General features: G+C 34.0%; 3 protein-coding genes across 3 annotated transcripts; 1 reads left to right on the forward strand and 2 right to left on the reverse strand.

Annotated features, from left to right (window-relative positions):
- The first annotated feature begins 20,614 nt into the window (after nt 1-20,614).
- On the forward strand, nt 20,615-22,354 carry LOC133307417 (small ubiquitin-related modifier 1). The gene is made up of 3 exons (XM_061507925.1): nt 20,615-20,774; nt 21,820-21,969; nt 22,054-22,354. Exons 1-3 carry the CDS (start codon nt 20,691-20,693, stop codon nt 22,117-22,119), a joined length of 300 nt encoding a protein of 99 aa, XP_061363909.1. The 5' UTR covers nt 20,615-20,690; the 3' UTR covers nt 22,120-22,354.
- Nucleotides 22,355-27,808: 5,454 nt separating this feature from the next.
- Nucleotides 27,809-29,042, reverse strand: LOC133307427 (uncharacterized). The gene is made up of 2 exons (XM_061507938.1): nt 28,876-29,042; nt 27,809-28,307 (listed from the first exon to the last, which is right to left on the reverse strand). The coding sequence occupies exons 1-2, from the start codon at nt 28,966-28,968 to the stop codon at nt 28,056-28,058; spliced, it is 345 nt and encodes a 114-aa protein (XP_061363922.1). The 5' UTR covers nt 28,969-29,042; the 3' UTR covers nt 27,809-28,055.
- A 28,422-nt stretch (nt 29,043-57,464) lies between these two features.
- On the reverse strand, nt 57,465-63,256 carry LOC133307426 (uncharacterized). The gene is made up of 7 exons (XM_061507936.1): nt 63,112-63,256; nt 60,860-62,103; nt 60,249-60,317; nt 59,897-60,025; nt 59,166-59,216; nt 58,918-59,058; nt 57,465-58,771 (listed from the first exon to the last, which is right to left on the reverse strand). The coding sequence occupies exons 1-7, from the start codon at nt 63,254-63,256 to the stop codon at nt 57,794-57,796; spliced, it is 2,757 nt and encodes a 918-aa protein (XP_061363920.1). The 3' UTR covers nt 57,465-57,793.
- Nucleotides 63,257-72,089: the final 8,833 nt, after the last annotated feature.

Here is a 72,089-nt window from a genome sequence, read left to right on the forward strand (position 1 = left end):
GTACTGGCTCATATGGGTAGGAGTTTGGGTTTTGGGAATCAAAACCAAGAGAGTGGAATTGATTGATGCTAAGATATCAGGGTTATTCCAAATCAGATTCACTAATGAACAAACTTGTGACTTAATCATCCCCCAATTTTTCTAATAGAAAGTAGCTGGGAATCCGTCAGATCCTGGACTTTGAATGCACCCATATAAAAAATTGTTTGTTTAATCTCCATTTCATTAGGAAAATTACGAAGATTTTCCTGATCACCATGCGAAAGCGTTGGCCAAAGACTTCCTGGCGATATCCATCTTCTCTCTTTAACCTCTTCATTGAAAAGTGATTTGAAAAAATTAGAAGCCATAAGTATGAGTTCATTTGGCTCTGAAACACAAATGTTGGCTTCATTCCTAAGCTTAAAAACTTTGTTCATATTCCTCCTCGCAACAGTGCTAAGGTGATAAAATTGGGTGTTTTTATCACCATCAAAAATCCATTTTTGCCTTGACTTTTGGAACCAAAACATTTCTTCTCCATGCATCACATTCATAAAGTCCTCTGACAATTTTCCTCAATCCTTTTTAGATGATTCGAGTCATGGTGCTCACGTTGATGCTGAATATTATCAATCTTTCTGATAATATTATTCTTCCTAATATCAATCTCGCCAAATACTCTTTTGTTCTATATTTTGATCTCTGGAACCAATCTCTGAAGCATGTAGGGAAGGTCAAAATCTTCATCCCATTTTGATTTTAGGAAGTCGTTGAATTTATGATGCTCTTGCTACGTAACGAAAAACCTAAATGGTTTGTTACCCAAGCCATTCTTATCTTCAAATAATTTGATCAGTAAAGGATTGTGATATGAGAAAAGACGAGGAATATATGATACCCTAGACTCATCAAATAATATCCTCCATGAGATATTAGCTATAACTCTATCCAGATGCTTATATATCCTGTCCATACTTCCCCATTTTGGACCTTGTCAAGTGAAAAGTGAGCCATCACAACCCATATCATCCACCTGACACTCACTAAGAACATATGCAAACTTTGCACATTTGTTGGGATCAGGTGCAACACCACTTTTTTTTTCATGAATGAAAGTTATTTCATTAAAATCTCCACCCAAGAGCCAGGGGTCAGAGATAGATACACTGAGAGTTTTAAGATCATCCCAAAGCTTATCTCTAAATGTTTAAGCAGGATTCGCATAATTGCAGTAATAGAAACTGATGAATATTTGGAAAATTAATACTGCAATGAATGAATTGAGAGGACTGAACGAGAGAAGTTATTGTAACCTTATTACTGTGCCAAAGAATCCATATCCCTCCAGAGAAACCAACTGCTTCTGCCACTAACTGACTATCAAACCCAAGCTTTTTTACCAATTTTCTACACACTCCACTGTGAGTACGAGGCTCAAGAAGAACAACAATCTCCACTTTATTCTTGCGGCCTATGGGTCTAAGGGTACCACCAAACTCCTTTTTTGCAGCACCTCTAACATTCCAAATGAGAAGATTCATTAATAACTTATGGAATTGGTTACAGGTTTAAAAGGAACTTGTTCCTTTTCCTCAGTTATTAAGCTGTCTTTTATTTCTTTCATAGGGCACATGGTATCCCTGTCGACATCACTTTGATATCTTTCAATCATCATCGGGTCTGGAGGTTTAGGTTCCAAATTCCCATGCAATGTGTTACTTTTATGATCAACCTTAACCAAGTTATTCTCTTGTTCTTTTTTTTCCTTCATCTTTCATCACCACGTGTTGCTTTATTACTAGTGTTTCACGGGCCTGTCCAGAGAAAGAGTCACCAGCAAATTTTGTCTCTTTCTGCATGGGTTTTTGTACGTTACTTTTCAGACTACGATCACCAGCATTTAACCGCTCTCCATTACTTCTTCCATTGTTATCTGCATGTTTCCCTTCTTCTTTAGACCCCTCAAGAATGAAAGCTGAAGAAGTTTCTATCTATTTAACCACCTGTGCCGAAGGTTTCTTATGCTTGGGTGAGGATGAATTGACATGGTTCTGATGATATGAATCTTCTCTTTCTTGGAAATTATCCTCAATCTCTACCATCTCCTTACTCTTCAACACTTCAAATCTAGTTCCTGTCATATCTCTTAATGTAGAAATATAGCTATTTTTTCCTTTCTTTCCTTATACTTTTAACTCAGAAATACCTTTACCATTCCTATTCCTTAAAACCAACATCCAAAGGCATATTTTATTGTTAGTCTCAATTTTTTGTGATGAACTTAACTTCCTTTGAGAGCCTTCTACCTCCGATTGGTCGTCCATACCAAGAATTCCTTCCTCATTTTCTTAGGTCTGTTTATGGGACACGTTTCAATTCTATGTCCATACTTCCCATAACCATAGCAAATGAGATGCAACCCTTCATATTCTATTTTATTTCCTTCCACCTTATACTCTGCCTGAAGCTGTTTGTTAAGATCAAGTTCAACACACAATCTTGCAAAACACCCTCTAGCTAGCGTTGTTGTGACAGCATCAACCTTTACAAACTTGCCAAGCCAGTTACCGATGCTCTTAACCAAATTTGTATTCACATATTCTATTGGGATTTCGGCAAACGAACCCAAGCCATAATGCGATTGATCGTTGCTTGATATGGCTGAAAATCAGGCTTCCAGGATCTGATCGCAAGGTAGTGTTCAAAGATAGTTCAAGGACCTGCCGTAAGAGCAAATTCTAAATCTTTTTTCTCCTCAAATTTCACCAGAAAGAAATCATTTTCCAGATCAGTCACAAATATTCTACCATCCCTAGCCCACATAGTTTCCAGTCATTTTTTCATAAATGCATGAGAAATGTTTTTCCCTAGAAGCTTCACGAAGATCGCTTTATGCCAAGTTTGCCATGCTTTCTTTTTAAAGCTATCAGACAATCGAAAATTGGTCCTACCATCTTTGTCTTCCTCCAACATAACCTCCGGATTATTTGTTTCATCCACTTCAATATCCTCTTGTACTTCCTCCTCACCTTCGTCATTCATTTTGTCAATCTCATCCTTTAGGGACCATTCACTATTGTGCCGCGTCAACATCTCCTTAAAGGACATGTTTTCATTCATCCAGCTTTCATCTCTTGGGGTCATAGTTTGTTCATGACTGAAGGCTTCATCTTCCTCCTTACTCTTCTTTGTGCTTCTTTGAAGGATGTCAGATTCCTCCACCAAACATGAGGGGCCGGCGGCTGAAGACATAAGAGACCTTTCAAACCCTAGCAGAAAAACCCTAGCAGACTTAACTTTTTTTTTGTTTCCTAATTATATTCTTGTTTGTTATAGCCATTTGAAGTTTAAATGTCCTGTGCTTGAAATTTATCTGTTTACTATAATGACAAATTTTTTAAATTTTATATTGTTCTTTAACTATTTTAGACTAATACTTATATTATTTTTAAAAAAATTAAATAAAATTTATATAATATACTATCCCTTATTTTTTATTGGAAAATTTTCATTTTCATCCACTGCGATTTTGAGATTTATCATTTGACCTACTGTGAGTTTTAAACTTATTACTTAGACCCATTAAGTTAAAATAATTTATCATTTAACCTCTTGTGGTTTCAAAATTTTACTTAGTCCCCTTGTGATTATAAAATTTTTCACTTAAACCCCTTGTGATTTAAAAAATAAATATTTAAAATAAGTTTTTTTTTTATTTTATATACTCATCTAATGCATTTAGAGTTTAAAAAATATTTCAAGTTATTTATTCTGAAATTAATTTATAAATCATATTATTTTTTATTTATTTTCAAAATATATTTAAAATCAAAATAATATTATTTAAGTTAAATTAAATATGTATTATCAAAATAAGATAATTCTTTTTGATGATTTTATAACGATAGCGGGCAAAAAATAGTTAAAATCAAATATTAATTTATTTGAATTTATTTTCTTGATAATTTTTTAAATTTTTTTTATTTTTTAAACCCTAAAAACATTAGATGAGGATATAAATAAAAAAGAGCAAAAATTTGTTTTAAATATTTATTTTTTAAAATTTTATTTTTATAACTACGAGAGATCTAAGTGAAAATTTGAAATTATAAAAGATTAAATGATAAAATATTTAAGCACAATGGATCTAAGAGATTAATTTAAAATTACAAAAGGTTAAATGATAAAACACAAAATAAAAACAAATGTTTTTCTTTTTTATTTAATTAAAACAAATCTTACGTCCACTTTTTTATTTTTCTTTTATCTTGTTGAGCGCGCACGGCATCTCGGGGAACGCAATTGCGTATGTGACGCGCTTTTTCCTTTCAGTTCTTCGTTGGGTATTGGCATTGCGCGGGAAATTGATCCAACACCGCAAATTTTGTTACGCTACATTTAATGTCTCCGTTACGTTTTTATTATTCCATCTGCACATCACTACCACGTCCCACCAACTAATATATTCTTCTGAGTAATCATTTTACACACACACACAATATTTTATGTCTTATTTATATAGTTTTTTAAAAATGATAAAATTAGAGATTTCTCAATTATCTTAATGACATATTAAGAAAATTATGAAAAATCATCTTTAAAATTATCTAACTTAATTTGTTTTCTCAAATAAATAAAAAATATAGACATAATATAAATTATTTAACGTACAATTATTGTTTTTGTATATATAGCTAACACACTTTTATAGCAAATCAATCATAATAATAACGGCTACAATTTTGTATTTATTATGATTGAATATAACTAAATGAAAATAACTGATTTTCTTTTTCACAACGATAACAGTGAATTTTAGATTTTAGAATTCATTTAATTATCTGAATGATTTAATTTTGATATTATTTATAAAAAGGTTTATACTACTACTTAGTTTTTTTAATATTAAATTATTAAAAGTTTTATATCATAATTTTTATATGAGAAACATATCTTTTTTTAATTATGTATTAATTTAAAAAATTTGAAACTAATTATATATCAAATTTTAGCTCTTGTATAAATTCTTATGTGCTTAAAGTTGCTGCATCAGTTATTTTTTTTTTTTGGATTCTCTGAATTTAGGGAGAATTTATATGACAAGGATAAAAAATAGATATTGAAATATTTATTAAAGAGTACTAGTAACAAATTGGCTTATATCTTTTAATTTTTTTTTTATTAGATAAAATTGTATGCTAGTTAATGATGTGGGCTTATCCTTTTTTTATGGAATTGATATGGAATTTTGCTCAATAATATAAATAATGTTAAAAAGAAAGCGTAAAAAAATGCTACTAGTATTTTTTATATTTATTTATTTATTTAGCACATAAATAAAAAGAGTGAAAAATTTGTTTTTGAAATGAAAAATGATAGAGATAAATTTCGAAAATCACTCCCAAAATGAAGTAGAAGCTTAAAATAAGCTTAACTACAAACCTACTATTTCATTTTTGTTACATTAGATATTTCCCTTTATAAATATATATGGCTTGTTAGCAATTTTATTATGTATTGTTCATTTACTTAATTTTTTTATTGTTTGTGAACAATGAAAAATCACATTATATTCATTTTGCCCCACTATGCAGCACTTCTTCTACATCTTAATTGCATCGTTTCCAGCATATTTTTATATAATAGTTAATTATTACAATAATATATTATTAGTGTTAATAATTAGCCCCTCCCCAAAAAATGCTTGTAATAATTAACTATTCCCATTAGTCTTCATAACACTTCTAATTTTAATATTTTATTTCGCCCCATCATAAAAAATCTTAAGCCCGTCATTGGTTACTAGTAACATATAGAATTATTAGAATATTGATATATAAATGTTTTTTTTGGTAAACATTGATATATAAATTTGAATTCTAAATTAGAATAAAAATATTAAGATTTATGTTATCAAAAAAAATAAAAAATAAAATAAGATTTAACAAGTCTTCAGATATTATAGACCCAATAAATCCCCCCCCCCCCCCCCCCAACCACTATATTGGCACAAAAAATTAAAAGCTGATTGAAAGATGTAGGTAATTAAAAAACATTAAATACGATATGCGTATATATAATTAACTATTTTGAACTATTGTTATTGATAAGTGATATTGAGTTAGAAATCTTATTTCACTTATTTTATTTTATTCTTTCAATAATGAAGCAAAGAAAAAAAATATGCGTGCATCACCAAAGAGCAGTCTCACGCATGACATGCCCAATGATAACCTCAAAATCCCTTTGGATAAAAGTTTGGATATTAACAATAATATTGCCATAAATACAGGTTGCAGGTTGAGAACCTCTTGGCTAACCTTTTAGCGTTCAAAAGAATTTGATTAAGCAAAGAGCTTCCTCCTAAGGAATAAATATTGTTATACTAAAAATTCAGTGTATCTCACTAATAAGAATATTATATGTTAATTAATTTTTTTTTATCAAATTTTTTTCTCTTATCTGATGTGTAATACTTTCATTGATAAGATACACTGAATCTAAGTACAAAAGTAGTATCAAAGATTTATCCCCTCCCAGCCCCATGTTGTAGGCTATGCTAAGACCTAAGACCTTTCCTTCGACCACATAATTTGCCCGGCACGTGGTGGCCCAGCTCATAGAGTCAAAAAAATCATACGGTTTTAAATAATGTACCTCCAATCTTTGCTATGCCTGAGTTTCCCAACGAAAATCCATCAACATTCTAACTTATTCAAATAAATTCTGGGAGTCCCAAGATGCCATCCAAGGACGTAAGGCGAAGGGAAATTACATACAATCGAAAGTAAAGATGAGGAAGAAGGAGAAAGAAAAAGTACGTTTTACTAAGAGTATTTATCAACCAATCTAAATCGATATAAATTTTAGTGATCAAATCAAAAAATTGATAACAGAAATAATTGAAAATTGAAAAAAATCACAAAATTTTATTGAATTAGATCGATTTTCGATTTAGTTGGTAAAAATCGATACAATATACTACCTTACCCTTTACCTATTTGGACCTAATCCTCAATCATAACCCAACAATCATATAGCAAAATTCTAAATCCAAGAAAAAATGGAAGACTTATTACTCCGTTATTGCCAAAAACAAATTGCTGGTACCAATACAAAGGATCTACGATAAATAATACTCCATCATTTTCGTAAAAATAATTCTCACAAGTTCTGTTTTAGGCTTTTTAAAAAATTAAAAATCGATCCAATCCAAATCGAATAAAATCGGATTGGATTGGATCAAATATGAAAAAAAATTCAAACTGAATGAATGATTAAATCAAATGGATTGGATCAGATGATTTTTGCTTCTAAAATTGATTCATTCCAAACCGCGAACGCCCCTAAGTTTTATCGTGATTCATCTCAATATATTGTTGGGTTTAGTTTTTCTTATATGGTAGGAAATAAAATCATCTCCTACATGTATATAAAAATTTATGAGATCCATGTGAGGTCACTTGAGAAGAAAAGGGAGAAAAAGAAAATATAGATATCACACACTTTTATATATGTGTAAAAGATAATTTTATGTCTTACAACATAAGAGACATTAAACATTATATTGTTTTACTATATTTTCCTCTTTTTACTCGTTGCAAACACTTACAAGAGAATATAAATAATATCAAATGATGGTAGCTTAGTTGGCAGATAAGAGCTGAGCACGTGAGGATGAGAGCGTGTATATGATCCTCCTCATATCATCTTTGGGAGAAGTTTAAAGCTTTAATCCTGAACTCACTTCCGAACTTTAGATTAGTCCATAAAAAATCTATAAGATTATCGTGAAGATAATTTAAAAATAAATAAATAGAATATAAATAGTCTCCGAAAATCCTAAGCCACTGCGGTTGTTCATGAGTCAAAGCCTCATCTATTAAACAAAAGGAGTTAGAAAGAAACTCAATGGCGTTTGGTAGAGGAGAATTTTTTTTTTATCTGAAAGTTTTGATTTTTAAAAATATGATTTTTACATTCAGTTTACAATAATATCCAAAAACTTAAAATTTAAAAAAAAATCAGTTTCCCGAGAATCCTACCAAAAGCAACGTACCAAACGGCCCCTCAAGGTCCAATGATATCTACGAGAATGGATGCACCGCCCCCTTCGCTTTGCGGTGATGATATAGATTGACATGACACGATATAGATTTGACATAAATACAAATACACTCAATATAAAAATAATATAAATTTGAAATTAACTTACAATTTCAAAATATGTCACTTATTATGTAAATTAACACGACATGATATAATACAAATAGCCTAACAATCTCAAAGTGTTATTTATTATTTAGGTTGACACTATATGATAAAATACGAATAACTTATTTATGACACGATACAAATAACTTATAAAAAGATTAAAGCGAGACAACTTTGAGTTGGTGGATTGATACACAATATGACACAAAATTTTGTGTGTCACACCAATACAAATAGAATACGAATTTTAAAATGGATGAACTCGAATAAGTATTTTTGATATCGTGTGAACATGTCGTTTGAAAATTGGCACCCTTACTGCACCCTCTCTGGGGAAACTCCGAGACCTCGCTTCCGTTGGCTTTATATGTTTTGGGAGAACATAAATCTTCAACTAAATGCAAAATAATGCAAAGTATGAGCCACCTCAACAAGAACGTGATTGTTAGACACTTTCGTGGTCATCATTATCACTATTAAAAGATCAATAGCAGTCATTAAATCTATTAGCTGTACTTGTGTGAATGTATTTTAGCCGTATTATGTAAAAAAAATGTCGGAATCTGTATCTCTATATTCTTGCAGATTATATCCGGTATTTGTTTTTCACATGTGAATAAAGCAGGAGTTTGATTTCCTTAATCTCTTCGTTGAATAAAATATATTAATCTTAAAATTAAATTTTATAGCTATGGTTTTATAATATTTGCATACACACGTTACGACAAACACTAAAGAACTTGCAACGGGACGCAAGGGAGGAGGTACTTTGTTGACCTTCGCCTAGAAAGAAGGTAAAGGGACAAGGGACAGAGGCTGAAAATGAGTAAAAGTTTGTATGCAGGTTTTGACCATGCTTCTTGCTCAGCTCTGCTAAAAGAAACTATTCCTCGAAATGTGTCATAACTCATAAGTTACAATCCAATTTATAAATTCTCCACCTTTTGCTTTTCCACCCTCCATCAAGTTCAAGAACAGAAAAAGCTTGGATCCAAATTCAAAGAGAAAATTTTGCATGAAAAGAGAAAGGGCAAACGAATATGGTAATAATCCAAATAGAACTTTCTGTCTGGGAACCAGTAAATATGCCACAAAGTATTTCATAAAAAAAAAAAAAGAGTAAATATGCCACAAAGTCACAAACCATTTACTACGAGGGGTGTTTGGTAGGAGTTTTTTTTTAGAATGATTGAGAAAGTCGAGATGAGTTTTTTAGTTAATCACTAGGTTTTAAAAAATTTGCCCATCATTCAGTTTGGATATAAAATTAAAAAAATTTGTCATTTCAAAATACCACTCAGATAGTGGTATTCTCATTATCCCATCAAATTAAAAAGTAGAAAAAAAAGGAATAGATACAAATATCTCTTTTCAAAAAATGTGTCAAAAGAAAACTGAAGAGAGAGACAGTGTTCTTTGTATTTAGTCAAGGGTTAGTTTGATAATTTTATCTTATTTTTCCATCAATATTTTACCTTCAACTAAACATAAACTCAGAAAATTTAACTCAATTTTTCGAGTAATATTTTGGCCTATAAAATAATTTTTTTTTTTAATTTTCTTACCATATTTTTAATAATTGTATTTCGAAGATAATTTTTTTTTCCTCTGCCAAATACTTCCGAAAGTAAAGGTCAGGTTTTACCCATCGAGATGGAGGGCATTCTAAATATCACCTCTCCTTTATAAAAAAATAAATACTTAAAACGTGTTACTTATAAAATTGAAAAATGCATATTTCTTTGGAGTTATTAAATCTATGTTTACATTCAGAGCAAGGTTATAAAAAGTAGCAGATAGTATATTTATAAGAATTTGTCAATAAAAATTTTGTAAATATAACTTATCCCTTACATTTATATAAAAACAGATAAATACTTTTATGTGTAGATCCACGAAATATCAAATCAAAGAACTTTACATATGAACCGTGTCTTCTTGTCTCTTTAAAAATAATCCTCTGTTTTTTTTTTAATTTTTAAAATTATTTATAAATGAAGTCTTGTATATCGGGTTTGTCCTTTTTTAAATACAAGAAAAATTAGACTAAAATACACATAACTCTCTCAATTATAGGTTAATTGTATGAGACTCTCGTGTGGTTTAAAGCTCAACTCCACAATTTACCAAACTGTTCATAGTGGTGTGAAATTAACCCTTCGTGCATATGCATTAAACACCTTTGTAGGTAGTCAATATACCTATTTTGCTAAGTTTAAAGAGATTGGTTGTTGAATTTTAAATTACAATTTTTTTTCTTACATTTCACTTATAGTTTATAGTTTAAGGAATTTTTTTTCATTTTTAGATTGTGTGATAATGGGCCCAACGACCAGCATACTATTCTGATTTTTTTTTCTTTCTATTTTCAGTATGTGCTGCTAAGCTAGGCAAATTGAGTGCTGGGTTTTCGCCAGCAAATATAAGCCCTGTTGAGGCCATTCAGTTGAGAGCCTGAATAATCGTTTTAAAGCTTTGAGACAATGATAAAGGTTTGGGCTTTGGAAAGTCCATCCCAATAATAATTGTCAAAGGTTCCAATTTTAAGATTAAAGCAGCATGATGATTACGGAGATTTGATATTTCGTAATGCGATATATACTCTATGCTTAAGTACTTGCATTTAGAATATACTAAAAAATAAAAATAATTAATAGCACATCATAAGGGGAAGGGTGAAGAAGTGAGAGTGGGTCAAAAAATGATGAGGGACAGGTTAAGTGATAAGAAAAGGGTAGGATTTGAATCAAGGTCATATGCTTAATGCCTTTAAATAAAAAAGTATAGGGGAAAAAAAGTAATTGGGGTACACATAAAGAGAAATAGGATGAAGTGATGATTCGTGAACAGTGACATCAACATATGTAAGATTTTTTTATTTTTTTTTGGAGTTTAGATTTTTATTAACGGGTGTATGTTTGCTTTTATAAAACGAGTTAAATGATTGACTTAATATTTTCTCTCAGCCCATATTATTATGAAAAAAATATGTGTCGTTTTAAAAGATATAAAATTATATCATTTCAAGTAAGAAAAAGAAATAGAGCATGTGGGAGAGAAAATGGACACAAATAATAAATGTGTGAGTCTCATTTCTTTGTAAGAGTAAAATAATACAATTTATGTCATTTAAAAAAATAAATATTTTTCCTGTTATTATATAATTCATAATGAGTTTTAGAACTATTAAGTTATGATGTTAATGTTTTATATATAAGATAATTTTATCTCCTATAACATACGAAACATTAATCTCCTATGTTATGAACTTAAATAGTTAAATGCACTGGATTGTATTCGGCCTGGTAGCCTGGAAGAGTCCACGGGAAAAATTTTCAATGATCCCCCTCCTTTCTTCTCTTCTCTCTCATCTCTCGTATCTGAGTGGTGTGTCGAGAGCACATTAAATCCTCCTAAGTCCATGATTTGTGGAAGATCATTAATGTCAGAATTTCCCTTCACTCTTAACACTTTTCCCTATGTATTGTCCCATTAGATCTTAGTTATGGAGAGGGAGTTACTGCAATATTATTAAACACGACTCCTGCATTAACCCGATTGAGGTATTGAGTCAGGACCGGTGAATTATTGGTCGGACTGGTTGACCAGGATATATATAAATATATATAAAAATATATATAAATATGAACATATAAATTTAAATATATTCTCCATATCTAAAATGAGTTAAACCAGATTTCCTAAATAAGCTAAAAAATTACTGAATCACACTTTTACAAATTCATAAAGCACAAATAAATAAAATTGTAAGCTATTACTATGTCAATTTAAATTGCAACTCATAATCCCCATAAGTATGCCTCTCAACGATATTCAAAAGGTCAGATGTTGTGAACTCATATTTTTCAAATTCATCTACATTCAAATGACACATGTCACACTCTCTTAATTTTGGTTTTTAAAATGAGTATATTACTAGCAAATAAAATTACTAAAATTTCTAAAACGAGTTCTATATTTTTTCCTGACAAGATGAAATAATTTTTTTATTATAAAAATGCATGACCCGACTAGGTCACCAGGTCACTGCTTTTGATCGATTTTGGCCGGATTTTGATCGGGTCTGATACATGGCCGGTCCGATGCTTGACTCGAACCGTTCGATGACCGGTTCGTCGGGTTCCAGATCGACCCAGTCGGATTTTATAACACTAAGTTAGTGGAAGATTTTGTTCCTAAAGTGTACTTATGTAATCAAATGGTGATAGCTCAGTTGGCACATAGAAGCTGAACTGGTGGGGATGAGAACATATGTTCGATCCTCCCCAGCAGTATTTTTAAACCCGATCGAGCATCGACCCGGTCGAGGTACTGGGTCACTAGATTCATGGTCGGACCGGTTGATTCGAATATATATATATATATATATATATAGGGCTTATCGTTTCTTAAGCTGCTTGAGATAATGTTATCTCCGGCTACTAAATCATAACCATACAAAGATGGATCAACGATGATAAAGGAAGAGAGAGAAAAAGGAAATCATAACCATTCAAAGGTAAATCAATTAATATAAAGAAATAAATAAACAAAACGACGTAGTTTTGGGGTGGCCGGAGATAAACTTATCTCAAGCAGTTTGAGAAATATTTTTTTTTATATATATATATATATGAATATATAAATTAATTATATTCTCCATACTTAAAATGAGTTAAACAAGGTTCACTAAATAAGCTAAAAAATATTACTCAATCACATTTTTACAAGTTCATAATTAATCAATAAATTGCACAAAATAAGCACAAATAAATGAAAATGCACGCTATCACTATGTAAATTTAGATTGCAACTCAGAATTTCCATAAACATACCTTTCAATGACATCCAAAAGGCCAAATGTTGTGAACTTATATTTTTCAAATTCATGTCATTGAAATGACATATGTCGCATTCTCTTTATTTATTGTTCCACAAATTGCTTCAGCCTTTGGAAGCTGAAATTTGAGGTCACTGTACAAGAGTATACTACTAGCAAATAAAATTACAAATTTTTTTAAAATGAGTTCTACATTTTTTTCAGACAAAATGAAACAACTTAATTTTTGGTTGTTGGTTTTTTTTATTTGAAAATGGATGACCCGCCGATTTTCATGACCCAACCGGGTCACCGGTTTTGGCGGGTTTTGACAAGGTTTGATCGGGTCTAATACATGACCGGTCTGATACTTGACTTGAACCGGTCTAATGACCAGTTCGCCGGGTTCGGGTCGACCCGGTCAGGTTTGATAACACTGCTCCTAAGTAGGGGTGAAAATAGGCTAGGCCGACCTATAACCTAGCGTATATTAGGCCAGACTTGGCTAATAATAGACAGTAAAATAGAACAAACCTAGACTTTTAAAAAAATCTATTTAGAAAATAGGCAATAGGCTTTTTTAATACATATTGGGTCTTTAAACCTACAGGCCGGGTTATATCATATTATTTATTTTAAATAAAATAAATAAAATTATTATTTTAATAATTTTGAATAATAAAGTAAGGGTTCGCTTTTTCTGCACTAACTACAGATAAGTTATCTGCAGTAAGCCCAATATGACGTCGTTTTGGGGAAAAAGTCATTATTTTTTTGTAATTTTAATTTATTCCAGGGTTATTATAGTCTTTATAATTATAATTTTTTAATTTTTCAATCCCAAAACGATGTCATTTTGAGAGTAAATGCAGATAACTTAACTGCAGTAACTACAAAAATATTTTTCTGATAAAGTATTATTATTTTAGTTATTCTTTTAATTCTTGAATGTTTAATAGGCTGAAACAGACTAATAGGCCTAGACCAAAGCTTTTAGTTTTTACATAAATAACCTCTATGACAACCTATTTTCATGTTCTTCAAGCATGATATTAGTGAGCTGGGCTTTCTACAACTCTCTTCCTAAAAGGCTTAAAGATGGCATCTTTCTCAATCTAGTGGTACTAAGATTGACACTTACCCCATACCACGCCTACTTCTTGACTAAACCAGCTTCAAGTCCTCAAAAGTTTTCATTGCATTTGTCATTTAATTAATTTTTTCATTGCTTTTTTTTTGGCAGATCAATGCTATTTTATTACAAGCATATGTACATGGCCATTTTTATTTTATTTTTAACTAGTCTATTACCTGTGCGAGGCACATGAAAAAAATAAATCGGTTTATCTTTCTCGTAAAAGTTAACACAAATTGTAAAAGTATATCTCCGCATTTTATTTAAATCAACACTACTAGGTACTTAACTCCAACTTTTTGTATATATACCGTTGACAAGTATTTGAGTTATTATGTTTAATATTCTAACCAACACTTCATAGTTGAAGTTGAATGTGGTAATTCAAAAGACTATTTATTAGCTTAATTGCATAAGTATTAATTAAGTAATCAATAAGAATTAACTTTTTTTTGTTAGTTCAAACGAAACTCTACTCCATGTATAAAGTTCTATACCATGGGCTTAGTGATTATTACCAAACTTTGCAAAGGCATCTTGTTTGGTTATTTGATATAAAATGCAAATGTCATTGTATTAGCTTGTCCCGTAGACTTGGCTTCTTTTTGTATTTCTTAGAGATGGACTTTTATTTATCACAATATAATTGTTCATTTTTCTAGATGCTTGTTTCTGAAATATTTACAACAGTAAATTTAATGATCTTAATTCTTAGCCACACAAAGACTGGCTTATTAGACAATAAATATAAGAAGAAAAAAAACGTGTTGGCAGCGCGGGGTGAGTATTTTGTCATATCTAACTGTCAACATTTTTATATGAACATGATTTGTTAGACAATAAATGTAAGAAAAAAAGTGTTGGCAGGTGGAATGGGTCGGCCCTCTGCGCCGAGCCCATTTTGTCATCTTTAATTGTCAGCATTTTATATCAGCATGTAATAGATTTTCATATTTATCAACAAAAAAGTTCTTATAGTTGCATCTATATTATTACCTATCTATGTTTTCTATAGTTGTCTCTAAATCGACTTTTTAAAGTGTGTGTGTTTGTGACATATATATTAGATGAAAGTTGACAAATATTTGAGTTATTACATTTAATATTCTAATAAACACTTAGCCACACAAAGATGAGTTTGTTACACAATAAATATAAGAAGAAAAAAACTATGTTGACTGGTGGGATGGGTCGAGACTAGGGGTGATAAACGAGGCAGAGGCCTTTGGCTCGGCTCGTGAAGGCTCAGGCTTACATGCCTAATATTAGTTGTTGGAATCAGGCTTGGACTTGTATAAAAGCTCGTTTAGTAAAAAAGCCTCAGGCTCCAATTCAAAAGCTCGGCCTTGGAGCCTCTCAGGCTGACCTAGTATATTAATTTTTATTTTTATTTTATATTTTTTATACTATTTGTAATATACCTCTCTCTCCTCTCAATCCATTTCACCCCTATTTTATTAGTTAAATAGACTTTTTGAATGATTTTGTTCTATATTATGTTGTTTCGATATACATTGAATTTATGAATATTTATGAAATTACTAGTGTTGTTGATTGTATATTCTGTTTGGATAAATTTTTATTGTCTTATTTTTTTCTAACAGGCTAACATGCCAAATCAGACTTTTATTTTTTTGTAAATAAGGCAGGCCACAGGCCGATAATTATATTCGTAAAGGTAACAGGCTTGGTAATGTCGACACATTTAATCACAGGCTTAGCCTTTTAAGACCAAAGCTCGGCTCGGCTCGGCCCGTTAACACCCCTAGTCGAGACCAATTTACCATATCTAACTGTCAACATTTTATATTAGCTTATAATAGGTTTTTATATTTAAAAGTACAGAAAAATATTTCTACTATAATTGCAGATAAGTTATATGCATTCACTCCTAAAACAACATCGTTCTCAGTTGAAAGATTAAAAAATTATAATGATAAAGACTATTATAACCCTAAAATAAATTAAAATTACAAAAATACGTTAATTTCTGCCCCAAAACGACGTCGTTTTGGGCTTAATGCAAATAAGTTATTTCGTAGAAAAAATGAACCCTTAAAAATAATAAGTTATTTACATTTTAAAGTCACATATAATTTAAAAAATTAAATATAATTATAAGTGTAATTTTACTTTGGTTTTAAGTATACATATATTCGATTACCAAAAAAAAAAGTATATATATATATATATATATATATATATATATATATATATATATATATATTCAATTCTTTGGTTATACTTATTTATAATTTTCATATTTCTTGAATTGGTTATTAATATATATTTAAAACATTTATATTAAATATGTTTTTAAGAAAATACTTGTACGAAAAAATTGTTCTCTTTTTGTATTATTTTTTAAATTAAAATTTTAATTTATTTATTTTCAAGTATAAATATATCAGTTCTTATTTTTTTGCATTTAAATTTCAAATAATGTATTAATTTTAAAGTATAAATATATCAGTTCTTATTTTTTTGCATTTAAATTTCAAATTTACATTATTTTTATCAGCTATACATATATTTTTACAATTTTAAATAATTCTTTTCATTTAATCTATAATTAATATTAATTTAAATTTATTATAGATATCTTTTTTCCCACCGTAGAAACATTAAATGCTGAACTATTTTTTCAGCCTTAAAGTTCAAAATTCAAATTAAAAAATTTTAAATTTTAAATATTAAATATTTTCTCACCAAATAAATATAATAGTAAATATTATTATTAGGCTTAACAATTTGCGACGCAGAAAGTAGTGGACTTTGAATGAAAAAAAATATTTTTTATTTTTTCTTTTAAATTTTAATTTTAAATTATTTTTTATTAACTATACATATATTTTAAAATTTAAATAGTTTTTTTTTTAATTTAGAGTTTTTATATTAAATGTAAATTTATTATATATATCGTTTTTAATAACAGAAACATTAAATGCTGAACTATTCTTGTACTTAACAAATTCAAAATTCAAATTTGAAAAGTTTAAATTTTAAATATTAAATATATTTCTACCCAAGAGACAACGTAATAAATATTATTTATACAATACCAAAAAAAAATATTACTTATGTAATTAACAATTTATCATCCAAAAAGTAGTGAGAAATATTAAAATAATTTGCAAAATACTTAATGACAAACTTCTTTTTTATGATACATGAGTTAGATGGTCATAGGTCACTGAATGATTATTCTTTATTATAATGATTAAATTTTTATAATTTTTTCTATGGAACAATTTATGTCATTTTTATTATTTAATTTTAAAATTTAAATTCTTTTGTATTAAGGATACATACTTTTTTGAAAAATTATTTTTTTTTATCTTTGATATAATTTTTTTTAGTATATTGATTAGACATATATATTTAAAATGTTTATACTAATTGTTTTTAGAAAAATACTTGAACAATTTTTTTTGTTATTTTGTATTATTTTTAAGTTAAATTTTTCATTTTTTTTAAAGTAAAAATGTCACTTTTTATTTTTTATTTAATTTTCAATTGTTTTTTATCAACTATATATATACATATATATTTTATAATTTTAAATATTTTTCCTTTAATCTATAATTTTATATTAAATTTAAATTTATTATATATCTCTTTTTCACTGTAAAAGTATTAAATGCTGAAATATTTTCTCACTTATAAAGTTCAAAATTTAAATTCAAAAAGTTTAAATTAACCCTATTAAATATTTTCTCACCTAATAGACAAATAGAAAAATATTTCTACACTTAGTGCAGATAAGTTATCTGCATTTATCCCAAAATGACGTCGTTTTGATATTGAAATATTAAAAAATTATAATTATAATGACTATAATAACTCTGAAATAAATTAAAATTACAAAAATATCATGATTTTCACTCCCAAAACAACATCGTATTGAGCTTACTGTAGATAACTTATCTTCAGTAAAAAACGAACCCATGGACAAAATAATAAATATTATTTATAGGCTATCTATAAAAAAATATTACTAATAGGCTTAACAATTTTTCGTGTAGAAAGTAGTGAAAAACATTAAAATTTTATGTAAAATACTTAATGACAAATATATGTATATGATGTAAGAGTTGAATGGTCACTAGTTACTGAACGAGCATTTATTTTGACAGTGGTTAAGTTTTTATAATTTTTTTCTATAAAATGATAGATTTTATTTTGTTTTAAAATTTAAAATTTAAACTATTTTGTATTTATTATACATATTTTTTGAAAATTTATTTTTTCTATTTTAATTTATAATTTTTATATCGTTATACATATATACTTAAAGCATTTATGTTTATTTTTTTAAAAAAATACTTGTACATAAAATATTGATTTTTTTTATTCAATAATGTTTCCCTATCTTTAAATTTTAACGTTTACTATTCCCAGTGAGAAAGCATTTTATGGTTTAGAAGAAAAATGCTTTTAATTGTCTATCAAAAAGAAAAAAGAAAAATGCTTTTAATTTATATTTTTAATTTTTTTAAATTTTTTAAATTGGTTATTCATATATATTTAAAATGTATATGTTAAACTTTTTTTTAAGATAAATACTTGTACGATTTGTTTCTCTTTTTTTGTATTATATTTAGGAATTGAATATTTTGGAATTGTTTTTTTTTTAATTGGTTAAACATATATATTTTGCCAAAGAATGGCATTCCTTTAGATTTTTTATCTTCAACAGGGGCAAATCACTTGGTTCCTAAGGAATTGGCTTTAAAAATCACCAGCAAAATCAGTGCAAATGAACATTTTTTGTGTATATAGTTATTCCAATGTGGCCAGGGGGTTCTCACTAGTGCAAATGAACTTGTTTTAACAGGTCAGACCAATTTCCAGTCTTTGTTCCCTTGCTAAATTTTGCAAGTTAGCAAGTGCAGTATTTTTAATGTGTTTCTAGGATGGATAGTTATGAAAAAGTTGAGCATGATTGTGACTTTGTATGATCCTTGATCTTGAATTTGGAGTGTTTTTTTTTATAAATTCCACTTTCTAGCAAGGATAATGTAATTTACAGTTTGACATTAACCTGGAACTTAATCGTTGTATAAAAAATAGTAGAAGAAATGTGCAATTTTATCATCTTGTTTTTTAGTAAATAAGGAATCCCTCCCCCAAGGAATAAGTATGCTGTTCTTTTTCTTTCCTCTTGAAGTGGCTGGATATAATGAACTCACAATTCATAAATCGTAAGTAGAAGGGTGGTTTCTGACTCCGCCACTATTGGTGGCAGTGGTGTTTGAAAGAATGAAAGCATCAATGTTAAGAAAAAAAAAGACGGAAGAAATGCGAAACAAGAGGTTATTTAATACATGAACTTTACATCCACTTTTACAATACAACTCCTACTGTTACGTCCTAGTGATACACTTGCCGACTCTACTGTTATACACTACTAGCCAACTAACAACTCATTAACAAACTAATAATTTAAATTAGGGTTCTTCGCGGTAGGGATTAGATCAGTTTTGGAAGTAAAAATCATCTGATTCAATTCGTTTGGTTTGATTACATAATTATCCATTCGGTTTGGACTTTTTTTCAAATCCGATCCGATCCAATCCAATTTTTTTCGGTTTGGATTAGATTGGTTTTCGATTTTTTGAAAATCCTAAATTTTGTTTCTTGATTATGGCTCAAATAACATTTTTGTATATATTGGCGTTGTAATTTTATTTCTTTTAAATACAAAAGTATCCGTAAACGATAATATAGATTTTTTTTTGGACAATAAGATATGAAGCTCTACATATATAAAATTTTGTTGATAAGACGTGACTAGATTTTTTTTTGAGTTTAGTTGATGGGTTAATGGGTCTTGGGTTTAAAAATTTTTGGACTATGATGGAGGAAATACCCAAGTAGGGAGAGAAAAATTAATATATTGGATCGATTTGGATTAGATCGATTTTTATCTACCAATCCGAAAATCGATCCAATCTAATTAAAATTTGCAATTTTTTTTCGGTTTTCAATTTTTTGATTTACTCGGTTTTCGGTTTTTCGGTTTGGTTACTGCGATTTGAATCGGTTGATGAACACCCCTAATTTAAATAGATCATTAAGTAACAACTTATTTTGTTCTGCGTCTACCAAATCTTATGACTGCAACACATGTATGTTTCTTCATTATATTTTGTATTTTAAGTAAGTAGAATACATAGTTAAACATTTACCTTTAATTATTAACGTTGTTGATATCTTTGTAAAAACGTAGATATGCGGGAAAACTTTCCCACACACATGCATCAAATTCATTTCTTTTTTCTAAAGATTAAAATATGTTGTTTTAGATGTCACATACACATATCCAAGGAAGCATTGGGCTTACGGGGCCCAAACCAACCCTTAGTTGGGAGGGTTTCCAGCAATAACAACGCATCCCAACCATCCGCGACAAGTGAATCTGAACCGTTCAATTCCCCATCATATAAGAGACCCTTCACAGTTACGCAACACATAGCATTTGTCGGCAGTGACAGAAGAGAAGCAGAGTTGCTTGGAATTTCATCGGAGAATTTGAAGATGGCGTCGGGTGTTACCAACAACGAGGAGGACAAGAAGCCAACCGATCAGGGCGCACACATCAACCTCAAGGTCAAAGGCCAGGTTAGCTCGTTCCTTTGTTTGAATTTCTAGGGTTTTCATCTTTTATTTGATCATTTAATTTGCATGTCTTTGATCCTCAATTTTTAACTCTGGTTACTGGTTCTTCGGAATTTGAGATCCTTTTGTTGGGTGTATGATCATGTGCGGAAGGATGAGGGGGTTCTCTTGATTTTTTTTTTATTTGAATTTGATTGTGGGGTGGCTTTGATCAAATCTTATTTTTGGTTTGGATTCATGGGTTTGAATTAAAAATTAAACTCTGATGATCTCGCCTTTAAAAATATATGTGTACGGTTGTTTTGTTGGTTGTGTTTTTTTTTTTTTTTTTTATGCTGAGAATTCAATTTTATGATCGGGTAAACCCTTTCTTGCATGTTCATAACGAAATTACTGCTCTGCAGAAATATTTTTTTTAATCATCAAGAGAAACAGAAACTGATGTTTTATCTTCTGGGTTTAAGGTTTAGGGTAAACCCTTTCTTGCATGTTCATAATGAAATTACTGCTCTGCAGAAATATTGTTTTAATCATCAAGAGAAACAGAAATTGATGTTTTATCTTCTGGGTTTAAGTTGTTGACGTTTTTGTTTTAAATTTCTTTTTTATATTTGGTCTTTTAAGATTGAATTTGTTTTAATTTTGTGTTTGAAATGTTTGTACAACATCTAGTAACTTGATGTCTTTGGATAGATGGACTAATTTAGGTAAAGAAGCTTCAAAAATGTTTTGTTAGCGTCTATTTCTATTTTGATATTTTAATCTCCAATAGTGTGGATTAAATGTTTAAAGGGATGATTGTGACAGTTTTGAATTCTTCCTTCAGACTTGAGGAAACATGATATAGTTGTGTACTTGTGCATTGCAAAATTCGTTGTATTCCTCTCTGTGTCTGCCATCTGAATGTAGGAGATGAGCTCTATTTTGTTTGGCTTAGAAAGGAGAAAAAAGATGATTATAATATTTTAGGCTTGGTCAGCATCATAAATAGAAAACATGAAATTTAACATAAGAGTTAATATGCTTATTAGGGATTCAGATGTTGTAGGATGGGAATGAGGTTTTCTTCCGGATCAAGAGAAGCACTCAGCTGAAAAAGCTTATGAATGCTTATTGTGACCGACAGTCAGTGGATTTCAACTCAATTGCTTTTCTGTTTGATGGGCGTCGCCTTCGAGCAGAGCAGACTCCAGATGAGGTTTGCGCTTGCCTACATCTGTTCATGTTTTCATCTCAACACACTGTTATATTCTGGTAAATATTGACCATGTTTCTACTGCAGTTGGAAATGGAGGATGGGGATGAAATAGATGCCATGCTTCATCAGACAGGAGGTGCTGTTGTCTGAAGAATTTGATCATCCTTTCTCCCTCAGTATAAGTAGAATTAGCTATACTTTAGTGCTAGCCTAATGCATGAGATACTTCTTCTATTATCTACTATTAGACAGTCTTTGCCGCTCGACTTTGTTGGCGTAATGCGTGCTTTGTCCATATGACTGAATGGATTCTCATTTCTACATGTGGAAGCTGATCTTTTGTGGTAGCTTCCCCCATAATAGTATGATCTATCTTAACTATGAAGTATGTTTTGTGTGTTTAGCTTATGTCCTCAAGTCTTAAAAGGGATGAAACTTAGACATGTATGTGAATGAGCATGTGAATTTTAGTTTCGATGATCTAGGAATTAGGAGTCTCATAATATTATCAGGGCCATCGTTGGGCACATTGACAAATGTAGATAAAATTTGAATTTTTTTTATCAAAGATTTGTGTTTAAATATTTACCATGTTAGTGTTAGATAAGAGCATAAAAAAGAGAGGAAAAGGAGCACCTAAGGTGAACCAATTGCGTTAGGCATGGCAAAAGCGTGACTTGTGATGGCATGCTCTTCCATTCTACTTATGCATTGTTGGGAAAGAGGGGTGAAAGGGATGAGATTGGGGTTTAACAATTGGGTTATGTGGGCCAGTTGGGTGAAATGCATTGTTGCAGCTTCTAGTGCCTATGAAACCGTTGAAGCTGAATTGCCTTTCATGTGATTGGTCCTTATGGCTAGTTTGTTTTTGTTTTTGAATTAAACTGGAGGAGCTACACCTTTTAGGGTATTTTCCAACACTCATCGTAAATATTTTCCAAATCCACTCATCGATAATAGTTTTTCGAAGTTTATCTACATTGGTCAATATGCCGGCATCGGTGACTATAACATCTCATTGGCTTGTGAAAGGTAACTGGTAAACTTCAGTGATGAATATAATGAAAGGGGTGGTAAGTAGAGATGAGATTTAGGTGTTTTCAAAATTTGTTGTAAGATTTGCACAGTTTTCTTATGAAACTGATGTGTTATATTTTGTTGATGTGGTATTGCGTCAATAATGTAAGTGAAGTTAGTGTTCATTAAGAATTTGGTTGTATTAATTTTAAGTATTATTAAAAAATTAAAATGAAAAAACTAATGAAGTTATAGTTGAGGATGGTTTAGTTTGTATTTTTTTTTAATCAAAACATAATTATCACTTCAAAGGCAACTCGTGGCTTGAGAGGGTCCATATGATATGTGTACTCAAAAGCAATGTTATAAAGATTGGACCGATGATTGACCTAGTTGGGGGGACAACGGTCAAAATGTCATACTAAAATTACCTGAATGTCACGGATTGCTTTTTTTTCTTCAAAATGTCATGAGGTTCATGGTCATGTAAGTCATTGCATAGTATAACATTATGTGGCTAATAGTGTGTCAAACTCGCTATGATGGATAGCATGTCACGTGTTAGTTTGGTATGTTATGTGTCTGACACGTGTCAAACTCGCTATGCTGCATAGCATGTTACGTGTCAGGTTCCTCTTCCTCTTCATTGTCAGGTTCAACATCTATCATATAGCGACTTTCTTCTCCATGTGCAACGGTTGATTGTGTGGGCTGGGGTACAAATGAGATACATTACGTGTCTGGCTGTTAAGGTCCAGCCGACAAATCAGTATTGACAGTTCCTCTGTTGTCTTAATATCCACGTATAACTCAATAAATTAAGGCGTAGAGTTTCCGACAAATGTTCCAAGGAAAATATCTATCATCATCAGATATTTCAAACCTGCATATTTGCAGTTTCCACATTGGAATCTACCCGTAACTGAAGATATTACCTAATTTCGTTGCAACTTCAACTTCTGACGGATCTTATCATTTAGATTTTCAATGGACATGCCTCAGACAATATACATTGCTCTTTTCCCCCCTTAAAACCATTATAATATATGAATGAACGAAATTGATCCATTGTCATAGTATATTTATGCAAATAACACACAAAATTAGAGGGTAGTTGTGGCTTAAAATAGGGAAATAAACAACGAGATTAAATATAAATTGCGAATGATGATAGTAAATAAAAATTATGAATGAAACACGGAGATGTAAATGAGAATACAGAGAGAAATATCAAATACAAAATTAATTCTAAGAAACTAAACTCATTCTCATATCGGAGTGTCTCTATATATACCCAATTTGGTATGTGTAAACTATTCCCGTAAATATCAGTAACGAGACTACTGTTGTCTGTACTCGTTACGAGACTTTGCTCCACGCATACCATGTTTTCACCAATAGATTTGCCCCTGTGTGGACTAGTGTCGTCAACAAATGTGATAGGATTAGTGATGACTGGAAAGGAGACCCGTCACATGTGCTGATATAATTGGTAGACCTGTTACATGTCCTGATGGGATTGAAACGAGACCCGTCAAATAAATTGACAGGATTTGATTCTCATTGAACACGTCAAATAGATTGACAGGAGTGCCAATGAACACGTCAACCAAGTTGACAGTGGGCTGCTGACATGGCAATCGGTCTCGCCAAGCATGCTGACGAGACTGATCTCGTTAGTTTGACCATTGCGTTTGACTGCTCTACTTTGGGATTACTTTTGAAATCTGCTTTGAGTTGGAGAAACTTTAGTCAAATGTTGGTAGTAAGGTCGTTTTGACTGATAAACCACATAGCATGTGCTATCTCATCTCTTTTATGTGCCTGTGCACATTCATCTTCTCCTCTATTCATTTTAATTGCAAACTTAGACTTTATATTTAGGAGTACATTTCGCCAAGATGATTTCAAAGTCAAGCATACCACAATGCTTATTCAAAGGACCAAGTCGTTGATAATGTAATGTGCACTGAAGACGGACAAGGTTGAAACGGTTCTCTTACATTTAAAAGCAATAAATAAATCATGAACTCATTGTAATAGCTAGCACTCGTATATGCTTATTCTATTTTATTAAATATATTAGGCCAAAGATGTAGACCGTTTATAAAATTTTGATTAACTAAATGTCAAAATAATTAGATCATATATGTTATTCTGTCAAGTCTAACTAGTGATCAGCATTATTATTAGGCCTGTTTATTAGTGGATATAATATTGAATGTTGTGTTTAGGTTTACCATGTTTGATATATAAGTTTACCCATTCTATTTCATACACAAGGGAGCGACTCATATTGCTTTCAACTCTAATATAGTAATATGTAGCCTTAATAAAATTGACATCAAGAAAAGTTACGGTGGAATAATAATAGTTTTTCTTCCTCTCTTCATATACATATAATTCGAGATCCTTTCAGAAGAATAACTCACTGTCCTCTCATTTTAATATTTTCCATGTAATCCTATTACCAAATCATTAAAGAGAATTATCATATATAAATCTTTTGGGATTAAGATTAAGGAGTTTTGAACTTGTGAGCACTAATTTGGAACTCAAGAAAGATGTGGTCCCTCTGAATAATACAGAGACGGGCCTAGTGGAAACAGAGGTAATTGATTGGATAAGGACAGGCTCATAAATATAATTGATATTCTCTAATTTTAGGTGGCAGGAACGGCCAGAATGTCCATTAGGAGAGAAATTATGCCTACATCCTCGTTTGTCTTATAATTTTTTGTAATTATTAAATCAAAATCAAATTAATAGTTATAAATTAATATAGAATAAGAGTCGTTAATTTGATTTTGATATAACGGTAAAAAAATGATTGTAAGATAAAAAAAAGTTGTCACTATAACTTCTCTAATATAGAAGAGACATTATTTAGAATTTCTATTTTGTGTTATACATTTTTTTTTAAATTACTAATTACTTTTATATTTTTATTTTATAAATTTTGATTGTTTATATTATTGAATTAATTTGTACAATTCTTAAATTACGTTTATTCTATTCTTATAAATTTCAGTCGCTGGATTTTATAGTGCACACTGACTTAAAAATGACTTAATATTTTAATTTATTCTTTTTTAGAAGATGGTACATGTCATTTTAAATATTTTTTTTAAAATTTACTTAAATTAAAAATAGTCACGCCATGCACGAGATATTTGTTAGTTCTTGATAAATATTATATATTTAGGTTATCTAAAGAAACCTATAAGGTTTTTACAAAGTTATTAGCATATGTTAATAGGGAAAAATGTTTATCCTTTTAAATGACACAATTTATATCCTTTCACTCTCACAAAGAGATAGAACCCATACCTTTATTTTTTTTTTGTCAACTCTCTCTCTTCCTTTATCTATTTCTCTCTCTCTTAAAATAACGTAATTTTACATCTTTTAAAATGACACACACTTTTTCCATGTTGATATTTATCATATTTATATTTGTGAAACTAAGATGCTTGAAAAGAAAATATCCAATTGCAACCTACTCTCCTATATATCTTCAATAATGTTTGTGTTGAGATATGTTTTTCTTTTACTTTTCTTGCTTAGAAAATATCTCGAGTTGAACTCTATCCTAACATGCCTTAGTAGATTAAAAAGTTTCTTTTCCCCCCTCTCCCGCTGATAGTGATCTGCCTTATACTTTTCTTAGTAACAGCTAACAGTTTATTGTACTCAAATTCCTTGAATTGATTATTATCTTTCATCTTCTTTTAACCTTACATGGGTAGCAAGATAAGCTTCTTTGACTCTACATAAATCTTTATTTGAATAGACTCTACATTATTGAAACTTTGATATCATCGATGTTAAAATTTGTGGATATGATCCTTAGTCAGAACTATCATGACATGGCCTCTCTGCCCATAAAAACAGAACAACCCATAAAAGATAAGGTAGTTGACCCTCCAGCAAAACTAAGAACCCCTTGTGTTCCTTTTACAGCCTAATTCAATTGCTATAGACCTACTCAAATATGGTTTATTTAACAAAGTTCTTTTCTATTTATGTGCATAGTCATGACTCAGTCTCATATATCCATCTATATAAAAAATAATGAGTGTGAATAACATGATTTGTTTTTTAATCAAATCTGAGTAGTCATGGCCCACTGCTTTACTACTCTTGGTGTTGTATATGTCATGTGGGGTTGGTTGTTCTTTTTTGAATCAATTTCAAAATGGATAATACCCTTCAACCGCAAAGGAATTGGATAAGAACATAGCTTCAATATGGAGGGACCCTCTGGCACTTCTTTCACAATAAAGTCACATCTAAAGCTAGCAACCATTAGGAAATACCAGTATGAGGAAAAGAGAAGTGCTTCAATGGCCACAAATTCTCATCCTTCTAAGTTTTAACAAAAAGAAAAAGTTAACCACATTAAATACAAAGCACAGATTCCATTGATGCGTTTGGTTGCTTTATTGAGACATGAATGCGCGCCAGTGGTACAACTGTTCATGAATTATATACAAAATATCACACATAACGAACCAAACTAATGGTAATCTAAAGAATAAATAAAGTCACAACCGGCAATAGCTTACTTGACAACACAGACAACCTAAGTTTGATTTTCACCGAATACAACTTTTGGCAATAACGAAGAGCTTTAACCCAACTTAGGATTAGTTCCATAACTGAATATTTAAGAATGACTCGCATCAAAAAAATAATTAGGATAAGTAAATAAAAAGGAAAAAAGTAACAAACCATCTGCATGCAAGAATGTTCTTTGTTTTTAAAAAATATTATAAAAATTGCATTAAATCTATAAATAAAAGCCTAATGCTTCATTAAGTCTCTCTTAATCAACCAAAACCCAGAATTTCAAATGAGTTGCATATTCACGAGTTACAATCATACACATAATACTTTTTTTAAGATGCAATGAGTTGACATGATTTTAATAAATAAACAATTAATAAAGCTTTCAATTGTTTGGTCTCTTTCTGCTGCAAAAGCACTGACAATTAAACAAGCATTTTTTGGAAAATAAGACAACACTTATTCTGGCTGCATATACAGCTATGACTCAGAGTTGGTTCCTATTCACCCCTCCTGTGGTAATCAGACCCAGGTTCATGCTCTTTGTACCTGTTCTTAACTGATTCAACCTTTGAGTTACCTATAGTAACCTCTTCAGCAGCATCATATGTCTTATCAGCAGTTTGACTTGCCACCCCTTGTTGGGATTCCTTGGCCTTCTCCTCTGCAACTCTCTTGAATTCTTCAGCAGTGGAAGGTGCCCTCTCTTCCATCAAACGCCCATGTTTGTCCTTGTTTGCTTGACCATAATTCTAATTATATGCATGTTTCATTCATTGAATAACTAATAAATTACAGTATCTCAGTGACCACTGTAAACAGTTTCAGTGTTACTAGTTATGACATGAAATTTAACAATTTGATTACTCTTGTAGCAAACCCATTTGAGTAGAGATTGCATTTTCAAATTCAACAAGCAAAAAAAAAATCACTTTTTTCGTGGTGGGTTTTGATCCAATTCTCAACCCTTAATTTCCACTTCCAAGAACAGGATCATGCAGAAAACCATACTTTAAATCTAACACTTAATTTCAACCAAGGACAAGGTGAAATTCTAAACAAAAAAATAAAAAATAAAAAATAAAAAATCCACATTTGCTTTCTCTAATTTAATTTTCCTACTCCTGATCATTCTGACAAAAAAATAAAAAATAAAATTCACAGCAAGTACCTTACTGAAATTAAATTAGTAATTCTACATCAAAGAAACAAATAGTCATAGAGTTCTAGGGACACAGTTAACTTAAATTAAAAAGAAATTATGAAAAAAAAAAAAAAAAAAAAAAACACCAAGAGACAAAATGATTAAGTGAATGATACCTTAATGGGGTTGTAGAAGAATGGCCTAGTGGGTTTGACCAAAGAAGATCGTGAAGAAGCATGGAGAAGAGTGAGGAATTTGCCACCAGCCATGTTTGCTTCAAAGGAATCAATGTCTGTATCCGCAGGCAAATTATTAGTTCGAGAGAGACAAGGTTGTAAAAAATATTGCAGTGGAGAGAGTGGGGACGTGTCTATAGGTGGAAGCTAATTATAGGCACGTGGCGTTGTCGGCACGCGCCACTTCATGCAACCTAAATGGACAAGAACTGCAGTGTAGGCTATGTCTGTATTCTTCTATACCTATCTCAGTCCTAGGTAAATACTAAATCCATCTTCATGCAATAAATTGAATTGCTATTCCAGTCAATATCTACTTAATGTTAAAAGGGAAGATTTATATTTATAAATTCTCATAAACTATACTATATTCTTTAGAGAGAACATTAAATTATACTATGTTCTTTCGTACATAGTGTAATTTATAAAAATTTATAAATTTTTTTTATAAACAAATCATTCTTCATGTTAAAAAACAATAAAAAAAAATTAAAAGGGCTTCAGAAATATTACTTAAGAAGTAAAAGTAACTATTTCTAAAAAAAGAAGTAAAAGTAACAAATGTTAAAAGTTAAAGTCATTTACATTTATCATTTTAAATGACATAATTTTGTGTAATTTTAAATAAAATAATTATGTTTTGATATAAATTTGTTGATCTATATTTTCTTTTCTCCACAAGATTAAAAGGAAAAAGAAAAAGAGATTATTTTGAAGAAGAAGAAAAAAATATAAAAAATCAATAAATATGAACCAAAACATGATTATTTAATTTAAAATAACACAAAATTTATGTCCTTTAAAATTGTAAATAATTTTCCCTTAATTTATTTAAAATTGAAAAAATAAAACATTTAATAGAAGACGTATATTAGATATTCCTTAATTGATATCTTTAAGGTACAAGTTAGAAAAAAATAATGATTACTTGATTTATTTATTTTTATTTTTTACTTTTTTTTTGTAAATACTTGATTTATTTTTTTAGTTACAAAGACAATTAGAAAGGTACGAACAAAATAAATTGTCCAAACTATTTATTTACTCACAGATTTCTTAACGGGGTACTTGCACGTTTGAAAACCACTAAGAAAGTATTTATTATTATTTTTATTAAATTGCATAGTTATTTAAAAATGATAAGTATTAAATAAATTTTGAATTATAAGTTTAAGATTCCTTTCTTATCAATTAATTCGGTGGTCGATCAACATATAATATATCAAAAGAATACAGTCACAGAAAATAATTTTGTGAATCTTCTTGTGGAGGGCTACCAATTTACAATATTGCAAGTTTGGATTAAAGAATAATCAAATTTAAACTCTTTATCAATATTATATTTTTTAACGTCTTAAATAAATATTTAAGATTTATTATAATTAATTATTCAAATTTTTGGCTTTGTTTATAAAGGGAAAAGAAAAAGAAGATATATGAAAGAATGACATAGGTGTACAAGTTATTACTCATCTTATCAGCTATCATTATTTAACGAAAAAGAAAGGATATATTTGTTTCTCTTATTTGTTTTATCATGAAAAAAAATAGAAATGTTCATAAATAATATTAAATTACTTTATTACTCTTTATATAATGAGCTAATTTATATAAAAAAATAAAATAAAATGAGTAAAACTAGCAAAAATAAAATAAAATGAGTAAAGTAGAAAAATAATGTGCGGCTCATAGGAACATTTCAGACCTTTCCACGCGACTTTGTTTAGTATATGCTATAGAAGGAAAAGCAAAGGAAGAGATTCCAGTGAGGTTATTAAATCCAATTCAACCGGTTGAACCAACAACCAGACTATCAATTGGCGCGATTCTGTCGATTAAACGGTTATTCATGCAACTCAGTAAAGAATCGGTGAACCGATTATAAACTAGGTTCAATCGATACTAACCCAATACCAATTTATTGATTGAACTGATTTTTGAGAATTGTCGCAATATGTTACACCACAATTGCATAATAACCATTAAGACAAATCACTTTAATTATGATATTATTTCTATTTATATATTTATTATATATCTTTATCTTGATTGAGTAATGCTTTGGCATATATTTAATTTGTAGATAGAAACATTTTCGCTGGTCCTACCATTTTTTCATCCTCTTCCACTTGGGCAGTTAGGAAGGGAAATAAAGGTGATATCAAGCAAAAGTGAAGCATCTTTTCTTTTATATTGGATGATATCAAACAAGTGGAGTAATAACCCATCAAACATAAACTTACATTTCTATTTTTTTTATTTAATAAAACCAAATAAAAAATAGTGAAGCATCTTTTCTTTTCTATTGGAGTAATAACTCCAACACTTCTGTCTTCCTTTTTTCCCCCTATTATATTCCATTTTTTCCTTTCCCTTCTAAAGGTAAAGTAAAATACGCTAGGCTCACGAAGATCGTATCCGTCCAATTCCCTTCATTGTAATACCAAACAAGGGATCAATCATTTCCTTCCCACTTTTCCTTTCCTTTCGGCCTAAAATTTCAATATCAATTAGACTCTTGGAGTTGTTTTACTCTGTCGTATAAATGTGTATAATGAGTAATAATGTTTTAGATTAATAAGTTATTTTTATCGTGTCATATTCTGTCAACTTACAAATAAATAACACACTGAATTTCTAAATTATTCACGTCATATTGTGTTAATCTGCAAAATAAGCGGATTGTGTTCATATTGAAAGTTTTAATCCGATTTCAAATTTATAATATGTTAGTGTTGAGTATATTTGGTCAGTATTATGTTGTATCGACTTGATTTATCATTCTTAAATATCATGAAGGGAAGCGAAAATAATTGAATAAGATAAAATAAAAAACAAACAAATGAAGGAGGTAGTACTCAACTTTTTTTATTATCGTTCAATGAGAAAAATATTCATATTATTTTATTACCATTTAAGGTAGATAAAATGGAGAAAGTGAGAAATATAATCGTTAAAGTGTGTAAAATGAGAGAAAAAAAAAACGTTCATTCTTATCCCAATCCCTTAAAAAATTGAGGGAAGGGATAACGTAGGTATAAAAAAAAGGAGAATTACATCGATATCAAATAAGGAAAGAGGTACTTTTTGTTTAGTTTCGACATTAAACTGTCATGTCAGACAAAGCTTTTTTTTGTTGGGTAAGTTCAAACAAAAACTTGACCCCATCACTACTTTCAATTGGTTAAAGTAGTTAAACTGAATACTGTACTGTACATTATGACTGCTAAATTAAGTTTTAAGGAAAAATTAAAAAGGTTGAAATATATATATATATTTTTATCACTAACTGTACATTATGACATTTTTTTTTTTTGGTTGATACATGTATTTTTAATACCATCTATTAATTTCTTTTTGGTAGCGTTTCACGTGCGAGTGTTCTGTTTTATTTTTAAAATACATTAAATATAGAATAAAACTCATATTATACTCTGTCATGTTCTACCACCCTTTTCATATGTTATAATTATTTTCAATTTTATCCTTATATTTCTTTTTAGTTTTATACCAATCTTAGGGTGGTAAAATAAAAATAAATAGGTGACGAATTTGAAACATTATTTTATCCTATGTTATATGGTGTGAATTTCTGTGTGCTTTATTTGTCGTTTTTTATTTTTTCTTTCTTCATTTTTATATTTGGCTGGGTGAGGACAGAGGGGACCAAGAGAGGAGTCAGTGAAGTATTATCACTGCAAAGAACAAGATGAATCAAGTAGTTTCCCTCAGAAGCAAAAGTAGATACCTTTATTATAATTTGAGTTCATAATGCAATGGAATTATGTGTCATGATCACATATATGGCCCTGTGTATAAGGTGCTATGATGATGGAGTAAGGTCAATTTACTGTTTGGACCAAAGGTGCAACAGGTAAAACCCGTGAATTAAAACAAATCAATCCACCTATTATTATCATAAATCAACTTTCCCAAAAATTGAAGTGGTCTTAAAATTTGGATAATGAATATATTTTTGTTTTTTGTTTTTATGATACATACTTGTTATGGATCAATTAAATCATCCGCATTTTTATCCCCACTACATGAGGCACTTCACTCTCCTACTTTCTCTTAACTTTCCTCCACTCCATATAACCACCTATTATTTGCACAACTTCTCTAACGGCTAGTGCATTTCATCTATATATAGCCTTCTATTAAGGGGATTCTTCAGCACCTTTACGACATATTAATGTTCATTCTTGAACATTTGACGCTGTCTCGAGGATATCATTGTGAGAAAATGGGTCATTTTACAACAAAAACTTATAGTTGGATTATTATCATTTATTTGTCACTGAGTAACTATAAAATAAGGTCAGCGAACAGTCCCCAACCAAATGCAAAATAAAATTGATGATGTCATATAACACAGGACCACATTTTCGCTACAATTTTAATGAAAAATTATGAATTTCAAGAAGAATATAACATTTCGTGTCTTCGGAACTCAATAAACCTTTGATACTCAACACACTCGAAAACGGAAAAACTAAAGTCGCTTGTCGCCAGGACATGGCCTCTGGGGCACTCATCCAGTTCCTACTCGGAAGCGAAAAAACAAAGTCCCTTGTCGTCAAATGAAGATCGGCCCTCCGAGATAAAAATGGTTGATTAAATGAAGACCAACCCTCTGTGATATAAATGATTTATTAAATGAAGACTGACCCTCCAAGATAAAAATGATTTATTAAATCGTTATGATTTGCACCTTGGAATACTTATTTACGTTACTCTAAGTTAGGAGGTTTAACATATTCTGGGTAAAAATAAATTGAAAATAAAATCTGAATAGTGACTACAAGCAACGAAAACAACCTGAAATCCAGAAGGACCCATAAGCAGGATATTCTCGACATTCATATTTTTTTTCACAAACACTTTAAATTCTATTTGATAGACATGGAGACTTTACTTTCACCTTGACATTCGGCTTCGCCAATATCAGGCTGGGGGCTTATGTTATGGACCAATTAAATGGTCCCCATTTTTATCCCCACTACATGAGGCACTTCACTCCCCTACTTTCTCTTAATTTCCCTTCACTCCATATAACCACTCATTATGTGCACAACTTCTCTAACGGCTAGTGCACTTCATCTATATATAGCTTTCTGTAGCAAAGAATTAAGGAGATTCTTCATCACCTTTACGATATATTAATATTCATTCTCGAACAATACTTATTTTTATTAAATAATTGAGCGAAAGATTTTAAATAATTTTATTATTTTTCAATGCCAGCGGAGTGCATATGTGACACGTCCACGTACGCAAAAGAGTTTCCAATCTAATATTTTATAGAATAATCTAAAAGGTCTTTATGCATTGAAATAAGAGATAAAATTATTTTTTATAACCTAAATCGATATGATTTTGAAGTTTGGCAAAGTAATATAAAACGTTGTGGGATTTTAATTCTCTCTTCGTAATATTAGTTTTTCTTGTATTTTTTTAGAAAATAATTTTATATCCCATTATAGAAAAACATACAAAAGAAAAAAATGAATATTAAACTTAGATTACATTTGACATTGATACTTCATGGACGGTAAATGTTTACAAATCATGAACACTACTGTTAATGAAATTTGTATTAAGAGTTTTAACCACTAGGTGTGTGTTAAAAGAAAAAAGAAAAAAGAAAAAAGAAAATGCTAAGCATGTACCATCGATATAATGGTAGAACAAATATTGTAAACCAAAATTGATCTGCAATTGATGGGACAAAAAAATTTGATGCAGAAAAAAGACCAATGTATCAGCTGTATAATGCTTCAAACTTCCATTCAGAATTTCTTCCAAAAATTATGTTGAAGTCAAGAGGTTTCTAGTATTGTTTTAAATATAGATATTTACCTGCAGAAATATAAATAGAACAAAAATTAAGCAACAACTTTCAGCAGCTTCTCATTGAAAGTCTTACAAGAAGCAATCAATTTACCCAAATTTACCTGCAGAAGCAACAGAGAGACTAGCTGGATAGGCACAAGAATGATAAATATAAAAAAGTTAATATCAATTAACCACTTCAAGTCACTTCCAGAAGCAAGAACATTGTTATTCCGGGTTCGTAACATGGGCTTGGTCAAGTATATTTGAGGCCCATAACTAGAGGAGGTCACAAAACTAAGGCCCAGGTCCGGATAAGGTTAACCAGCTTGGCACTAATATGTATACGCAGAATCCATAGTAGGAGCCCAGAATATGGCCCTAGCCCACGCTTTAGTAGCACACATGGACCCTACCACGATCTTAATAATGGCACCATTATTAACTACCCACTACGAATATAATAGTTAATAAGACCATATATAAGGATCCTATACATGTGAATAAAATATAGATTACTCACAAGATTAACCCTTGAATGTTCATACCAAACATTTGGTGACGTTTGTGGGGACTGTAAAACTATCCCCACTTCACTAATGGCTAGTAACAATCGTCAGGATAGAATGGGAAACGATCATTTCTTTAGGGAGGAAGAAAAAAATTCTTTCCAATCCAATGGGAGGAGCTGTTCTCTAAACACCATTGGACAAGCTTTGATTATGTTAGCAGAAGCTATTAGAAATAGACACTACAATGAAAGAAGAAAGAGACACCATTCAGAGGAAAGACCATGGCAGGAAAATGAGCAGTAGCAAGGGAATCACAGAAGAGGTTCACGATCTCCTGCTCCTAGTTATATTACGTTGTCTCATCCTAGGGAACAACGAGAAATTTGTGAAGAGGATCGTCGTCTTCAACCTTCGAGGGAGCCAAGGAGTCCCCCAGAAAGAATAGATAACAAAAGTAGAGGACGAGAAGTAAATCAAGAGCGAGTACATGCAAAGTATACTCGGGAGGCTGATAGGAATGTGCACTATCAGGAGAGAAGGGAACACCGACATCAACAGGAAGGCATACAGGAATTTTATGAGCAACATGATGTTCGTGAAGAAAATCAACAGGGGTTCAGTCGTCGATATTATGCTCGCCAAGAGGAAGGCCGACGTGATCAAAGGCGGCAATATGAATATCAAGAGCAGTGGCGAATTTTTTTATATATATTAAACATACAATCATATATGAACTTAATACAAAAAGTTTGAACGAGTTTTATTACAAAATTTAAGATCAATTCACTTAACTCTTGCTCTACGTTTTTTCATATTATTAAACCCTTCTATAATTGAATTTGTGCTAAAATTCAAAATAATTTCTTTTTCAACATATGTAATCAAAGAATCATCAAGAAATTAGTTTTCCATTCAATTTTGAAGTCTGGTCTTGATTATCTTCCATTCGACAATGGATGCAGGCTCTTTTCCTTCCCCAATATTTAGCTCAAAAAATTAGAACCCATGTTTGTGTGTTTTGTTGTTGTCTTCTTTGACAATGATTTTCGCCACCCTCTTGATAATCAAGTGTGTCTGATTTTGAAATTTTTTCTTGAGCCCTAAAAGTTTGCTCATTCCTTTGGAAAAAAACTACAATTTCAATTTCTAAAGTTGTGTTTGTTTAAGTTTTTTTGAAATTTTCAGCCCATTACTTAATTTTTTTAGTCCAAATTTTTTTTTAGCTCAAAAATATATATAAATATATATATATATATATATATATATATATATATATATATATAGTAAAAAAAATCTATATATATATATTTTTATATATATAGCTCAAAAAATATATATATATATATATATATATATATATATATATATATATATATATATATATAGTAAAAAAAATCTAAAAATCAGGGAGGGGCGGTGGCCAACCCTAGCCCCTCCCTTGGGTCCGCCTATGATCAAGAGCGGAGGCCAGAACCTGGCGAGTTCCATCAGGTCGCCGAGAAGAGTATCCACAAGAGGAACCTGAGTATTATTATGCCCGAGATAGAGAAACTCAAGGAGGTATGGGAGGTCGTTATCAGCCGGGTAACAAGCGAAACAACCAGAGATATTATTATTCTCAGCAAGCTCACCAGGAGGGTTATAAGGCCCAACCTTATAAAGAACAGATGATGAACCCGGGACCAAGAGGACCATATAGGAATATGCAAGCATGGGTGGCACCATATCAGTTACCTCTTCATCAGAGGGCCCAAGTAATGCCGGCTATTCAAGGACATTTTGGAATGCCATTATCGTGGAGATTGAAGGCGGAGCCCATCCCAGGCTGGTTTAAACAACCAAATGATATGAAAGCATATGACAGAAGCTCAGATCCACGGGAGTTCATAACCGTGTTCCAAGAAGCAATGTCATTGTGCAGAGAAACAGATTCAGATTCACTGCTGTGTCGAACGTTTCCAGTTTTTCTGAGAAAGCGAGCTTTGGAGTGGCGTTGCCAGTAAATTCAATTGACAATTGGGGGAAGTTGGCGTTGCGATTTACTCAGCAATTTGCACATTGTGGGTCGCAGCCGAAAACCACTCATAACTTACGTGGAGTAGGGAAAAAGTTGGGAGAGAAGTTAAGAGACTATTATGACCGCTTTCAAGTGGAAGCCAGGCAAATTAGAGGTTTGGAAAATCAGACGTATTTGTTGTTGTTCACTACTGGGTTGCAACCAGGAAGGTTGGCGAATTCCTTAGCAAAGAAGAGGCTGGCCACAAAAGAAGAGTTGTTAGAAAGAACTCAGAAGTATATTGATCTAGAGGAATTCAGAATCTCGGAAAAGGAGATTAAACACGGGTTCCGAGAGGCTACACAAAACAGGAAGCCAGATAGATCTGCTGGTAGAGGACAAATAGAAGAAAGGAGACCTCGGTTAGTCGGGGAAAGGTTCCGGGAAAAATATAGAAGAGACTTTACTCCGTTGAATGTTCTGAGAGCACAAATTCTTAAGGAGGTAATGAGCACGGAGATGAGAAATGTTCTGAAGCCCCCACCCATTAGATCGAGTTATGCACAAACAGATAAATCTAAATGGTGTGAGTTTCACAGGGGATACGAGCACCTCACAAATGATTGCTTCAATTTGCGCAATGTTATTGAGCAACTAATTAGAGAAGGAAAGCTTCAGAAGTATGGAAGAAGAGGGGAAGGTGAGGGATCTAAAGAAGGAGAAGGCAGATATAAAAGAGTAAACAGAAGTCACAGCCCGCCAGGAGAGAGAAGGAAAGAGGCAAACAAAGTGTTGTAGATAATTGTATTTGTTTATTTACTTATTTATTTATTTTCCATTCTAGAATCTTCTGTGGGCTTAGCCCATTAGGTTATTTAGTCTCTTTAAATAGAGAGCAATTGTACAGATGTAATATACAATTTTATCAATAAGATTATCTCTTTTTCAACTTGGTATCAGAGCACTCGATCCTGAGGGCTCTGCTTCTGCAATTGCTGCCTTTAGAGCAGAATCCTATTTGTTTGCCTCTCGCCGCTACCGAAAATTTTTCGGGGACCTTTTGGACCAAGAGGACTACTGTTTGACTCTATTTTTCCAGATCTATCAATTCACAAGCATTTCCAAAAAAAAGGTATTGTTCACTCGTATTGTTCATCAACCTTGTTCACTCATTTTGTTTGTCAACACTGTTCACCGCGCGCACTGTTCATCGGGTACTGTTCACGTGCACTGTTCACGAGGTACTGATCACAAAAAAATACTCCAGGACAATGTCTCCTCTTTCCAGATCTGTGTTTTTTTCTTCGGTCAGACATCATTTGGATTTGCGTTTGTGTGATTTTCACCTCAACATTATGGCGGGTTCAAATGGTAAATCTTCAGAATTTATTTCTATTCGCCGAGATGAGTTGGAGCGGATTCAGACTATGCTTGATTCTCTGAGTAAGCCATATAGTATTAGTACTTTGGCTATGACTCCACTACTCATTCTTTTCTTAACTCTTGTACTGATATTAAACATTCTTGGATTATCGAATCTGATGCTACTGATCATATGGCTTGTTGTGCTAACTCCTTTCTTTCTTATAACCCTACTATTGGCACCCATACAATAGCCGTAGCTGATGGCTCACATACATTAGTTGCGAGTTCTGGTAACATATCTTTAAAACCCTTACATATTAAAAATGTTCTTTATGTTCCTTTTTATCCATAAAATTATCAAAGATTTGAATTGCACTGTAACTTTCTTCCCTACTCACTGTGTTTTTTAGGATCACACCACGGGGAAGACGATTGGGGGTGCTAAGGAGCAAGATGGATTGTACTATCTGGTGCCAGAATCTTCTGCAAACTATGATAAGGATCACACCTTATTGACTCAGTCTCAGTCTACTGCCGACTCTTTGATTTAGCTCCAGCATAAACGCTTGGGGCATCCTTCATTTCGTTTGCTTAAGTCTTTATTTCCATCATTATTTTTGTCTAAGTCTGTTGAGTGTTTTTATTGTGATGTTTGTGAGTTTGCTAAACACCATCATGTCTATTTTTTTTCTAGTACCATTAAAAGTGTTGAGCCTTTTTATCTTATTCATTTTGATGTTTGGGGTCCTTCTAAAGTTTCTCATGCTTCTGGAAATAAATGGTTTGTTTCTTTCATTGATGATTGCACTCGTATAACCTGGGTTTATTTAATGCATGAATAATTTGAGGTACCACAATTATTCTTTTGATTTTATAAAATGATTAAGACCCAATTTTGTAAAAGAATTAAAAGACTAAGGTTCGACAATGGTACTGAATATGTCAATCAACGTCTTTCCAAATTCTTCCAAGATTAGGGCATGATTCATAAACTTACTTGTGTGGACAACCCTCAACGAAATGGAGTTCCCGAGAGGAAGAATCGTCATCTTCTTGAAGTTTCTTGTGCCTTACTTTTTCAAAATCATGTATCCAAGTGCAACTGGGGAGATGCCATTCTTACTGCATATTTTTTAATCAACCACTTGCCCTCTCCGGTCCTTGACAATGTAAGTCCTATTTACTCAGTGGCTTCATTCTTTCCATATGTTCCTTTTATGCAGAGTCTTCAGCCACTAGTGTTTGGATGTGTTGTCTTTGTCTATGTTCATAAAAATCTTCGCAGTAAGTTGGATCCTAGGGCTCTCAAATGTATCTTCCTTGGTTATGCCCCTGATAAAAAAGGCTACAAGTGTTATCATCCTACTAGTCGGAAATTCTTTGTCTCAATGGATGTCACATTTCATGAATCTGAGTCATTTTTCCCAAGTCCTCATCTTCAGGGGGAGAGCATTTCTTCAGTAGATTCATCACCTTATATCTTTGAGTCTGGACCTTCCATGTCTTCTCCTAGACCTCTTCCTCTAGTTTCTGATTCTTCTGTGTCTGACCCATCTGATACACCGAAAATACGGAGGATTATGACACCTGAGTTGGTATATCACAGGAGAAAGCAGACCACACTGCTTCACCAGCAACCTCAATCGTCTGAACCACTGGTAAGTCTTGAATCTCTTGTTTTTGATCCTAATATTGTTACTTCTCTTGTTTCTGAACCTAATATTGTTGCCTCTAATGATTTTTCTGTTGCTTCTGATAGCTTACCTAATACCTCTGATCACTTACCTATTGCCTTAAGAAAAAGGGAAAGATCTTGTACCCAACACCCTATCTCTCATTTTGTCTTTTCTACTAACCTTTATGTGCAGCAAAAAAGCTTTATTTCAGCACTAGATTCTATCTCAATCCTAAAATTTGTACATGAAGCATTAAAAGATGAGAATTGGGCTCGAGCCATGCAAGATGAGATGAATGCCTTGGAGAAAAATAAAACACGGGAGGTTGTTGATAGACCTAATGGAAAGAAAGTCGTAGGGTGCAAATGCGTTTATGCCTTGAAATATAATTCTAATGGTACTCTTGACAGATATAAGGCTCGATTAGTTGCCAAGGTTACACTTAGACCTATGACATTGAATATGAAGAAACTTTTGTCCCAGTTGCAAAGATGAATACTGTGAGGGCTTTGTTGTTCTTTGCTGCCCATTACAACTAGGATATAAATCAATTTGATGTGAAAAATGCTTTCCTTAATGGTTAGTTAGAAGAAGAAGTCTACATGAAAATCCCACCCAGCTTTGGCTCTATGGATGGAGGAAACAAAATTTGCACGTTAAAAAAGGCCTAATCGTCCCTGGTTTGGGGGATTTACTAAGGTTATGCTGGCCATAGGATATAAATAGAGTCAAGGTGATCACACACTATTCTTCAACCACTCCCAAGATAGGAAGCTAACTATGCTCTTTGTATATGTTGATGATATTATTATAACAAGCGATGATATTACAGAGAAACATTTTCTACAAGCACAGTTAGCCTCTGAGTTTAAAATTAAAGATCTTGGGAGATTGAAATATTTTCTAGGGATAGAGGTAGCTCATTAAAAGGATGGAATTTTTATCAGCTAGAGAAAATATGTCCTTCATCTTCTTAAAGAAGTGGGAAAACTTGGGTGTAAACCCTCTAGTACTCCGATTGAGCAGAATCACAAGATGAGTTATGAGAGGAGAGTCATCCAGTTGATAAAAGACAATATCAGAAGTTAGTTGGGAGACTGATATATTTGGCTCATACTATACTCGGGCATAAAATAAGGGAGAAAGGTCAGAACCCATTGGGACGATGGTTGAGTTTAAACTCGGCTCATCACCTAAGCGCGCCACTAAAATGGGTTCCGAGTTAGATAATGAGGTGGCAGTTGAGTTAAATGAACAGCTAAGAAAGAATGCGGATTTGTTTGCTTGGAAGCCTTTTGATATGCCAGGCATATATCCGACTTTATCATGCTATCGTGTATCAGTGATGCCCGGTTCAAAGCCGGTTGCCCAGAAAAAGAGAGAATTCTGCCCAAAAAAAAAGAAGGCTTGAAGAGAAAACAAAAGAGTTGTTAGAGGCAGGTTTCATAAGAGAAATGGAGTATGTAACTTGGCTAGCTATCCCGGTGCTAATAAGGAAGCCAGATGAGAGATGATGGATGTGTACTGATTATACAGACATGAATAAAGTTTGCCCTAAAGATCTGTTTCCTCTTCCAAGTATTGATCATTTAGTGGACAATTCTTTTGGGTATAAAGTCCTATCTTTTATGGATGCGTACTCGGGGTACAATCAGATACCATTGTGGAAAGAAGATCAAGAAAAGACTGTTTTTATAACGGAGGATGCAATTTACTGTTACAATTTGATGCCTTTTGGCTTGAAGAATGCATGAGCTACTTACATGAGGATGATGACTAAGGTGTTTAAGGAGCATATAGGGAGGATGATGGAAGTCTATATGGATGACATGATTGTGAAGTCAGGAGATAGTCAAACACATTTATTCGACTTAAAAGAAGTCTTTGGGTAGGTTAGAAAAGATAATATGCGGCTGAATCCAACCAAGTGTGCCTTTGGGGGCTTTTTGTTGCTAGAAAGGGAAATTGAGGCAAATCCGGATAAATGTCGAGCAGTATTTGAGATGCAGAGTCCGGGGAGTGTGAGGGAAGTGCAGAAGTTGAATGGGCGAGTAACGACTCTATCCAGATTTTTAGCAAAATCGGCTTATATTTTGTTGTCGTTGTTTCAATTGTTGAAAAGGGGCCATAATTTTGCATAGACGGAGGAGTGTGAAGTCGCTTTTCAGCATTTGAAAAAGATTTTAGCTTTTCCTCCCATCCTTAGCAAGCCGGAACCAGGTGAAGTTTTATTCTTAAATTTATCTGTTTCGCAAGAGGCAATTAGCTCGGTCCTCGTCTGAGAAGGAGAAGACGGAAGTCAAAAACCTGTGTATTTTATAAGCAAGGTATTGCAAGGAGCAGAAATTCGTTATCAGCATGTAGAGAAAGTGACTTTGGTGTTACTAGTAACAGCAAGAGGCTTCGGCATTTTTTCCAATGTCATCAAGTAATAGTCAGGATTAACTAGCCTATCAAGCAATTGTTACAGAAGCCGGATTTGGCAGGACGGATGATCGCTTAGGCAGTGGAATTGCTCGAGTTTGGCATTAGTTTTGAATCCCGGACAATAATAAAAGCACAGGCGTTAGCAGATTTTGTGGTAGAAATGACTCACCCGGAATGAAAGAAGCAGATTGTTAGTGGAAGTTATTTGTAGAATGATCGTCAAAGAAAAGAGGAAGTGGAGTAGGGATTATAATAAAGAAATCGGAAGGAGTAGTCGCGGAACACTCATTAACATTAGAGTTTCCCACAAGTAACAATCAAGCTGAATACGAAACAATAACTGCTAGACTTGTTCAAGCTAAAGAACTTGGAGCTGAGTTCCTGAAAGTGTAAGAACTCGCACCGCTAAATAATTAATTAAATAAGATTATCGATGCCGGAGCATGGATTCCATAAAGATTATGCATAACTATGATAAGATAATTATTTAGAAATTCGAATAATGCTTAAAGTCACTTTTATGATAAAAGTGCAGATACCGATTTTGCTTTGCGGTATAAATGAGTACCAGTGAAGTATTTCGAAAAATTATAAAAAAAAATAAACATTCCTAGAAAAATATCTAGGTCAAGGATATCAAGTTTGGAGTAAGAATAATGAGCGATGATGTTAGAACTAATACCGGCTACGTATAAAATGCGTACCGGCAAAATGCTTCAAAAATTATAATAAAAATATGATAATTCCTAGAAAAATGTCTATGTCTAGAATCTAAAGTTTGATAGAAAAATGATTAGCGAAGCTATTAAAACTAATACCGTTGGATTAATTAAGTTCACCTATAAATAAAATTGTGCACAAGAACCTCTGTCAAATTATGTGTTCTACGTAGAGCTTTCCATGTGTTTCTTGGCTGCCGCCTTCCTCTTTTCTTGAAAGCTTGAGCCTTTTGCATGAAAAACGACTCAAGACACCACATTTCCTTTGGATTCTTCCTCTTAAATCTTGTAGACACTTGAGAGCAACCCTGGTGAGGGAGAAAAATCACTTCTTAAGGGGTTTGGGTTTTGTTTGGGGAGTGTTGTATGGTTGTCCACTAAGTTTGTCGGAGTGGAAGCCATTTACTTGGCATTTGATGCTCCAAGGGGTGAGCTTTGTAAAGAAAGAGCCAGACTAGGAATCATAAATTCGTGCATCTCTGTATACAGTACCTTGGAGTGGATTTTCCAACTTTAAAGGCCATTCATTTTCTGTTTGTAAAGTCTTGGGTACATTCTACACCTTTGTTCTTGAGTTTTTATTGAAAAGAATGAACCTTGATGGATGTAATAAGAGAAATTTGTTAACCTAAGTGTAAAAATGGTATAACACACCTAAAAGTGCACGCTTGAAAGCTTGGAAATGTTAAAAATGAAACCTTGAAGGGATATCTTCGCGAAAATGCAAAACTGCATTCTCCCGTGAAATATCCAGATATGGATATCCGGATATTGTGTCTATGATATAGGGATATGGATATCCGGATATTGGGTCTGTGATATCCAGATATTGAAATCCGGATATGCCCTTGAGGAATATCCGGATATTTTGAGAAAAACCATGTTTTGAGCCTATTTTGCCAAAACAGAAGCATATGTTAGGTTTCTGGACCCTTAATTGGTTAGTATAGACCCCTGTAATGACGTAACTAAGTCAGAACCAATAATAATGAAGGCTTATGGCTTTGAGAGAAGCATAGGATCATTAAACGAAAAAAGAAATGTTGTCTTAACACAATGAACTTCTAGACTATGAATAATGATGATATTTCTAGTATAAACAGACTGTGATTACGGTGTTTGATGACTCGTGGACCTTGTGTGGACTTCTAGTTGGTAATAGTAGCTTGACATGTAAGCTTTCGTGTCCTCGATTTTACCCATTGATGGTTCCATCATACCTTATAGAGGAGTGGTTTATATGCATGATGTGTTTTCTGAAATTATGTGAAGAATATTTGATATGTTGTTGAGCTGTTTTATGAATGCAAATGCCATATGTTATGTATGTGGGGTGTTCCACCCTTAGACGATAATCCCTGAGTATGTGAGGCACGTACAAGATGGTAACTCCGTGGGTGAGGTACAAGAGAGGCGCCTTGTACTATGGGTTATAGACGTGCGTAATCCCTACCTTTTATTTTCTGGCCAGTAGGATGCGTACACACATGACATAGACATATGCTGCATTGCATAAATATTTGCCATTATACTGTTATTATCTTTTTGGAATTTATATTGCCCATGTAAGTGAACTTGGAGTGGAGAGATCCTTGAGGATCCTTTGTCTTACTGAGATTTCTTGTTAGAGATCTCACCCGGTGTGGGGCACATTTTCAGGTACAGGTACCTCTGACGTTGAGAACTCTAGTGGCAGGAGGCTGGAGTTGAGCTGATATTGCGCATGCTTCTTTATTGCCATACTTTCATATAATTTGTGCCTGGTTATTATTATATGGCTATTTTACTCGAGACATGATCTTACTATGTTGTTTATTTGGTGAGCATGAGGGTTGTCCATGCCACATTGGTAAAAGTTATGCTTATTTCAGACTTGAGTTGTACTTTTGTATCAGGACTTGTCTGGTCTACGCGTTGTAGTTTCAAGACTTGATACTTATTTATATTGTTAGAAATATTAGATATGATTAGATATGATTAATTAGATTTGAATTGATTACTTCCTATCTGTAAATATTCTGAGCTTCTGACTTAAGCCCATTAGGGTCTCTATATATTGTAACTCTTTGTATTAGAACAATACACAATTGAATACCATTTACCTTCATATTATTTAAGTTGGTATCAGAGCCTCGTGTCCCGGGTTCGATCCTCGCCGTCCCCTACTTTCTTTCAAGTGGAATTTCTTTGTTCGCACAGGTAGGTGGGCCTGTTTGGTCCACCCTTCAAGCCCAGTGGACTGTCGTGTGAGGGAGCGTGTTGAGATATATAAAACCATTAATGTAGCCTCACCCAACAGCTTAAGCTTTTGGGTTGAATTGGGTCTTTACATATATTATGAGGTTATTCAGTGTAGTTATTTATTGCAATTTACATACAGACGACTTTTGAAAAAAAAAAATCACTGAGTTAATATGATAATGAATCATAATTGGAAATTTTAGCTTCCGCATTTATTGAGCTGCACATTTTATCATTTATATGTTTAATACACCGAGTGCACACAGAGTGTTACATTTTATGGTATTAGAGCACTTTCTAGGAAAAAAAGCCTGTATGTATTGCAATAACTTAAGATGCCTTGTTGTGTGAATTGTCTTGTGAGTTTCTGTTAGGTTTTGCTACGATAATGCATGCGTGACCATATGGAACCTCCTAGGAGAACTCGGGAGACGAGCGAGGGTCAGTCTGATCTTATCCCGACTGCATTAGCTGAGATGCAGGTGGCTAGACGTGCCGATCAGGAGGCCATTAGAGCAGCCAACCAGGCTATGTCAGATGTTGTGAGAGAGGCGAATAGGAAAGCCACGAACGACACACTTGAGGCGAGCCGATTGGCGAACATGACCATGATGAGGGTCATGTTGGATGAGATGAGGACTGGTCATAATGATGGCCAGCATCCTCCACCACCTCCGCCTCTACCCAGTCACCAGGATGAGAATGGAGGAGGTGGAACGCATATTCCTGAGGACGATGGTCAGAGTCACATGGAGGGTGTTAGTCACCTTACAAGGATGATGCAACCTTACTATGAGCTCGTGGAAGATCAGCAGACGAGAGACTGCCGGTGAATGCTTTCTGTAAGCACAAGTCACTTTCTTTTGATGGATCCTATGATCCATGGCTCCAGGCACTGGACAAGATATTCAGGGTGATGCAACATGCTGATCCACAGAAGCTGATATTTGCCACCTACATGCTAGAGGGAGATGCACATGAGTGGTGGATAAACACCTCTCAGGCGTACGAGATGCAGGGTCATGTGATTACTTGGCCATTCTTTGAGGAGCTGTTCCTTGAGAGATATTTTCCTTATGATGCTCAGGAGAGGAAGCAGGGAGAGTTCGAGCGCCTAGTGCAGGGCTCTATGACTATTGATGAATACTTGGCTAAGTTCAATGAACTGGCCAAATTTGCTCATTTTCGAATTGCTATGCCTACACCTGCATTTTTGGCTACTAAGTTTCATAGGAGACTTAATGGAGAGATAGCGAATCAGATAACTGGAGCTGCATCCAAAGATTTTGGTACTTTGATCCAGTAGTGCCGAGATATAGAGGATGTTTGTATAAGAAACAAGAAGAGGAAGACTGGAGAGCCAGAGGCGAAGGGAGCTAGTGGCTCCACTACTTGGAGAGATGGAAACTTGGGGGAAAAGGCAAAGGGAAGCAGTTATCTACCAGGCAGATGTCGAACCAGTTCAAGAGGACATCTACTCAGCTGGGAGTACAACTAGACCTTACATTATTCCCAGGTGTACCGAGTGTGGGAGATCACATGTTGGGCCTTGTTCCACCGGCCAGATTATTTATTTCTAGTGTGGCAAGGAAGGCCACAATGCCAGAGATTGTTCCTCATCAGTTGCTAGGGCTGCAGCAATTCAGGTGGGCCCTTTATAGATGGTTCATGTGCTACCCACAATGACACCTGTCGTGCCACCAGCTACAGGGCGCGTGTACACTCTTGATCGCCAGCAGTCAGATAGAGCTCGGAACCTTGTGAGATGTACTGCTTCTATTGGAGGTTGTGATGTAGATGTGTTATTTGGTTCCGGGACTACGCACTCTTTCATTGCAGACCCGATTGTTTTGGGCTTAAGTTGCCCATTTCTGTGCTTTCTCAACCTTTGCGGGTTACTACCGCCACTGGAGAGAAGTTTGATACTTCATCTGTGCACCGTGATGTCGTGTTTCAGTTGGATGGCCAAGAGTACTCGGTGGACTTGATTGGTTTACCTATGGCTAATTTGGAAATCATCATTGGCATGGATTGGTTAATGAAAAATTATGTGATGATTGATTGTTATGCAAAGAAAGTGGTGATGTCTCATTGTGATTCCACTATCAGTTCTTCTCCTTATCTTTCAGTGCTTCAGGCTAGGAGATCCTTGAGAGCAGGGGCATATGGTTATGTCATGTTAGGAGGTTTGGTGAGTGGGACACAAAAGGATATTGCCGACATTCCTGTGGTGAGGGAATTCCTTGAGGTGTTTCCTGAGGAGATTTCTGAGTTTCCGCCACAGTGGGAGATAAAATTCTCCATTGATCTTTTGTCTAGTGTGGAGCCTATTTCATTAGCTCCATACCAGATGTCTCCACCCGAGTTAGCAGAATTGAAAAAGCATATTGAGGATCTTTCTGCAAAGAACTTCATCCGACCTAGTGTATCTCCATGGCGAGCACCAGTTATATTTGTCAAAAAGAAATATGGGAGCATGCGATTGTGCACTGACTACACGTAGCTGAACAAGGTGACAATCAAGAACAAGTATCCCCTTCCATGTATCTTTTGGATCAACTTAGGGGTGCTTGCGTGTATTGAAAGATTGATCCTCGGTCTGGATACCACCAGATTCGGGTTAAGCCGGAGGATATTCATAAGATCGTATTTCGTTCGAGATACGGTCATTATGAGTATTTGGTGATCCTGTTTGGACTCACCAATGCACCGACAGTATTCATGGATTACATGAACCATATTTTCTAGCCATACTTGGATCGTGTTGTGATTGTCTTCATTGACGACATATTGATTTACTCCAAGAGCGAGGAGAAGCATGGGGAGCACTTGAGGATTGTGCTGCAGGTACTAAAGGAGAAGAAACTTTATGCAAAGCCTTCGAAATGTGAGTTTTGGCTCACTTCAGTGAAATTTCTTGGGCATGTCATTATTACAATAGGAGTGGCAATAGACCCAAACAAAATTGAGGCAGTATTGGATTAGGAAAGACACAAAACAGTTACAGAAGTGAGGAGTTTCTTGGGTTTGGCAGGCTACTATAGAAGGTTTATTGAGGGATTCTCCAAGATGGTGTTTCCACTTACTCGTCTTACTCGGAAGGAGACTCAATTTGTGTGGATTCACGAATGTGAGGAATGCTTTCAGGAATTGAAGAAGAGGTTGACAACTGTACTAGTGTTGATCCTTCCTGATCCTACAGAGCAGTTTGAGCTATATTGCGATGCTTCTAAGAAGAGGCTAGGTTGTGTGTTGATGCAGACATGTAGAGTTGTTGCTTATGCTTCAAGGCAGTTAAAGCCTCATGAAGAGAACTACCCGACTCATGATCTGGAGTTGGCTGCTATTGTTTTGCCTTTAAAATTTGGAGGCATTATCTATATGGAATGAAGTTTGCGGTGTTCAACGATCATAAGAGCTTGAAGTATCTTTATGACTAGAAGGAGCTGAACATGAGACAAAGAAGATGGATGGAATTTCTTAAGGATTACGACTTTGAGTTGAAGTACCACCTAGGCAAAGTCAATGTGCTAGCTGATGCTTTAAGTCAGAAATGCGTGAGTCTATCCAGTTTAATGATTTTGATGTGATTGAGAATTTCTGAGACCTGACAGTGACCATTTTATTCGGGGGTGCACTTTTGGAGACAGAAATTGTAAGAGTTGAAAATGAGTTGATGGATAAGATCAAAGAGGCGCAAGTGCAAATGGAATGCCTTGATTATGTGAAGAACCAAGATGGTGTGTATTGAAACGATCAGGGATTGCTATTGTTTCAGAACAGGATTGTGGTACCTAGGGGTCCATTGATGGAGGAGGTGATGTCAGAGGCTCATAAAGGCCAATTCACTATCCACCCTAGGGCTACAAAGATGTACCAAGATTTGAAAAGAAACTTCTAGTGGCCGAGCATGAAGAAAGATATAGCAGTTTATGTGTCCAAGTGTTTGATATGCCATAAAGTGAAGATTGAGCATTAGAAACCGTCTGGTAAGCTTCAACCTCTTGAGATTCCGCAATGGAAGTAGAAGAACATTTCCATGTACTTCGTGGTGGGATTGCCTAAGACTCACGCTGGTTGTGATTCTATTTGGGTCATTAGGGACAGATTCACTAAGTCGCCCATTTTCTTCCAGTGAAGGTGAGCTTCTCTACAGAGTACTTGGCCAATATTTATGTTCGCGAGATTGTGAGGCTTCACGGGGTGCCCGAGAGTATCATTAGTGTTAGGGACCCGAAGTTCACATCTCGGTTCAGGGAGACGCTGCAGGGAGCTTTTGGTACTCAGTTGAGATTGAGTACAACCTATCACCCTCAGACTGATGGACAGACTGAGCGGACCATCCAGACATTGGAGGACATGTTGAGGGCTTGCACTTTGGAGCAGGGCTCAACATGGGATCGGTACCTACCATTGGTTGAGTTTTCGTACAACAACGGCTTTCATGCTAGCCTGTGCATGGAACTCTACGAGGCGCTGTATGGTAGGAAGTGTAGGACTCCTACCTATTGGTCTGAGGTTGGAGATCGAGAGTTGTTTGTTTTGGACTTTGACCAAGATACTACCCAATAGATACAGATGATCAGAGAGAAACTGAAGCAAACACAGAACCGTCAGAAGAGTTACTATGACAACAAGCATAGACCTTTAGAGTTTAGTGAGGATGAACACGTGTTTGTGAGACTTTCATCAGTCACCGGTGTTGGTTATGCCCTCGGAGTGAGGAAGCTTAGCCCGAGATTCATTGGGCCATACCAGATACTTGGTATGGTAGGGCCTATTGCCTACCGACTTGTCTTGTCTCCGAACGTGGCCGACATCCATGATGTGTTTTACATGTCACAGCTGCGGAGATACATAGCGGATCCTTCGCACATTGTGCAACTAGATGATGTGAAAATTCGGGAGAACTTAAAGACTCATGTAGGACCACTCAAGATACTTGATCGTGGTGAGAAAAAGATGAGGAGAAAGATCATTTCCATGGTCAAGATGCAATGGGAAGGACGAGCTTCTCCGACAATACCCCAAGTTTAGGGACAAACATGTCTCTAATTTTGTAGACAAAATTCTTAAAAGGTGGGGTAGGTGTAAGAACCTGCATCGCTAAATAATTAATTAAATAAGATTATCGATGCCGAAGCAAGGATTCGATAAGGATTATGCATAATTATGATAAGATAATTATTCAGAAAGTTAAATAATGCTTAAAGTCGCTTTTCTGATGAAAAATGCATATACCGATTTTGCTTCACGCTATAAATATGTACCGGTGAAGTATTCCAAAAAATTAAAACAAAAATATAAATATTCCTAGAAAAATATCTAGGTTAGGGATATTAAGTTTGGAGTAAGAATGATGAGCGATGATATCAGAACTAATACCGGCTACGTATAAAACGCGTACCGACAAAGTGCTTCAAAAATTATAATAAAAATATAATAATTCATAGAAAAATGTATAGGTTCAGAATCTACAACTTGGGAGAAAAATAATTAGCGGAGCTATTAGAACTAATACTGCGAGATTAATTAAGTGCACTTATAAATAGAATTGTGCACTTACCTAGGTCAGATTATGTGTTCTACATAGAGCTCTCCATGTGTTTCTTGGCTGCCACCTTCCTCTTTTCTTGAAAGCTTGAGCTTTTTGCATGAAAAACCTCTCAAGACACCACATTTTCTTTGGATTCTTCCTCTTAAATCTTGTAGACACTTGAGAGCAACCTTGGTGAGGAGAAAAATACCTTCTTGAGGGGCGTGGGTTCTGTTTGGGGAGTGTTGTAGGGCTGTCCACTGAGTTTGTTGGAGTGGAAGCCATTTACTTGGTGTTTGATGCTCCAAGGGGTGAGCTTTGTGAAGAAAGAGCCAAGCTTGGAAGTTTAAATTTGTGCATCTCTGTATACAGTACCTTGGAGTGGATTTTCTAACCTTAAAGGCCATTCATTTTCTGTTTGTAAAGCCTTGGGTACATTCTACAACTTTGTTCTTGAGTTTTTATTGAAAAGAATGAACTTCGATGCATGTAATAAGAGAAAGTAGTTAACCTAAGTGTAAAAATGGTATAACACACCTAAAAATGCATGCTTGAACGCCTGGAAGTGTTAAAAATAAAACCTTGAAAGGATATCTTTGCGAAAATACAAAAGTGCATTATGTCACGAAATATCCGGATATGATATCTGGATATTGGGTCTGCAATATCCGGATATTGACCCTGTGATATTCGGATATTGATATCTGGATATGCCCCCGAGGAATATTTGGATATTTTGGAAAAAATCATGTTTTGAGCCTATTTTGCCCAAACACAAGCGTGGGTTAGGTTTCTGAACCCTTAATTGGTTAGTATGGACCCATGTAATGATTTAACTAAGTCAGAACCAATAATATTGAAGGATTATTGCTTTGAGAGAAGCCTACGGTCATTAAACGAAAAAAAAAATGTTGTCCTAACGCAATGAACTTCTAGACTATGAATATTGATGATAGTTCTGGTATAAACAGACTATGATTGTGCTGTTTGGTGAACCGTGGACCTTATGTGGACTTCTAGTTGGTAATAGTAGCTTGACATGTAAGCTTTCGTGTCTTCGATTTTACCCATTGATGGTTCCACCATACCTCATGGAGGAGTGATTTATATGCATGATGTGTTTTCTGAAATTATGTGAAGACTATTTGGTATATTGTTGAGCTGTTTTATGAATGTAAATGTTATATGTTATGTATGTGGGGTGTTCCACCCTAGATGGTTATCCCTGAGTATGTGAGGCACGTACAAGATGGTAATTCTGTGGGTGAAGTACAAGAGAAGCGCCTTGTACTGTGGGTTGCAGACGTGCGTAATCTCTACCTTTTTATTCTCTGGCCAGTAGGATGCATACACACATGACATAGACATATGATGCATTGCATGGATATTTGCCATTATACTGTTATTATCTTTTTGGAACTCATATTACTCATGTAAGTGAGCTTGGGGTGGAGAGATCCTTGAGGACCCATTGTCTTACTGAGATTTCTTGTTAGAGTCTCACCCCGTGTGGGGCACACTTTCAGGTATAGATACCTCTGGTAGCAGGAGGCCGGAGTTGAGCTGATATTGTTATGCTTCTTTATTGCCATACTTTCATATAATTATGTCTGGTTATTATTATATGGCTATTTTACTCGAGACATGATCTTACTATGTTGATTATTTGGTGAGCATGAGGATTTTTCATGCCACATTGGTATAAGTTATGTTTATACTGATACTTGAGTTGTACTTTTGCATCAGGATTTGTCTTGTCTACGTGTTGTAGCTCCATGACTTGATACTTATTTATATTACAATGTTATTCAGTGTAGTTATTTATTGCAATTCACATACATGCGGCTTTTGAAAAAGAATCACTGAGTTAATATGATAATGAATCAAAATTGAAAATGTTAGCTTCCGTATTTATTGAGTTGCGCATTTTACCATTTATATGTTTAATACACCAGGTGCACACGGGGTGGTACAAGAAGTGTATAGTGATTCGCAGTTAGCGACATAACAGATTAGTGGAGTTTATCATGCTAGCGGGAAATCATGATCAAGTATCTAGCAAAAGTGGAGGAGTTGATGAAAGAATGTAAAGATGTCAGAGTAGAACATATTCGGAGAAATGATAATATCCGGGTTGATGTACCTTCTAAATTGGAGAGTACTAAAGCTACGGGGAACATGAGGACTATAATACAGCAGAGTATTCAGGCTTCGAGTATTGTGTGGATGGTAGGAAGAGGTACTTCGATGGCTCCGATTATAGCCATTTTGAAGAAAGGAGAATTACCTGGAGATAAAAAGGAAGCGATTAAGGTGATACAGAAGGAGGCATGGTTTGTGATTTTGGAATGACAGCTATATAGAAGAGGGTTTAACTCGTCATTACTGAAGTGTATAGTTTTGCCGGTCACCGAGTAAGTTTTAGAAGAAATTCATGAAGGCATCAATTGACATCATCTCGGAGGAAAGTCATTAGCACACAAATCTATCCGGGCAGGTTACTTTTGGCCAACTATAGGGGAAGATGCGAAGAGGCACGTCCAAAGATGCGAACAATGCCAAATTTTTTCCAATATATAGAAGGCTCCCCCAGAGTTGTTCACAATTTCTTCTCCATGGCCATTTTACAAGTGGGAAATGGACCTCTTAGGCCCATTTCCCAAAGCAGCAGCCGAGATTAAGTATCTGATTGTGGCGGCTGATTACTTTACAAAGTGGATGAGGCGGAATCCGTAGCAAATATCACTGGTCGGAAGGTACAAAAGTTCTTCTTTGCGAAGATTGTTTGCAGGTTGTGTATACCGGCGAGGCCCATTTCCCAAAGCAGCAGGCGAGATTAAGTACCTGATTGTGGCGGCCGATTACTTTACAAAGTAGATAGAGGCGGAACCCGTAGCAAATATCACTGCCCAGAAGGTACAAAAGTTCTTCTTTGCGAAGATTGTCTGCATGTTTGGTATACCGACGATAATTATTACTGATAACAGGACTTAGTTCATAGACAAAAAGTTTCGACAAGTAGTCAAGTACTAGCCGAGTTAGGAGTAAAGCACCATTTTGCAGCAGTAGAGCATCCCAAGACAAATGGGCAAGTGGAATCAGCTAACAAAATTCTTACGAATGTGTTGAAAAAGAGAGTATAGTGTTGTAAAAGGAAATGGTTAGAAGAGTCAGACAATGTTTTGAGTATTCGAAATTTCTCTTGAATTGATCACGTTCTTTTTTCAACTCAGAATAGTTATGCTCGACAAACTTTAATTTGTCAGTAGCTGATTTGACGGTTTCCTCAGCGGTTGCTTTGGCAGTTTGGGCTTCCTTGAGTTGTATTTGAAAACCATGAGCAATGAATTCGGCAAACTCAGCTCACTTTTTGAGAGTTTATTTTTCAGGGTTGAAATTGTTTTTGAAGTTTTGAAGATCCAGAGGTCGGATAAAAGTTGATAACGCTCAGCAAGGGCTAGGAGAGCCATTTCAAAAAAATGAACTTCTCGGATGTCATTAGCTCAAAGAGCAGTAAACTTAGAGATGAGTTGATCCAGAGAAAATTTATCCCATTTTTCTCGAAGACCTGCAGTAAAGTAAGGTTTTATTTTTTCAACAAAATTAAGACCTTGCGATTAAGAAGCGACGACGAAGGTCGGTGGGGAAAGAGATCTGTCAGTAACAACAATATCTTTGCCAGGGTCTTCTACCCAGACACGTTTTCTTTGACAGAGGTCGCCTGAATCAACTGGGGTGTCTACATCCACTAAAATTGTATCTGCAAGAGCTGAACCTGTAGCAGACATAGCTGGAATGTCGGAAGGAGTAGTAGAAGGAGAATCCTTCTCACCAGAGACAGAAGGAGTTTCGGTCAAAGTTCCTTTTAAGTTAGATTTCTTTTTCATCCTAGCAAAAAACTTTGGATCCATGGTTTTATCTGAAAAATAGACGAAAGTTAGACACTTAATATATAATAGAGTACTAGAAAAAAGTGTTAATGTTTACTTACTAAGTTTTCTTCAAACCCATTCCGAGGAATCTTCATTTTCTAAAATGGAGCGGGGAGCAATAGAGGCATTTTCCTTTATTAATTGACGAGCTAAATCTTTAAACCACATATAAGTTCTAGACTTATCTTCAAACAAATTTTAGGGTTAGTTAAGAACATTTTTGCAGAAGGGGTGTAATGAGCACTGTTCCAAGATAATGGGAACCGAGGAAGTCCGTCTTGATCTAAGAAGAAAGCTGAAGGTGTTGCAGGGTGGAAAGAAGAAGAAGAAGCAGATGGTGTAGAAGGGAGAGCTTCAGGAATACAAATTTTGAAGTAATCTTCCTTATAGTTTTTCCAATTATCTTCAAATATAATACACCACCTGAGTCTAGGGCGAGCTTTCAAAGAAAGCCAACTGTAACGGGTACTTCCTTTCTCAATAGCGTTACGGAACACGGCAAAAAGACAAAAAAAATACTCGGGAAGAGCAAGTAAATCCATAAGCCCAGCAAATTATTTTAAAAGTTCTTAAGTAAATCCAACTGTTAGGATGAAGTTGAGAAAGGGCAACATCTAGATGACGCATGACTTCTATTTGGAAGTCGGTAAAAGGTAATAGGATCTTAAGTTCCGAAAATAAGCATTTGTACATAAAGAAAAAAACGTCATCACCTTGCCCGGAAGGTGAACAGATTCTTTCGTTCTCGTTCAACTCGGAAAGAAGTGATAATTGAGTCATGATAGAAAGGTACCGAGTGTAATGTCGCCTGCAAAGCAGTCAAATTGTTTTCGTAAGTTGAACGAAGTCCTAATGCTTCTTCGTCAACCCATTCTAAACCCGCCAAGCTGGGAGGAAGAGCAAAGCGAGAAATGAGAAGCAAACGATAAGGGTGGTTCCTCGACATGTGTCTCGAAGGAAAGGCACTGTTAGACTCTAACTCCGGAACGAAAGTAATAGACAATATGTTATCAGAATATGGTTGAGGACGTAAGGATATTCTAATTCGTCTTGAACCCGGCAAAGGAAATACAGGGGCTCTACAGGGGATAAAATTCTTATAACAAAGTGCGTATTTTTCTGGTAAAGAAGAGGTCTTTAACTGATCTGAAACGTCCTTTGAGTGAAGGAAATTCTTAGAGGTAGGTGTAGGGTCCATTATATTGAAAATACAGGAAAGACAAAGGGAAGTTATGAAGAACGCAAATAAATAGCAAGTTTTCTAAATAAAGAATAAAAAGAACAAGTATAAAAGGCGAAGCGAACTTACTTGGTATAATGTGCAACGATAATAGAGATGGAGAAATCAAGGCTTAAGGAAGCGTCAACATGAAAATAAAGAAGATGCAGTCGAAGAAGAAAGAGAAAAAGTTAAATGTTGTGGAGGGAGAAAGAGCAGATACCATAAGAGAAAATGAGAAGAAAGGAAGTGGAAGGAAAAGAAGGAACTGAAGGGGTTAAAAGAGGATACGTAAAAACTAAGCTGTCGTTTCGAATTTTGAAATGAAATGATTGATACACGTCATATCGCGCCATTTGAGAAAATCAAGATCAGTCAGAAGAGGACATGTGGCAGATGCAGAGTATAGGGGCGTGTAGCATTTAATGATAGTGCTGCTCGTTTGACCCGACTTTATCTGATAAGACCAACCCATATTATAAACTCGGAGTATTATACACTGGGGGGCTTAATGTTTTAGGTTCGTAACATGGGCTTGGTCAAGCATATTTGAGGCCTATAACTAGAGGAGGTCACAAAACTAAGGCTCATGCCCGGATAACGCGGAATCTATAGTAGGAGCCCGAAATATAGCCCTAGCCCACGCTTTAGTGGCACACGTGTACCCTTCCACAATCTTAATAATGGCACCACTATTAACTACTCTTTACGAATATAACCGTTAATAAGACCATATATAAGGATCCTATACACATGAATAAAATATAGATTACTCACAAGATTAACCCTTGAATGTTCATACCGAACAATTGCAAATATTGTTGGAGTGATAGGTAGAGGGATACCCTCTTTATGTTATGTAACACCTTTGCAAATTTTTTGTCACACAGACCAGCAAGAGAGCATGACCTACAATGTCAGCAATAAAGTTGAGTTGTAACAGGATAAACCAAGTTAAATTGCTGAATTATGAACAGTAGAAAATAATGACCATGGAAACCACTCTTATGACCACAATTTAATTAATTGTACCAAGACCAGCATGAAATGATGTTCAATACAATTCCTACTACAGTCAAGAAATACATTTTTCCTGAGGGGAAGTATAAATCCACATATTGGTGTAAACCATTAACCTTAAGAGAAGTAATTGCCATTAGCAACAAGTGCTATTATACCTGCAATCATGCTGCAAGAAAAATAGAACAGTTCCAAAGTAAAGTTGCAGAAAGACTACAGCACAACACATCAATAAACAACCCTCTGGTTATCATATCCACTCAGCTAGGAAGTGCCTTGATTCCAATCACCAAGAACTTAATGGTTTGAAACCTTGAGTTTAACAAAACTACTTTTTCAAACTCTGGACTGCTATTATTGTTTTCCTTATTCTCCTATGATCATACAGGTGAAGCACCAGCACAGCATTTCATCTTAATATCCGATTCATGCTCTGCTGCAAATTCTAAAGTCGATAAGAATGCTCTTTGGCCTGAGTTTGATGCTTGTTTATGATATCCAGATACTAGGCGTTCTGAATATTGACGTGAAACAAATGGAGAAACCAGAAGCATAGATGAGGTCACATTTGAAGTCCGAGAATCATCAGATGTCTTTTTTCCCTCTTGAACTGATTTACTATGTTTGTGATCCCGGTTAGAGAGCAAGCTGCACCGTAAATCAGTTGTAGAATCATCTGTGGAAACATTCCCTGGAAACTTAAATTTCATTCCTTCTGCCACAGATTGATTTGTGTCTGAAATCTCCTTTGAGAATAGATCAGTCTGCGGTACATTTTGTTTTGTTCCCTCACTAACTTTGCTGTGATCATCCTTATTCAGAGAACTTGCCTGCTCGGGCAAACCAAAATTGACTAACTGAGGAAACTTGACACCATTTTCCCTCATTACAAGGGAGCTAATAGAACTTTTAAAACTGCAAACAGGACCTTTACCAAAAGAAAGAAAGTTAATTCCCTTAGGTGTCACAGCTGAAAATTTCTTAGGAATTTCCAGTGTGTTTGGTGTTTTGCCAGATATACTTTGGTCTGATCGGGTTCCACTTTGGACAAGACTTTCCTTGTTTTGTGTTACCACTCCTTGTTTCGGTGTATTAGGGCTGAGTGATAATTTTGCAACATTGATGAAACTAATTCCTTTGGGTGCCCGGGTAGGCTGTTTCTGCACAGTGTCTGCCACCTTATGTTCTGCATTGATGTGAGAATGAGTTCCTGAAGAATTGGTAAAGTGATTTTGCTGGACAAAACTACCATGATTGTTAAGTGTAATATTTAAATTTATATTTCCAGACGGGTGTGGAGACTTCAACTCTGGTATGGAAACATTTGAAGGAGTAGGAATATCTTGCTTGGCTGGCACCTGAATCAGAAAGAGCCCATTTCAATTTATGCGATGATAATTATAAAATTCATATGCATGCACATTTACTGATCAATACCGTTTTTTATGTTGAGTTCATCACACAAAGTCATTTGCAAGAAGTGAAGTCATAAAGGATGTGGTACCTGGTGTGAAAACATACAAGCATAACCTCTGATACAAGAGCCTTTGGACACAAAATTGTTACAAGGATACTTGGAAAGCTGATGATCAAATGGGCAGTCATCCCCTTTCAAGCATTTTCCACGAGTAAAGTGACTGCAAGGCTACAATGTCAAAATCAATAAAAGGTTAAGTAAATTTCTCCTGATTCTTGTCATAATCTGCTGAAAACAATAATGGGGAGTAAATTTTAACAAAGGCTAATCAATACCGTGGATTTTGTCAATGGCACTGTATCATGTGAAAAATGGCACTTGTCACCCTGCCAAGTTGTTTTGGATGAGGCAAGAGAAAAGGAAGTAAGAATGATTTGATATTTCTCAATATACTGATATAATATATAGTATGATATTGCACAAACGGAAAAAATACGCTAGTTTTGCATATTGAACTGGTTGGGCAACCAAACTGAACAATTTTCAAGGGTTCAGGGCAATTCAAATGTCACATAATATAATATTGATTACAGTATTTTTACTCTAAAAAATATGGTAATCTTCTCACATAACAAACACATATTAACCACAGGATATTACTATCTTGTTCTTTAAAGAGGACTGTGCTTGTTAATCCCAAATATAAATGGACTTCATGCACGTTCTGAGTTAGAATAAATGAACATACTAATTACCATCTTAAATCAATAATTAAATGAAACATCGACACCAGAATAACAAATTATCTTATGTATTGTGCAATGACCAGATGTAAAATAATCATAAAAGTTTGAAACTTAGAATAAAGATGACGTGCTAATTACCATCTTAAATCAATAATTAAATGAAACATCAACACCAGAATAACAAATTATCATATGTCTTGAGCAATGGCCAGATATAAAATAATCAAAAAAATTTGAAACCTAGATAAAGATGACATGACCCATATATGTATAAAGAGATAAATATTTCTGAGTTTAATATAATTGAGTTATATGACAACCTCATGGCACCTTCCCTTGAGATAATGGCGACAATGCATGACAGTTTTTGGTTTCAGTACTGGAAGCAACTTCATCCTTTTAACACCTTGTTTTCTGTTCTCTTCTGCTCGCTTCTTTCGTTTCTTTGCCTACAACATAAAGTTTATCAAATTAAAAAATCAGTCACATGTTGAAAACATACAGGTTTAAGGATTATTAATCACAAATAATAGAAAATTAATTAATTGATGTTGAAATGACTTCAAAGGAGGTTGAATAAACTAGCTTCAAAATCCCATATCATAAGTTAAGAACAATAGTACAACGTCAAGAAAGAAAACTAACAACAATATTAGAAGAAATGAAGAATACCTTCTTTTTATCTTTCTTCTCCTCAGAACCAGGACCACGTTTTTTCTTTTCGCTGACATCAACCATCTTCTGCAGATTATCAATAATTAACCAAAGAAAAAATCAACATCACTAGTCTTAAAATCATTGAATAGTTAGTCCTCTTTATGGAACTCCACATAGGATGCCCAGAGCTATGGTTGACCATTAAATAATTATTAACACAATTCTGATTTTTAATTGATTTTGGCTAAAAACTTGAATAGGACATATAAATTGGCAAATGGGAACTAAACCATATAAAGACTTTGGGATATAGACATTCAACAAAAATGAGACTACACTTCTCTTTATTGTCTAGAGAGGAGGAAGAGGGACTGTTTAAAACATTGTAACCCAAGCCTAAAACAACTTCGAACTTACTAAACAGAAAATAACAAAAGGAAGGATCATCAAGGAATCAAAATCTTCCAGTCATCATAGGCAGTGCATACTAAGAATAATTTGAAAGTAGCTAAAAAATTGAAGGTTATCATTTAATATAGCAGGATGTATTTAGGTGCAATTTAACAAGGAGAAGATAAAAATGTTTCATGGCATGTTTTGCTGAAATATACAGGTGAGAATCACACCTTTGCTGCAGACGAGTTAACATGATCTTTGGTAGCGTTTTCTTCCAAGGAACCTCTGCGCAAGACTTGATTTTGAGTTAAATTTGTTGGCACTTCATTGATCCCTTTACTTCCTATGTGTCTGTCTTTGCTATTATCAGGCTTCAGCACAGAGACACATTGACCTGCCTTATCACATTTATTTGTTTCTCGAGAGATAGCTACTTTAGTTCCAAATGCAATCCCATTTTTATCACTAGTCCTAGGTTCCACATTTTCTATTCTATTTTTGGGCTTCTGAACCTCATCTACATTCACCTGTTGTAAAATTAAAGAATCTGCAGAAGACATATCAAATGAATTGTCAGCCATTCCAAAGTCTCCAGAAATTTCTCCCTCTTCTACGTCTTCTTTTTCAATCAGAATATTGGAAGAATTAATTGCATTGTTCACACAAACTAATTTGTCTAATTCCTCTCCACTGCGCATTTCATGTTTTTCTTTTAAAATAGCAGAATCCAATAATCCACCATCTCCACTCATATTCAATTCTTCACTATCTATATCCAGATCTAAAGCAGTTTGCATTGCTTCAGCAACCTTTTGACCACATTGTTCTTCCTTCTCAAACTCACCCTCTTCGGTAGTAGGAAGAGATTCTAAACCACAAACTGATTTAACCAATGCTGTTTCCTTTTGTTGACTTCCGTTCATTATACTTGATGTACTAATTGTAGAGGCTTGTCCCATTGTTGATGTGTCCACATTAAACATTAAAGACGGATGAAAGCCTTGCGAGGCAAGTTGATTAAGCTCTCCTCGTACTTGCAACTTACTTGCATTTTCAGATGTGTTCACATCAGAATGCTGTACTTGGTAATCCATCAACTCAACTTCACTGCCGCCATTCTGTTTATCATCTAATCCTGAGTTCAAGGGGATTAAACCACTATCACAAACAAGATCTTCAGTTCCTTTCACAACCAGCTCCAACTCATCCATTAGCCTCTGCTCCATATTAAAGCCATCTGCTTGTGTAGACGTTTCCTCTAATCCCATCATAAGTTCTAGATCATCTAGAACAATCATATTGGCACTAAAATCCATGACCTTGTCTCCAACCCCATCAATGGTCTCATGGACCTCCAGTATTTCCTCCTTCTTGGGCACAGGATCCTTGGGATCCATAAAACCAGAACTAACAAATTCAGAGCATTCAGGCTCCTTTTCCTGAATTTCTTGCCCCATTCTACCGCTGCCATTATCTTGAAACAGTAGAACAAAAATACAATCACAATTCACAAATATATTTAAAAAAAAAACAGAAAAAGGAATGGCAAATAAATATGAGAAGTGCGCAATTAAATTGAAACTAACAGCAATTTGATCCAAAACCAGACTAATATTTTGTTTTTTGTTTTTTTGAAACTGATTCTAATTACCTCTTTGAGGCGAATCAGAACCCCCGGTAATCGCACAGGTTCGACTCTTTGAACCGCCTATGGGACTATTCCAGAGTTCGAATGAACCAGAGACTAATATTAAACTTCAATTCCTAATCCAACTTTTAAAACAAAGTTAAAGAAACTTTGTTAAAAAAAGGGTACCCTTTTGATTTCAATTTGCCAAAAATTTAAATAAACTTAATTAAAACAAAATCAACATAAATAAACAAAGGGTTCACTTTTTCTACTGTCAATATAGATAACTCATCTACGTTAAACCCAAAATGACGTCCTGTTGACGAAAATCAAGGTATTTTTGTAATTATAATTTATTTTAGGATTATAATACTCTTTCTATTATAATTTTTTAATTTTTCCACCTAAAACGATAAAAAAAAATTAATTTAATTTTTTTTACCGAAAACGATGACATTTTGGAGATAACTTATCTGTATAAAGATTAAAGCCATAAACAAATATTAGAAATGGGCAATTAAATTGCAACAAACGGAAAATTAACAGCAAAGTGATCCAAAACCACAGCCTAATCTTAAACCCCAATTCCTAATCCAACTTGGAGCTTTAAGAAAAAGGTACCCTTTTGATTTCAATTTACCAAAAATAAACTGAATTGAAACAAAATTCAAATATAAAAATACGAGAAACGAGAAATTAAATTGAAACAAGCTGCAAATTAATCCAAAGCAATAACCAAAGCTCAAACTTGTGTTTCCAATCCAGAGCAGTATAATAATGAAAAACCAAACTTTGTTACAAATAAAAATAAAAAATAAAAAATAAAAAAGGGTAGGCTTTTGAAATACGCACCAGGAACATTGAGGGAGTGAGTGGTGGAAGCAGAAAGGTGAGAGATGATGCGAACAAGAGTGTGGTAAGTTTGGCTGCGTAAATGAGATCGACGGTAAGGAGGGAATTGAGAGGGTTCTGAGATACCCAATTCAACTTTCTCCATTGTAACCCGAAAAAGGTTTCAAATTTGCCGAACACTTATCGTGGGTTTTTGCAAAACCTCAGCACCTATTTATTTTAGGCGCCAACCGCCACATGTGTAAGTGTCGAACACGGTCATGTCTTCTGTTGTGACCGAACCAAAGACCTTAACTTAACTACACTGCTGGCTTATTGAACATTCCGATTAGGAATGATTGAAATAATAAATACAAAATAATAAAGGGAGTAGCAATTTAATTTGCAGCATTTATTCATAATTATTATTAATACCTTTTTTGTGTTTCCCCCACATGCTCTATATATATAAATGGAAAAGAATATTTTACAAATATAACAATAAAATGAATGATAATTTAATTTGTCCTATATAGTCATAATAATTATTACATTTTATTTGATTTTCCAATTTTGACGCATATAAATTAATAAATAAATTTAAAGATGACAAATTTGAATAATTTATATGAGGGAGTATAAATATTACATTTTTATTTAAGTTTTTTTCCGTAAGCAAATTATTATGTTTGTTTAAGATTGCGTTTGATGCAAACCCTAGCGCAGCTACGACATCGCCAACTCTCACCGGAGGAAGTAGACAATTTGAAGAGGAGTACGAAGAAATACAAAGGGGAAGATACTACTTTCAGTCACGTCCAAACAATGGCACCACGAGATGAAGAGTGGATAGAGGAGAATATGTCCTTCAAGGAAATGCTCATGCGCCACAATGGTGAGTGGGAGATGTAAGAAGCGGAAGAGGAGAAGCAATCAACAAAGGAGGATGAAGATTTCCACGATGCAAAGGTTGAATCGAAAGAAGGAGATAACTCGAAGGTTCTCCGGGAGACAAATGGGGAGGGTAGGGTTAATTTTAAACTATCAGATGCATTCAAAAAGTGTGCTTGGAGGCCATGGAAGAAAGCAATTTATGTAAAAATTTTGGGAAAAAAGCTGACACTTCCTGTCATGAAGAAGAGGATTGAGAATCTGTGGGCAAGGGAAGGGCAAATTTTCATCACGAATGTGGAGAACAACTTCTTCTTGGTAAGGTTCACTGATAAAAAAAGATATGGATTATGCCCTTTCTGCTGGTCCCTGGGTTTTGTTTGATCATTATTTAGCAATAAAATTGTGGGAACCTGATTTCAAACCATATTTTACTGAAATTGGTCGTATTATGACTTGGGCTCTCCTTCAAAAATTTTCTGTGGAATATGTTAATATTAACTTGCTCAAAGAAGTAGGGAATTGGCTAGGAAAATTTGTTAAAATGGATGCAGCCACAACCTGTTTAGCCCGAGGAACTTTTGCACGAATTTGTATTGAGTTAAACCTAGGCAAACCTCTACAGGCAGATTATAAAATTGAGGGAAGATTGAAGAAGGTTGAATATGAAGGGTTACATTTGGTATGTTATAATTGTGGTCAACATGGCCATCGTTCTGAAAATTGCCAATCGAAGACTAGTCAATTGGTGAATACGTCAGGTGAAGCAAGCATAAATCATAGTGAGGAGGGCTAGGCAAGTCCAGGAAATAAAGGAGAGGATAAATATGGCCACTGGATGCTCGTTAATAAGCAGAGGAGAAGCAATAGGAATGGAACAAATCAGGGAGTTACAAAAAAAGATACATCATCTTTGATAAATCGACAGGATGAGAGAGCTAAAGGTTCAACATTCATTGCCCTGAATAAAAAATGAAGAGTCAGAAGATCAGAATAAAATAAAAGAGAAACATGGCTATGGGGCATCAAGTAATATCTCTACGAAGTATTTAGAACCAATAGTGGAAAACAGAGAAAAGGTTGTTATCCAAATTATTGAAACTTCTACTGCTTATATGTTGGTAGATGAAAAATCGGGTGAAGAAATCAAATGTAATGTTCACAAGGATAAGTTCAGAGAAAAATATGTAGAAGGAAGAAGTCAAAAGCAAGAAATTGAAAAAACTACTACTATGGTAGTAGATGAGCAACCTATCCAGGAAGATGATCCAACTATCCGAAGCCAAAGGAACTCTTATTGTAATCATGAAGAGCTCTCTTCAATCCGAGTCCCATTTTTGTTCGAGAAAGAAAATAAATCTTCAAAACAAGAGCTTCAGTCTCTAGATGATTTGAAGAAACCTGCATCAAAGCCTCCTGATGGTTCCATCGAAATTAGAGAAGTTTCCAACATACAAGAAAAGAGTAATTCTTTGACTCAGCCAAAGATGGGGAATAAACCAAGAAATCAAAGTAGTAGGTATTTTCAAAACCTGCTAACAATTTTACTAGTTTTTAATGTCTTTGCTTTTTTGGAATGTGAGAGAAGCGACCAACAAGGATTTGTGGCATGTTCTGAAGTTGAAAATTTGAAAGTATAGAATTGATTTGGTTTTTCTACTAGAACCAAGAACTCAAAGCCTAACCTGTCATAAGCTGATGAAATTTGTTGGGTTTGATGGATTTTGGTTTGAAGAAGCGTATGGGTTTTCAGGAGGTATATGGGCTATCTGGTCATCAAAAAATTTGTAGGTTGATATTCTATCACAAGCTAAACAGTATATGCATATGAAAATCAAGATTCAGGGTTAGGCCCATTTGCTTTGTACTGCCGTTTATGCTAGCCCTCGGGAAGCTGAGCGGCATCGACTCTGAAATGAATTGAGAGACATTGGAAATAATTGTTCGGAGCCTTGGACCATGGGGGAGATTTTAATGAAATTGCTAGGATGTATGAAAAGAAAAGGGGTAGTCCACCTGACCAGAACAAGTGTGCTTTTTTTAGTTCAGTTCTTGATCACTGTAACATTTTTTATCTTGGTTACAATGGATCTCCATTTACGTGGCAAGGCCCTAAATGGGGTCATCTGGACAAAGTCTTTAAGAGACTAGATAGGGTGGCTGCCAACATAGCTTGGAGAATGGAGCTTGAGGAGGCTAAAGACACAAATTTACCTAGATTACAATCAAATCATAATCCTATTTGCTAGACTTATGCGATATAAAATCTGAGTAACCTAACAGACCCTTCCGTTTCATGGCAGCTTGGCAAGATCACCCAGATTTTAATCAGTTATTTGGGTCAACGTGGAGTAATTCTTTTGATATCCCTTATATGCTTCAACGGTTTATACCAGCTGTTAGGGATTGGAACAGGAGAGGTTTTGGGAATATACAGAGGGAAAAATTGGAACTAATGAAAAGATTGGAGCACATCCAAAATCAAAGAACTCAGTTTGACTCGGAGAGATTATGTAGGATGGAAACTGTCTTCCAAAAGGAGATTACACAAATTTTAAATGAAGAGGAGAAAAACTTTGGTTTCAAAAGTCGAGACAATAGTGGATTAAAAATTGGGACATAAACACCAAATTCTACTATCTTTGTATAATTGTTCGTCGGAGCAGTAACAAAATAATAAGGTTAAAGGATGATGGGAATAGCTGGATTACAAGTCCAGAGGAGCTGAAGAACATTGCCTGCAATTTTTACCAGAAATTTTTTATTGAGGAGAATACAAATAAAAGATGGTTGAACTCAGAAAATGTATGGCCTCAGATGACCCATGCAGACAAATTACAATTGGAAAAAAGGCCTTCTCAAGAGTAAATTCATAGTGCAATTTTTGACATGGGTAGCCTTAAAGCCCCAGGTAGAGATGGTTTCCCTGCTATTTTTTCCAGCGAAATTGGGTAGTGGTGAAGGATCAGGTGTATAATCTTGTAAACTCTGTTTGGGAATACCCTGAAATTATCTCGTCCATCAATTCAACGCTATTGGTTCTTATCCCAAAGAATCAGTCACCTTCTCACATAAGCCAATTTAGGCCCATCTCCCTCTGTTCGGTTATTTATAAAATTAAAACAAAAATTCTGGTGTTCAGGTTAAAGCCAATAATGATGAAGATGATTTCACCTATTCAGGCCATCTTTGTCCCACATAGGCATATTCAAGACAACATCATAGTTGCCCAAGAAATCATTCATACAATGCATCGCATGAGAGGGAAGAAAGCCTTCATGGCTATTAAGGTATATCTTGAGAAGGCTTATGATAGATTAAATTGGAATTTTCTGAAGAATACTATGCAGGAAATGAGTTTATCTCGGAAGATGGTTAACATTATTATGCAAGCTATCTCTTCATCCAAAATTAATATTTTGTGGAATGGGAATTTGATAGAGGATTTTCAACCTTCCCAAGGCACAAGACAGGGTGATCCACTTTCACCTTATCTTTTTGTCATTGGAATGGAAAAACTCTCCTATATAGTAGATACAATACTCATAGGGTTTGTGGAATCCTATTAGAATTGGAAAGGAAGGGCCTCATACATCTCACTTAATGTTTGCTGATGATCTAATGCTCTTTGCGGAGGCAAATGTAGATCAAATTCATGTCATTTTAAAGTGTTTAGATTTATTTGGGGAAATCTCAGGTCAAAAAGTTAGTGTTCAAGAGGATGTGGCAAGAAATATATCAGAAATTTGTAATTTCAAGAGGGTGAGGAATGTAGGGAGATACTTGGGAGCTTGGATACAACATGGCCGAGTCAATAAAGAATCATACAAGGCAATAGTGGACAGAGTTAATGAAAAGCTAAATGGTTGGAAGTCAAATTGCTTGTCTCAAGCAGGTAGAATCACTCTTTCTCAGTCAGTCCTTGCTATTATTCCTTATTTTCAAATGCAAGCTGGTGGTCTTCCTAAATCTATGTGTATGGAAATAGAAAAAATTCAAAGAAAGTTTATTTGGAATGATAAAGACGATAAAAGACACACGCATCTAGTTGATTGGGAAACAATTACTAAGCCAAAGATAAAAGGTAGTCTCAACTTAAAGAATCTCAACATCATGAATGAGGCTTTCATGGCTAAACTAGCTTGGGAGGTTTTTTCCCTGCCTCGTGCCCTTTGGGTTCAAGTGCTTCGGGAAAAATATGCTCATGATAAGGATAATGTCAATATGTTCATATCAAAAACAGGGGATTCTAAAACTTTGAAGCAAGTTTGCAATAGCTGAAAAAAGCTAGAAGAGCTGTTAGTGTCGGAGATTGGAGATGGTAATTTAACACTTTTTTGGAAAGATAAATAGGTTGACAATTTAGGGAGACTTCTTGATCAAACTGTGCAACCAATTGCGTGGGATGAAGCAAATTAAATAATGAATTATTATGTGAATGAGCAAGGTAATTGGAAGGTGGAAGAGCATAGAAGGTGGCTGCCATATGATGTTATCAACCAAATCAGAAGCTTCTTTCTCCCGAATTGCAACGATGGTGCTGATAGGCTTACTTGGCGTGTTCTTGGTTTTCCCCGGCTATCAGTTAAAGGTCTTTATACTACCTTTTCAGATTCTAGTAATATGCAGAGCAAGATTCCTGAGTTGTTCGACGGGACCTTGGAGAATTAGATTATTTTTATGGAAGGTGGGACATGATAAATTGTCAACTAAGAGTAGATCAAATAAAATCAATTTGGGTGATGCAATTTGCCTAGTTTTCAATCAAGGGGCAGAAAGTACCTTGCTTTTGTTAAGAGACTGCTCAACTACCTAAAATATTTGGATTAAGTTGTTCCCTCATTTGGCTGTTTCTGTTTCTTTTAATCTGAACTTGCAGGATTGGTTAATGGAAAATTTAAAGAATTTCTCTACTTGTTATTTCAACATGTCATGGGCGTTGATATTTGGTGTAACGATTTGGAAAGCTTGGTCTTGGAGAAATGAAATTCTTCACGCTGCAGGAGGAATAGAAAACAGGTACAAGCTCGAAGTTATAATTTCATATGCTAGAGAGGTGTTTTTAACCTATGAATCGGATACGAGAGGGATTCGTGACAGCTCCCTTCCAGCGAACATGATTAGGTGGGAGCCTCCTGAGTATGGGTGGATCAAAATTAATACTGATGGGGCTTCCAGAGGTAACCCGGGTAGAGCTGCATGTGGTGGTCTGATTCGTGGGCCAGACAGTAAGTGGTTGGAAGCTTTGTCTTATAGGGTGGGATATTGTAATGCAATTACTGTTGAATTGTGGGGAATTCTGAAAGGGCCGGAGAGAGTTTGGGTAGGTGAATGGAGGAAAATTATTCTAGAAAGTGATTCAGCTTATGCTATCACTCTGCTCACCAAATCAGGTGATGCATCATGTGAGTATCATTTAGTGACTCGTATACGGGAATGACTCTTAAAAAATTGGTCTATTCGGCTGTTACATACATATGGGGAAGGTAATGCTTGCGCAGACTGGTTAGCTAATCTTCCGCTGGAGAATTCAGATCAAGAAGATTTTATTTTATTTCAGTTTCCCCCTACTGAGATTAGGTGGTTGTATTTTTCTGATTTTAGCTCTGTTCATAGGGCTAGATATTTTCTAATGTAATTCTCTATTTGTGCTTTGTTTTGGGGTATAGCCCCTCACCAAAAAAAAAAAAGATTGTGTTTGATGCGTATTGATAGGTAAACATGGCATCACAAATGATTAAGTCACAAGATGAATTTTTATCTTGACGGATATTTGACGAGTGACGACACACGTACATGACTAAAAATGTTGATATCCATGGAAAAGTGGAAAATTTATTGTAATATTATTCTTCGTGCATTATATTCCATACAACAAAATTGGGATAATGAAGGAATATATATTATTGGTGTTTCTTTTTTGGTGTACTATGGGCAGGAATTTATAACCTGATTCGGCGAGTAATAAAAATTTAGAGATTTGTGTTGTGTTGTGTCTTTTAAGTTAACTTTTTTTCCAATAATTATATCTTATATATTATAAAGTAAAATTGCTTATTGGAAAGTTTGCTTACGTGTTGCGCTCTCCTTCAATTTCAATTTTGTCTTCACATCTATAGGAATTTGAAATTTTTCCTTTATAGTAACTTCCAAATTTTTATTTTAACTTTTAAAAACTCAATTAAAATTCCACTAAATCCTGCATTGGTATTTGCCAAGCCTATTAAAATCCCATTAAACTCAATTAAAATCCCACTAACGTTTTAAATTCGAATTTTAAACTTAATATAGGTGGGAAAAAAGTTCAACATTAATTGGTGGCAAACATCTTTATTAATACCCCACTACTTTTTCAAAATTCGAATGTTAAACAATATATAGGTGGGAAAACAGTTCAACATTATTTAGTAGCAGACAGTTGTATTAATATCCCACTACTTTCTACATGGAAATGAGAATTGTTGAGTATGTTAATAATATTTATTGAAAAAGTGTATATTATTTTAATACAAAAAATAAGTTCAAGAAACCTCCTTTAGTTCGTGTATAAATAGGATATGTGTTACTGCATATTTTCTATTAGTAATCAGCTTCTATGCACATTTTTCTTCTATTTCTCTTTTTATTTTCTTCATCTTCTCAAGCTGTTCTTATATGTAATCTTACTCATTATTTGTGCATTTTTAATTTTCTACTTCATGTTTGTTCTATGCTTTTGCAAAACCCAACCAAGCAGACTGAAATTGACTATTTTATAGAACAACAGCTTGATGGAACCGTTAATGAGTGGGGGTGGTGCAAGCAGAAGGTATCACTATATGGTTTCTTTGTCTTATTGAGATAAGTGGTTGCATTTTTAACTATAATGGCCATTCATTTTATGCTAGTTGGATTTGCACAATATGATAACCTTAATTACATGATTTTTAAATTAGAGGGTTATGATGAGGACCTTATGGTCATAAATAGAATGAGAATGAAATTCTAAGAATTTGGATACCCATATTGAGGGTATTCTAGTCAGGTGAATTTTCATCTGCTGTTTTTTGACTGCTGACGCAGTAATTGACTGTAGAATAGCTCCAGTACAGTGAATTTAAGTTAGAGAGCTAACCTAATGATATGAATATCATAAATGATGTAAGCATAAGATTTGATGAAGTTTGATACCCTTATTGGGGGTATTCTGAACAGTTGAGTTTTCAGGTGTTGTTTTTGACTGCTGACGCAGTAACAGTCAGTAGAATAGCTCCAAGTTAGTAAATTATAGTTAGAGAACTAATCTAATGATATAAACATCATGAATGAACATATTATATGAAATGGTGAAGATTGATACCCATATTGGGGTATTTCTGAAAAGTCACTTTTACCAGATATTTTGTATTGCTGTGGCAGCAACCGCTAGAATATCGTAACGGGAAAAAGATAAGAAAATGGAAGAAAGACCATATATGCCTAATAAGTCATAATTAGAACAAAAATGTTGAAGTTAAGAAAATTATGAAATCTGGATACAGTTAGGAACATCGGTAAAGCATACAGTGCAATTAAACTACGATAAGTGGATATGTGATGTACTAATCAAATTTTTAAGTTATGAACATGATAATTAGACAAAATTAATGTTAAGTACTTAAAGTTAGAGTCTTTGGAGTTTTCGGGAAAAAAATTTGACGACGGTTCAGATAAAAATTATACCGGGTCTCACTAAAAGACAAATGCCACTAAAGTGACATGACACCCCTAATTAGGACACCCTTCCACTTCCCCCTCATTTTGAATCAGCCCCCCTTCTCACTTCTCTCTCTAAAATTCAAACTTCAAACTTTGCTCTCACTTCTCTCTAAGATTTCATCTCCAAAATCTCACTATATCACTAAATCTTCTTCACCAAACTTGTTCCCCTCATTCTCCTCTTCACAATCATACCATTTTCATGGTGTGGATCAAATTTTCAAGTTTCTCACACCACCATACAGCCATGGTTTTGACAAGTTCAAGCTTTGGAGATGATGTTTTTGAGTTCTCTTTGAAGAACATTCTTTTGGTTATTGTTTACTTGAGTTTTAGTGTAAGTAACTTGAATCTTTTTCTTGAAAAATTCC

The sequence above is a fragment of the Gastrolobium bilobum genome, unplaced genomic scaffold, assembly GCF_033153095.1.
Source record: "Gastrolobium bilobum isolate Gb01-03AN ecotype WA unplaced genomic scaffold, APGP_CSIRO_Gbil_v1 utg13508, whole genome shotgun sequence".
Taxonomy (NCBI): Eukaryota; Viridiplantae; Streptophyta; class Magnoliopsida; order Fabales; family Fabaceae; genus Gastrolobium; species Gastrolobium bilobum.

Coding starts and splice junctions, on each gene's coding strand:
- LOC133307417 (XM_061507925.1), top strand. CDS start 20,691: ATGGCGTCGGGTGTTACCAACAACGAGGAGGACAAGAAGCCAACCGAT. Junction 20,775..21,819: donor ACCTCAAGGTCAAAGGCCAG/GTTAGCTCGTTC, acceptor CAGATGTTGTAG/GATGGGAATGAGGTTTTCTT. Junction 21,970..22,053: donor CAGAGCAGACTCCAGATGAG/GTTTGCGCTTGC, acceptor TTTCTACTGCAG/TTGGAAATGGAGGATGGGGA.
- LOC133307427 (XM_061507938.1), bottom strand. CDS start 28,968: ATGGCTGGTGGCAAATTCCTCACTCTTCTCCATGCTTCTTCACGATCT. Junction 28,308..28,875: donor TCTTCTACAACCCCATTAAG/GTATCATTCACT, acceptor GCATATAATTAG/AATTATGGTCAAGCAAACAA.
- LOC133307426 (XM_061507936.1), bottom strand. CDS start 63,256: ATGGAGAAAGTTGAATTGGGTATCTCAGAACCCTCTCAATTCCCTCCT. Junction 60,318..60,859: donor TTAACTCGTCTGCAGCAAAG/GTGTGATTCTCA, acceptor GATAATCTGCAG/AAGATGGTTGATGTCAGCGA. Junction 59,059..59,165: donor TGCCATTGACAAAATCCACG/GTATTGATTAGC, acceptor TTGACATTGTAG/CCTTGCAGTCACTTTACTCG.